Raw genomic sequence first — 70,993 nt, 5'->3', positions numbered from 1 at the left:
CCCCTCCACCCTCCCCCAGAGCCTCACCTCTCTGCAGGCCAGTCTAAGCCAGCTCAGTCAGCCCCTACCACACCCACCGTCCAACCCAACCCTCCAGTCCTATCCCAACCATAACCCAAACCTCCAGCCTAATATTCACCCTACCCCAAATCTCCCCTCCACCCCCCACCCCCACCCTCAGCCAAATGGACACCGGCCCTACATTGGCTTCCAGAATCCTATTGAACCAGACCCTGCTGTCACCTGGAGAGGAGGAGGAGGAAGGGGTTCTGACACCCCAATCCTCCACCACCACCCACCCTCCTCCACAATGTTTGGTAGCCCCCTTCCACAACCCCCCACATCTCTGGACCCTGACCCCTCAGGCTCCAGCTGTGTGGAGGCTGGGGCTGGAGCAGTCGAAGCGGGTACTTGCCATGCCCAGGCCAGGGTGTTCCAGGCTGGGGTAGTGGAGGCCCAGCTCCAGGCCCTGCTGGAGGAAGTGCAGTTCCTGGCCAATCGTTTCCGTGAGCAGGACCGCAGGGTGAGCGTGGCGGAGAAGTGGCAGTTTGCAGCGGCGGTCATTGACCGTCTGTGTCTGGTGGGGTTCAGTGTGTTCAATATAATTTGTACCATCACCATCCTCATGGCCGCACCCAACTTTGTGGAGGCCGCCTCCAAGGACTTCTTCTGAGAAGGAGAGAGGGGGAGGAGGAGAGGGGGGAGAGGAGAGGGGGGAGAGGGGGAAGAGGAGGGGGGGAGAAGGGGAAGAGGAAAGAGGGGGAGGAGAGAGGAGAGAGGGGGAAGAGGAGAGAGGGGGAGGAGGAGAGAGGGGGAGGAGGAGAGGGGAAGAGGAGAAAGGGGGGAGAGGATAGATGGGGAAGAGAGAGGGGAGGTGGAGAGGGGGAAGAGGAGAGAGGGGTCTAGAGAGTGGGAAGAGGAGAGAGGGGGAGAGGATAGAGGGGGAAGAGAGAGAGGGAGGAGGAGAGGGGGAAGAGGAGAGAGGGGGAGGAGAGAGGGGAAGAGGAGAGAGGGGGAAGAGGAGAGAGGGGGAGGAGGAGAGAAGGGGAAGGGGAGAGAGGGGGAAGAGGAGGGAGGAGAGGCCCGTTGCTATCTTAATGGATTATGGCTTTACAGACTTACCATGTGGAAACTGGAGTCACTTGAGTTTCTTGTCACCTCATCATGTTACAAAAAGTGAACTTGTGATTCTACATGGTGGAACTGTTTTAAATACTGCTGTTCATCTGAAGTTTGTGGCTATGGATAAGAGTGTCACCTTAATGATTAAAACGTCAGTATAAATCAGATATGTGGCCTGCCCAAATTCAAAGTGCTTACTGTGCAATTCTTCTGTCTTCTGGGTCTTCATGCCCAGTTTGGCTAATGTAGGGAGTTATGTGTCAAATCCTTCACTGATGATGATGTTATTGTCCTTTGGCCATGTGTTAATAAATGTGATATGATGGTGGGAATTGGACAGAGTGGTCCGAGCTCAAACTGGGCAGGCCTCAGCTCAGCACTGCTGCAGCCAAAAGACCCACTCACAGACGTGTGAATTATTCACAAAAAAACATGTTGATTTTGGCACCAGATTCTGGCAAGAGAAACTTTCTCTGTTCTCTCTCTCTCGCTCACTGTCACTTTCAAATAATACTTTTAATAAAGAAAACATAACTGGTTGTTGACAGACTGTCTGGAGGAACTACAATAGGTGTCAGTCTACGTTTTGCATCTCAAAATAAATAATATTGTTTTCTACTTTTCTATGTCTTTTCTGGACAGTCTCCCTCCGATCGAAGACAGAGACGCATAGACAGAGAGTAGTTAACAGAGACGCAGAAACAGAGAGTAGTTAACAGAGACGCAGAGACAGAGAGTAGTTAACAGAGACAGAGAGTAGTTAACAGGGACACAGAGACAGAGAGTAGTTAACAGAGACGCAGAGACAGAGAGTAGTTAACAGAGATGCAGAGACAGAGAGTAGTTAACAGGGACGCAGAGACAGAGAGTAGTTAACAGAGACGCAGAGACAGAGAGTAGTTAACAGAGATGCAGAGACAGAGAGTAGTTAACAGGGACGCAGAGACAGAGAGTAGTTAACAGGGACGCAGAGGGAGAGAGTAGTTAACAGGGACGCAGAGACAGAGAGTAGTTAACAGAGACGCAGAGACAGAGAGTAGTTCGCAGAGACAGAGAGTAGTTAACAGAGACGCAGAGGGAGAGAGTAGTTAACAGGGACGCAGAGACAGAGAGTAGTTAACAGAGACGCAGAGACAGAGAGTAGTTAACAGAGACTGAGAGTAGTTAACAGAGACGCAGAGACAGAGAGTAGTTAACAGAGACAGAGAGTAGTTAACAGAGACACAGAGACAAAGAGTAGTTAACAGAGACAGAGAGTAGTTAACAGAGACAGAGAGACAGAGAGTAGTTAACAGAGACGCAGAGACAGAGAGTAGTTAACAGAGACGCAGAGACGGAGAGTAGTTAACAGAGACGCAGAGACAGAGAGTAGTTAAAAGAGACGCAGAGACAGAGAGTAGTTAACAGAGATGCAGAGACAGAGAGTAGTTAACAGAGATGCAGAGACAGAGAGTAGATAACAGAGATGCAGAGACAGAGAGTAGTTAACAGGGACGCAGAGACAGAGAGTAGTTAACAGGGACGCAGAGACAGAGAGTAGTTAACAGAGACACAGATACAGAGAGTAGTTAACAGAGACGCAGAGACTAAGAGTAGTTAACAGAGACGCAGAGACAGAGAGTAGTTAACCTTTCTGATCTCCCCATCCCGGATCCGGGTTCGTGAATACAGACTCAAGCTCATTACCATAACGCAACGTTAACTATTCATGAAAATCGCAAATGAAATGAAATAAATATGCTAGCTCTCAAGCTTAGCCTTTTGTTAACAACACTGTCATCTCAGATTTTCAAAATATGCTTCTCAACCATTGCAAAACAAGCATTTGTGTAACAGTATTGATGGCTAACGTAGCATTTAGCATTAGCATTCAGCTGGCAACATTTACACAAAAAAACAGAAAAGCATTCAAAAAAATCATTTACCTTTGAAGAACTTCAGATGTTTTCAATGAGGAGACTCTCACATAGCAAATGTTCAGTTTTTCCTGAAAGATTATTTGTTTAGGACAAATCGCTCCGTTTTCTGCGTCACGTTTAGCTATGAAAAAACCCCTGTATCCAGGATTGTGTAAATCTATCAGCAAGCTCATTAGCATAACACAACGTTAACTATTTATGAAAATCGCAAATTAAATGAAATAAATATGCCATCTCTCAAGCTTAGCCTTTTGTAAACAACACTGTCATCTCAGATTTTCAAAATATGCTTCTCAACCATAGGAAAACAATAATTTGTGTAAAAGTAGCTAGCTAGAGTTAGCATTTCGCATTAGCATTTAGCGTTAGCATTAGCGTTAGCATCCAGCACGCAACATTAACAAAAACATAAAAGCCTTCAAATAAAATCATTTACCTTTGAAGAACTTCTGATGTTTTCAATGAGGATACTCTCAGTTAGATAGCAGATGCTCAGTTTTTCCAAAAAGATTCCTTGTGTATTAGAAATAGCTCCGTTTTATACATCACATTTGGCTACCAAAAAAAATCCATAAATTCAGTCCTCAAAACGCAAACTTTTTTCCAAATTAACTCCATAATATCGACTGAAAACATGGCAAACGTTGTTTAGAATCAATCATCAAGGTGTTTTTCACATATCTCTTCATTGATACATCGTTCTTGGACACATGCTTTCTCCCCTGAATCAAATGGTAAAGTAAAAGCAGCTGGCAATTGCGCACCGAATTCGACGCAGGACACCAGGCGGACACTTGGAAAATGTAGTCTCTTATGGTCAATCTTCCAATGATATGCCTACAAATACGTCACAATGCTGCTAAGACCTTGGGCGAACGACAGAAAGTGTAGGCTCATTCGTTGCGCAATCACAGCCATATAAGGAGAGAATGGAAAACAGAGCTTCAGAAATTCTGCTAATTCCTGGGTGATGCATCATCTTGGTTTCGCCTGTAGAATGAGTTCTGGGGCACTTACAGACAAAATCTTTGCAGATTCTGAAACTTCAGAGTGTTTTCTTTCCAAAACTGTCAAGAATATGCATAGTCGAGCATCTTTTCGTGACAAAATATCGCGCTTAAAACGGGAACGTTTTTTATCCAAAAATGAAATAGCGCCCCTAGAGCTCTAACAGGTTAACAGAGACAGAGAGTAGTTAACAGAGACACAGAGACAGAGAGTAGTTAACAGAGACAGAGAGTAGTTAACAGAGACAGAGAGTAGTTAACAGAGAAAGAGAGTAGTTAACAGAGACAGAGAGACAGAGAGTAGTTAACAGAGACGCAGAGCCAGAGAGTAGTTAACAGAGACGCAGAGACGGAGAGTAGTTAACAGAGACGCAGAGACAGAGAGTAGTTAACAGACGCAGAGACAGAGAGTAGTTAACAGAGACGCAGAGACAGAGAGTAGTTAACAGAGACGCAGAGACAGAGAGTAGTTAACAGAGACGCAGAGACAGAGAGTAGTTAACAGAGACGCAGAGACAGAGAGTAGTTAACAGAGACGCAGAGACGGAGAGTAGTTAACAGGGACGCAGAGACAGAGAGTAGTTAACAGGGACGCAGAGACAGAGAGTAGTTAACAGGGACGCAGAGACAGAGAGTAGTTAACAGAGACGCAGAGACAGAGAGTAGTTAACAGAGACGCAGAGACAGAGAGTAGTTAACAGAGACGCAGAGACAGAGAGTAGTTAACAGAGACGCAGAGACAGAGAGTAGTTAACAGAGACGCAGAGACAAAGAGTAGTTAACAGAGACGGAGAGTAGTTAACAGGGACGCAGAGACAGAGAGTAGTTAACAGGGACGCAGAGACAGAGAGTAGTTAACAGGGACGCAGAGACAGAGAGTAGTTAACAGGGACGCAGAGGGAGAGAGTAGTTAACCGAGGCGCAGAGGGAGAGTGTAGTTAACAGGGACGCAGAGACAGAGAGTAGTTAACAGAGACGCAGAGACAGAGAGTAGTTAACAGAGACGCAGAGGGAGAGAGTAGTTAACAGGGATGCAGAGACAGAGAGTAGTTAACAGAAACGCAGAGACAGAGAGTAGTTAACAGAGACGCAGAGACAGAGAGTAGTTAACAGGGACGCAGAGGGAGAGAGTAGTTAACAGGGACGCAGAGGGAGAGAGTAGTTAACAGAGACGCAGAGACAAAGAGTAGTTAACAGAGACGGAGAGTAGTTAACAGGGACGCAGAGACAGAGAGTAGTTAACAGAGACTCAGAGACAGAGAGTAGTTAACAGAGACGCAGAGACAGAGAGTACTTAACAGGGACGCAGACGAAGAGGTGGAGGAAGGGAAGGAGAGGGAGAGATGCAGAGATGCAGAGAGAGAGGTGGAGGAAGGGAAGGAGAGGGAGAGATGCAGAGGGAGAGGTGGGGAAGGGAAGGAGAGGAGAGGGAGAGATGCAGAGACGGAGAGAGAGAGAGAGAGAGAGAGAGAGAGAGAGAGGCAGAGGGAGAGGTGGAGGAAGGGAAGGAGAGGGAGAGATGTAGAGACAGAGAGAGAGAGGCAGAGGGAGAGGTGGAGGACGGGAAGGAGATGGAGAGATGCAGAGGGAGAGGTTTAGGAAGGGAAGGAGAGGGAGAGATACAGAGAAGGAGTGAGACAGAGAGAGAGAGAGGCAGAGGGAGAGGTTGAGGAAGGGAAGGAGAGGGAGAGATGCAGAGACAGAGAGAGACAGAGGCAGAGAGAGATATGGGATAGAGATAGGCAGAGAGAGATTGAGTGATGCATAGTGAGTTAGGGAGAGGACGAGAGAGAGATATGTAGAGGGGAGAAATGGGGGTAGAGGAAAGTGCTGACAACGCAAGTGGTAGAGAAACAGGGTTTTAACTGATTGGTCGTTAATGGAGGAGGGGGCGGGGGAGAGGGTGATTGGCGATTCTATATCTGACAGCAGTACTAAACAGCTTCAATGTAGCATCATGAGCAAGACTGGGTACGTCTCTAAGAGCTGTGAGTCTCTCAGAGCTGTGATTCTCTCTGGGTATGAGTCTCTCTGGGTACATCTCTAAGAGCTGCGAGTCTCTCTGGGTACGTCTCTAAGAGCTGTGAGTCTCTCTGGGTACATCTCTAAGAGCTGTGAATCTCTCTGGGTACATCTCTAAGAGCTGTGAGTCTCTCTGAGTACGTCTCTAAGAGCTGTGAGTCTCTTTGGGAAAGTCTCTAAGAGCTGTGAGTCTCTCAGAGCTGTGAGTCTCTCTGGGTACGTCTCTAAGAGCTGTGAGTCTCTCTGGGTACGTCGCTAAGAGCTGTGAGTCTCTCTTGGTACGTCTCTAAGAGCTGTGAGTCTCTCTGGGTACATCTCGAAGAGCTAGAAGTCTCTCTGGGTACGTCTCTTAAGAGCTGGAAGTCTCTCTGTGTAAGTCTCTAAGAGCTGTGAGTCGCTCAGAGCTGTGAGTCTCTCTGGGTACGTCTCTTAGAGCTGTAAGTCTCTCTGGGTACATCTCTAAGAGCTGCGAGTCTCTCTGGGTACCACTCTAAGAGCTGTGAGTCTCTCTGGGTAAATCTCCAAGAGCTGTGAGTCTCTCTGGGTACATCTCTAAGAGCTGTGAATCTCTCTGGGGAAATCTCTAAGAGCTGTGAATCTCTCTGGGTAAGTCTCTAAGAGCTGTGGGTCTCTCAGAGCTGTGAGTCTCTCTGGGTACGTCTCTAAGAGCTGCGAGTCTCTCTGGGTAAGTCTCTGAGAGCTGCGAGTCTCTCTGGGTACGTCTCTAAGAGCTGTGAGTCTCTCTGGGTACATCGCTAAGAGCTGTTAGTCTCTCTGAGTACGTCTCTGAGAGCTGTGAGTCTCTCTGGGTACGTCTCTAAGAGCTGTGAGTCTCTCTGTGTAAGTCTCTAAGAGCTGTGAGTCGCTCAGAGCTGTGAGTCTCTCTGGGTACATCTCTAAGAGCTGCGAGTCTCTCTGGGTATGTCTCTAAGAGCTGTGAATCTCTCTGGGTACATCTCTAAGAGCTGGGAGTCTCTCTGAGTACATCTCTAAGAGCTGTGAGTCTCTCTGAGAACGTCTCTAAGAGCTGTGAGTCTCTCTGGGAAAGTCTAAGAGCTGTGAGTCTCTCTGGGTACCACTCTAAGAGCTGTGAGTCTCTCTGGGTAAATCTCCAAGAGCTGTGAGTCTCTCTGGGTACATCTCTAAGAGCTGTGAATCTCTCTGGGTACATCTCTAAGAGCTGTGAGTCTCTCTGAGTACGTCTCTAAGAGCTGTGAGTCTCTTTGGGAAAGTCTCTAAGAGCTGTGAGTCTCTCTGGGTACGTCGCTAAGAGCTGTGAGTCTCTCTGGGTACGTCTCCAAGAGCTGTGAGTCTCTATGGGTATGTCTCTAAGAGCCGTGAGTCTCTCTGGGTAAGTCTCTAAGAGATGTGAGTCTCTCAGAGCTGTGAGTCTCTCTGGGTACGTCTCTAAGAGCTGTGAGTCTCTCTGGGTACGTCTCCAAGAGCTGTGAGTCTCTATGGGTATGTCTCTAAGAGCTGTGAGTCTCTCTGGGTACGTCTCTAAGAGCTGTGAGTCTCTCTGGGTAAGTCTCTAAGAGCTGTGAGTCTCTCAGAGCTGTGAGTCTCTCTGGGTACGTCTCTAAGAGCTGCGAGTCTCTCTGGGTAAGTCTCTGAGAGCTGCGAGTCTCTCTGGGTACGTCCCTAAGAGCTGTGAGTCTCTCTGGGTACGTCTCTAAGAGGTGTCAGTCTCTCTGGGTAAGTCTCTAAGAGCTGTGAGTCTCTCTGGGTACGTCTCTAATAGCTGTGAGTCTCTCTGGGTAAGTCTGTAAGAGCTGTGAGTCTCTCTGGGTACGTCTCTAAGAGCTGTGAATCTCTCTGGGTACATCTCTAAGAGCTGCGAGTCTCTCTGCGAATCTCTCTTAGTAAATCTCTAAGAGCTGTGAGTCTCTCTGGGTACGTCTCTAGGAGCTGTGAATCTCTCTGGGTACGTCTCTAAGAGCTGTGAGTCTCTCTGGGTACGTCTCTAAGAGCTGTGAGTCTCTTTGGGAAAGTCTCTAAGAGCTGTGAGTCTGTCCGGGAAAGTCTAAGAGCTGTGAGTCTCTCTGGGTACGTCTCCAAGAGCTGTGAGTCTCTCTGGGTACGTCTCTAAGAGCTGCGAGTCTCTCAGAGCTGTGAGTCTCTCTGGGTATGTCTCTAAAAGCTGCGAGTATCTCTGGGTAAGTCTCTGAGAGCTGCGAGTCTCTCTGGGTACGTCTCTAAGAGCTGTGAGTCTCTCTGGGTACTTCTCTAAGAGCTGCGAGTCTCTCTGGGTAAATCTCCAAGAGCTGTGAGTCTCTCTGGTTACATCTCAAAGAGCTGTGAGTCTCTCTGGGTACATCTCGAAGAGCTAGAAGTCTCTCTGGGCACGTCTCTAAGAGCTGTGAGTCTCTCTGGGTACGTCTCTAAGAGCTGTGAGTCTCTTTGTGTAAGTCTCTAAGAGCTGTGAGTCGCTCAGAGCTGTGAGTCTCTCTGGGTACGTCTCTAAGAGCTGTGAGTCGCTCAGAGCTGTGAGTCTCTCTGGGAACGTCTCTAAGAGCTGCGAGTCTCTCTGGGTAAGTCTCTGAGAGCTGCGAGTCTCTCTGGGTACGTCCCTAAGAGCTGTGAGTCTCTCTGGGTAAGTCTGTAAGAGCTGTGAGTCTCTCTGGGTACGTCTCTAAGAGCTGTGAGTCTCTCTGGGTACATCTCTAAGAGCTGCGAGTCTCTCTGCGAATCTCTCTTAGTAAATCTCTAAGAGCTGTGAGTCTCTCTGGGTACGTCTCTAGGAGCTGTGAATCTCTCTGGGTACGTCTCTAAGAGCTGTGAGTCTCTCTGGGTACGTCTCTAAGAGCTGTGAGTCTCTTTGGGAGAGTCTCTAAGAGCTGTGAGTCTGTCCGGGAAAGTCTAAGAGCTGTGAGTCTCTCTGGGTACGTCACTAAGAGCTGTGAGTCTCTCTGGGTACGTCTCCAAGAGCTGTGAGTCTCTCTGGGTACGTCTCTAAGAGCTGCGAGTCTCTCAGAGCTGTGAGTCTCTCTGGGTACGTCTCTAAGAGCTTTGAGTCTCTCTGGGTACATCTCTAAGAGCTGCGAGTCTCTCTGCGAATCTCTCTTAGTAAATCTCTAAGAGCTGTGAGTCTCTCTGGGTACGTCTCTAGGAGCTGTGAATCTCTCTGGGTACGTCTCTAAGAGCTGTGAGTCTCTCTGGGTACGTCTCTAAGAGCTGTGAGTCTCTTTGGGAAAGTCTCTAAGAGCTGTGAGTCTGTCCGGGAAAGTCTAAGAGCTGTGAGTCTCTCTGGGTACGTCGCTAAGAGCTGTGAGTCTCTCTGGGTACGTCTCCAAGAGCTGTGAGTCTCTCTGGGTACGTCTCTAAGAGCTGCGAGTCTCTCAGAGCTGTGAGTCTCTCTGGGTATGTCTCTAAAAGCTGCGAGTATCTCTGGGTAAGTCTCTGAGAGCTGCGAGTCTCTCTGGGTACGTCTCTAAGAGCTGTGAGTCTCTCTGGGTACTTCTCTAAGAGCTGCGAGTCTCTCTGGGTAAATCTCCAAGAGCTGTGAGTCTCTCTGGTTACATCTCAAAGAGCTGTGAGTCTCTCTGGGTACATCTCGAAGAGCTAGAAGTCTCTCTGGGCACGTCTCTAAGAGCTGTGAGTCTCTCTGGGTACGTCTCTAAGAGCTGTGAGTCTCTCTGTGTAAGTCTCTAAGAGCTGTGAGTCGCTCAGAGCTGTGAGTCTCTCTGGGTACGTCTCTAAGAGCTGTGAGTCGCTCAGAGCTGTGAGTCTCTCTGGGAACGTCTCTAAGAGCTGCGAGTCTCTCTGGGTAAGTCTCTAAGAGCTGCGTGTCTCTCTGGGTAAGTCTCTAAGAGCTGCGGGTCTCTCTGGGTACATCTCAAAGAGCTGCGAGTCTCTCAGGGTACGTCTCTAAGAGCTGTGAGTCTCTCTGGGTAAATCTCCAAGAGCTGTCAGTCTCTCTGGGTACGTCTCTAAGAGCTGTGAGTCTCTTTGGGAAAGTCTCTAAGAGCTGTGAGTCTGTCCGGGAAAGTCTAAGACATGTGAGTCTCTCTGGGTACGTCGCTAAGAGCTGTGAGTCTCTCTGGGTACGTCTCCAAGAGCTGTGAGTCTCTCTGGGTACGTCTCTAAGAGCTGCGAGTCTCTCAGAGCTGTGAGTCTCTCTGGGTATGTCTCTAAAAGCTGCGAGTATCTCTGGGTAAGTCTCTGAGAGCTGCGAGTCTCTCTGGGTACGTCTCTAAGAGCTGTGAGTCTCTCTGGGTACTTCTCTAAGAGCTGCGAGTCTCTCTGGGTAAATCTCCAAGAGCTGTGAGTCTCTCTGGTTACATCTCAAAGAGCTGTGAGTCTCTCTGGGTACATCTCGAAGAGCTAGAAGTCTCTCTGGGCACGTCTCTAAGAGCTGTGAGTCTCTCTGGGTACGTCTCTAAGAGCTGTGAGTCTCTCTGTGTAAGTCTCTAAGAGCTGTGAGTCGCTCAGAGCTGTGAGTCTCTCTGGGTACGTCTCTAAGAGCTGTGAGTCGCTCAGAGCTGTGAGTCTCTCTAGGAACGTCTCTAAGAGCTGCGAGTCTCTCTGGGTAAGTCTCTAAGAGCTGCGTGTCTCTCTGGGTAAGTCTCTAAGAGCTGCGGGTCTCTCTGGGTACATCTCAAAGAGCTGCGAGTCTCTCAGGGTACGTCTCTAAGAGCTGTGAGTCTCTCTGGGTAAATCTCCAAGAGCTGTCAGTCTCTCTGGGTACATCTCTAAGGGCTGTGAGTCTCTTTGGGAAATTCTCTAAGAGCTGTGAGTCTCTCTGGGTAAGTCTCTTAGAGCTGTGAGTCTCTCAGAGGTGTGAGTCTCTCTTGGTACATCTCTAAGATCTGTGAGTCTCTCTGGGTACGTCGCTAAGAGCTGTGAGTCTCTCTGAGTAAGACTCTAAGAGCTGCGAGTCTCTCTGGGTACATCTCTCAGAGCTGCGAGTCTCTCTGGGTACGTCTCTAAGAGGTGTGAGTCTCTCTGGGTAAGTCTCTAAGAGCTGTGAGTCTCTCTGGGTACGTCTCTAAGAGCAGTGAGTCTCTCTGGGTAAGTCTCTAAGAGCTGTGAGTCTCTATGGGTACGTCTCTAAGAGCTGTGAGTCTCTCAGAGCTGTGAGTCTCTCTGGGTACGAGTCTTTCTGGGTACATCTCTAAGAGCTGCGAGTCTCTCTGGGTACGTCGCTAAGAGCTGTGAGTCTCTCTGGGTACATCTCTAAGAGCTGTGAATCTCTCTGGGTACATCTCTAAGAGCTTTGAGTCTCTCTGAGTACGTCTCTAAGAGCTGTGAGTCTCTTTGGGAAAGTCTCTAAGAGCTGTGAGTCTCTCAGAGCTGTGAGTCTCTCTGGGTACGTCTCTAAGAGCTGTGAGTCTCTCTGGGTACGTCGCTAAGAGCTGTGAGTCTCTCTTGGTACGTCACTAAGAGCTGTGCGTCTCTCTGGGTACATCTCGAAGAGCTAGAAGTCTCTCTGGGTACGTCTCTAAGAGCTGTGAGTCTCTCTGTGTAAGTCTCTAAGAGCTGTGAGTCGCTCAGAGCTGTGAGTCTCTCTGGGTACGTCTCTAAGAGCTGCGAGACTCTCTGGGTACATCTCTAAGAGCTGCGAGTCTCTCTGGGTACCACTCTAAGAGCTGTTAGTCTCTTTGGGTAAATCTCCAAGAGCTGTGAGTCTCTCTGGGTACATCTCCAAGAGCTGTGAATCTCTCTGGGGAAATCTCTAAGAGCTGTGAATCTCTCTGGGTAAGTCTCTCAGAGCTGTGGGTCTCTCAGAGCTGTGAGTCTCTCTGGGTACGTCTCTAAGAGCTGTGAGTCTCTCTGGGTACGTCTCTAAGAGCTGTGAGTCTCTCTGGGTACGTCGCTAAGAGCTGTGAGTCTCTCTGAGTACGTCTCTAAGAGCTGTGAGTCTCTCTGGGTACGTCTCTAAGAGCTGTGAGTCTCTCTGTGTAAGTCTCTAAGAGCTGTGAGTCGCTCAGAGCTGTGAGTCTCTCTGGGTACATCTCTAAGATCTGCGAGTCTCTCTGGGTACGTCTCTAAGAGCTGTGAATTTCTCTGGGTACATCTCTAAGAGCTGGGAGTCTCTCTGAGTACATCTCTAAGAGCTGTGAGTCTCTCTGAGAACGTCTCTAAGAGCTGTGAGTCTCTCTGGGTACGTCGCTAAGAGCTGTGAGTCTCTCTGGGTACGTCTCCAAAGGCTGTGAGTCTCTCTGGGTACGTCTTTAAGAGCTGCGAGTCTCTCTGGGTAAGTCTCTGAGAGCTGCGACTCTCTCTGGGTACGTCTCTAAGAGCTGTGAGTCTCTCTGGGTACGTCGCTAAGAGCTGTGAGTCTCTCTCGGTACGTCTCTAAGAGCTGTGAGTCTCTCTGGGTAAATCTCTAAGAGCTGTTAGTCTCTCTGGGTACGTCGCTAAGAGCTGCGAGTCTCTCTCGGTACGTCTCTAAGAGCTGTGAGTCTCTCTGGGTAAATCTCCAAGAGCTGTTAGTCTCTCTGGGTACATCTCTAAGAGCTGCGAGTCTCTCTGGGTAAGTCTCTGAGAGCTGCGAGTCTCTCTGGGTACGTCCCTAAGAGCTGTGAGTCTCTCTGGGTACGTCTCTAAGAGGTGTCAGTCTCTCTGGGTAAGTCTCTAAGAGCTGTGAGTCTCTCTGGGTACGTCTCTAATAGCTGTGAGTCTCTCTGGGTAAGTCTGTAAGAGCTGTGAGTCTCTCTGGGTACGTCTCTAAGAGCTGTGAGTCTCTCTGGGTACATCTCTAAGAGCTGCGAGTCTCTCTGCGAATCTCTCTTAGTAAATCTCTAAGAGCTGTGAGTCTCTCTGGGTACGTCTCTAGGAGCTGTGAATCTCTCTGGGTACGTCTCTAAGAGCTGTGAGTCTCTCTGGGTACGTCTCTAAGAGCTGTGAGTCTCTTTGGGAAAGTCTCTAAGAGCTGTGAGTCTGTCCGGGAAAGTCTAAGAGCTGTGAGTCTCTCTGGGTACGTCGCTAAGAGCTGTGAGTCTCTCTGGGTACGTCTCCAAGAGCTGTGAGTCTCTCTGGTTACGTCTCTAAGAGCTGCGAGTCTCTCAGAGCTGTGAGTCTCTCTGGGTATGTCTCTAAAAGCTGTGAGTATCTCTGGGTAAGTCTCTGAGAGCTGCGAGTCTCTCTGGGTACGTCTCTAAGAGCTGTGAGTCTCTCTGGGTACTTCTCTAAGAGCTGCGAGTCTCTCTGGGTAAATCTCCAAGAGCTGTGAGTCTCTCTGGTTACATCTCAAAGAGCTGTGAGTCTCTCTGGGTACATCTCGAAGAGCTAGAAGTCTCTCTGGGCACGTCTCTAAGAGCTGTGAGTCTCTCTGGGTACGTCTCTAAGAGCAGTGAGTCTCTCTGGGTAAGTCTCTAAGAGCTGTGAGTCTCTATGGGTACGTCTCTAAGAGCTGTGAGTCTCTCAGAGCTGTGAGTCTCTCTGGGTACGAGTCTTTCTGGGTACATCTCTAAGAGCTGCGAGTCTCTCTGGGTACGTCGCTAAGAGCTGTGAGTCTCTCTGGGTACATCTCTAAGAGCTGTGAATCTCTCTGGGTACATCTCTAAGAGCTGTGAGTCTCTCTGAGTATGTCTCTAAGAGCTGTGAGTCTCTTTGGGAAAGTCTCTAAGAGCTGTGAGTCTCTCAGAGCTGTGAGTCTCTCTGGGTACGTCTCTAAGAGCTGTGAGTCTCTCTGGGTACGTCGCTAAGAGCTGTGAGTCTCTCTTGGTACGTCACTAAGAGCTGTGCGTCTCTCTGGGTACATCTCGAAGAGCTAGAAGTCTCTCTGGGTACGTCTCTAAGAGCTGTGAGTCTCTCTGTGTAAGTCTCTAAGAGCTGTGAGTCGCTCAGAGCTGTGAGTCTCTCTGGGTACGTCTCTAAGAGCTGCGAGACTCTCTGGGTACATCTCTAAGAGCTGCGAGTCTCTCTGCGAATCTCTCTTAGTAAATCTCTAAGAGCTGTGAGTCTCTCTGGGTACGTCTCTAGGAGCTGTGAGTCTCTCTGGGTACGTCTCTAAGAGCTGTGAGTCTCTTTGGGTATGTCTCTATGAGCTGTGAGTCTCTCTGGGTAAGACTCTAAGAGCTGAGAGTCTCTCAGAGCTGTGAGTCTCTCTGGGTATGTCTCTAAAAGCTGCGAGTATTTCTGGGTAAGTCTCTGAGAGCTGCGAGTCTCTCTGGGTACGTCTCTAAGAGCTGTGAGTCTCTCTGGGTACTTCTCTAAGAGCTGTGAGTCTCTCTGGGTAAATCTCCAAGAGCTGTGAGTCTCTCTGGGTACATCTCGAAGAGCTAGAAGTCTCTCTGGGTACGTCTCTAAGAGCTGTGAGTCTCTCTGGGTACGTCTCTAAGAGCTGTGAGTCTCTCTGTGTAAGTCTCTAAGAGCTGTGAGTCGCTCAGAGCTGTGAGTCTCTCTGGCTACGTCTCTAAGAGCTGCGAGTCTCTCTAGGTACATCTCTAAGAGCTGTGAGTCTCTCTGAGTACGTCTCTAAGAGCTGTGAGTCTCTTTGGGAAAGTGTCTAAGAGCGGTGAGTCTCTCTGGGTACGTCGCTAAGAGCTGTGAGTCTCTCTGGGTACGTCTCTCTGAGCTGTGAGTCTCTCTGGGTATGTCTCTATGAGCTGTGAGTCTCTCTGGGTAAGTCTCTAAGAGCTGTGAGTCTCTCTGGGTACGCCTCTAAGAGCTGCGAGTCTCTCTGCGAATCTCTCTGGGTACATCTCTAAGAGCTGCGAGTCTCTCTGGGTACTTCTCTAAGAGCTGTGAGTCTTTCTGGGTAAATCTCTAAGAGCTGTGAGTCTCTCTGGGTACGTCTCTAAGAGCTGCGAGTCTCTCTGGGTACGCCTCTAAGAGCTGCGAGTCTCTCTGCGAATCTCTCTGGGTACATCTCTAAGAGCTGCGAGTCTCTCTGGGTACTTCTCTAAGAGCTGTGAGTCTTTCTGGGTAAATCTCTAAGAGCTGTGAGTCTCTCTGGGTACATCTCTAGGAGCTGTGAATCTCTCTGGGTAAGTCTCTAAGAGCTGTGAGTCTCTCTGGATAAGTCTCTAAGAGCGGTGAGTCTCTCAGAGCTGTGAGTCTCTCTGGGTAAGTCTCTAAGAGCTGTGAGTCTCTCTGGGTACGTCTCTAATAGCTGTGAGTCTCTCTGGGTAAGTCTGTAAGAGCTGTGAGTCTCTCTGGGTACGTCTCTAAGAGCTGCGAGTCTCTCTGGGTACGCCTCTAAGAGCTGCGAGTCTCTCTGCGAATCTCTCTGGGTACATCTCTAAGAGCTGCGAGTCTCTCTGGGTACCTCTCTAAGAGCTGTGAGTCTTTCTGAGTAAATCTCTAAGAGCTGTGAGTCTCTCTGGGTACGTCTCTAGGAGCTGTGAATCTCTCTGGGTAAGTCTCTAAGAGCTGTGAGTCTCTCTGGGTAAGTCTCTAAGAGATGTGAGTCTCTCAGAGCTGTGAGTCTCTCTGGGTACGTCTCTAATAGCTGTGAGTCTCTCTGGGTACGTCTCTAAGAGCTGTGAGTCTCTCTGGCTAAGTCTCTAAGAGCTGTGAGTCTCTCTGGGTAAGTCTCTAAGAGCTGTGAGTCTCTCTTTGTAAGTCTCTAAGAGCTTTCCACACCTGGATTATTCTTTTCAAGTCTTCAAGTTCTGTCAAATTGGTTGTTGATCATTGCTAGACAACCATTTTGAGGTCTTGCCATAGATTTTCAAGTCGATTTAAATCAAAACTGTAACTCGGCTACTCAAAAACATTCACTTCTTATTGGTAAGCAACTCCAGTGTATATTTGGCCATGTGTTTTAGGTTATTGTCCTGCTGAAAGGTGAATTCATGTCTCAGTGTCTGGTGGAAAACAGACTGAACCAGGTTTTCCTCTAGGATTTTTCCTGTTGCATAGCTTCATTCAGTTTCTGTTTTTCTCCTGAACCACCCGTCCCCAGTAATGTGTTCTATTGGATTTTCCCCAAACATTCAGGACAAAAAGTTAAATGTTTTGCCACAATCCATTTTTGCAGTATTACTTTAGCAGCTTGTTGCTAACAGGACGCTTGTTTTGGAAAATGTTATTCTGTACAGGCTTCCTTCTTGTCCCTCTGTCAATTAAATAAGTATTGTGGAGTAACTACAATGTTGTTTATCCATCCTCAGTTTTTTCCTATGACAGCCATTAAACTCTGTAACTGTTTTAAAGTCGCTATTGTCCTCATGGTGAAATCTCTGATTGGTTTCCTTCCTCTCCACCAACTGAGTTATGAATGACGCCTGTATCTTTGTAGTGACTGGGTGTATTGATACACCATCCAAAGTGTAATTAGTGATTTCACCCTGCTCAAAGGGATATTCAAAGTCCAGAACAGACAATGGGAAGCACACAGTACTACAGTACATGGAACCATGGCTACAACTCTATTCCACATCAGGTAACTGATGCAAGCAGTAGGATTAGATTTAAAAAAACAGATATAAATACACTTTATGGAACAGCAGGGGCTGTGAAGATACACACACTCTACACACACGTACACATGGATTTTGTATTCTAGATATGTGATAGTAGAGTTGTGGCCTGAGGGAACACACTTAATATGTTGTGAACAGTGTAATGAAATGTAATGTCATTTAAGGTCATCTTTTTTAATGTTCTGGAACCCACAATGAGAAGCTGCTGCTGCTTTGGCTAATGGGGATCCTTAATAAATAGAAATACAAATGTCTACTTTTTATTTTTACCCATCTACCAATAGGTGCCCTTCTCTATGAGGCATTGGAAAACCTCTTTGGTCTTTGTGGTTGAATCTGTGTTTTAAATTCATTGGTTGAACGAAGGACCTTAAATATAATTGTGTGTGTGGGGTACAGAGGGGAGGTAGTTATTCAGAAACCGTGTTAAAACACTATTATCCCACACAGAGTGAGTCCAATTGTTAAGAGCATGTTTACTCCTGAACTTATTTAGGTTTGTCATAACAAAGGGGTTGAAACGTATTGACTCTAGACATTTTAGGTTTTCATTTTTAAGTAAGGAAAAATGTGGAAAAATGTGGAAAAACATAATTCCTCTTTGACATTATGGGGTATTGTGTGTAGGCCAGTGACAAAACAATCTCTATTTAATACATTTTAGAATAAGGCTGTAATGTAACAAGATGTGGGAAAAGTCAAGGAATGTGAACACTTTCTGAAGGCCCTGTACATGCAGATGTGAACATGCACATACACAGGTCCCCTAGAAACACAGGGCCAGGATGTGACTGCAGCAAGTCCTCTGTCCTGTCGCAGTTCACACATTTGCACAGGGATGCATCCACCCACACACACCCACCTCTTTGTGCAATGCTATCAGATTTTGTGTCTGCTCAGTTGGAAAATGAGAAAAGAGGGAAAAGAATGAATGAATATAAATAATGATTTACAGTTGCATTTAAAATCTGTTCTAGCCATGTTATAGGGACGTTCAGGTTGGATTTCTCCTGGGCTAAAGGACCCAAAGACATATCAACTGAATCTTTTCTGTTTAGAGTTGAGAGACAACTTTCAAGTCAGTGTTTCAAAACAGAGTGTATATTTAGTGTCTCTGAGTATCAGTAAGATAGTGGTATGTGATATCAACACCCCCTCTAATCAATACGGCTTGATTAGTGGTTGTAGATGGCTCTCTGTGGGTCGATAAGAAGACACTCTGTCCAGCGGATAATTGTCTTACCACTCTCATTAGAGGAAAAGAGAAAGAGCGGGAGGAAAGGCAGAGAAGAGGAAGAGAGAGAGAGGAAGAGAGAGAGCAGCTGGGGGTGGTAATATGTCCATTCTGATTTAAGATGCGTAGAAAATGGTGTAATAGTGTAAATGGTCCATTCTGATTTAAGATGCGTAGAAAATGGTGTAATAGTGTAAATGGTCCATTCTGATTTAAGATGCGTAGAAAATGGTGTAATAGTGTAAATGGTCCATTCTGATTTAAGATGCGTAGAAAATGGTGTAATAGTGTAAATGGTCCATTCTGATTTAAGATGCGTAGAAAATGGTGTAATAGTGTAAATGGTCCATTCTGATTTAAGATGCGTAGAAAATGGTGTAATAGTGTAAATGGTCCATTCTGATTTAAGATGCGTAGAAAATGGTGTAATAGTGTAAATGGTCCATTCTGATTTAAGATGCGTAGAAAATGGTGTAATAGTGTAAATGGTCCATTCTGATTTAAGATGCGTAGAAAATGGTGTAATAGTGTAAATGGTCCATTCTGATTTAAGATGCGTAGAAAATGGTGTAAGTGTAAATGGTCCATTCTGATTTAAGATGCGTAGAAAATGGTGTAATAGTGTAAATGGTCCATTCTGATTTAAGATGCGTAGAAAATGGTGTAATAGTGTAAATGGTCCATTCTGATTTAAGATGCGTAGAAAATGGTGTAATAGTGTAAATGGTCCATTCTGATTTAAGATGCGTAGAAAATGGTGTAATAGTGTAAATGGTCCATTCTGATTTAAGATGCGTAGAAAATGGTGTAATAGTGTAAATGGTCCATTCTGATTTAAGATGCGTAGAAAATGGTGTAATAGTGTAAATGGTCCATTCTGATTTAAGATGTGTAGAAAATGGTGTAATAGTGTAAATGGTCCATTCTGGGTGCAGCAGAAAACCTACTTATCTTAGATTGCATTTGGGTTCAGTGGAACAATACATTATTATCTCTTCTTCACCTGATATCTACCAGGGTGTTTATCAATGAAATAATCGATGGACAAACACAATCACAGTCTGATGTTTGCATTAATAAATCATTTCATTTAAAATAATGTTACAATTCATTACAATAAGTCAATAAGTTAAATTACTAAATGACATCAGCTTTCATCAATTCAACCCTGTGTGGTTTTCTTCAGATTGTTTTATTTTCTCATTTGCTTGATTTGTCAGACAGGTGAAGATACTGTAGGATAAGAGAAGTTGCTTAATATCTTACTTAAATAAAGAGTTGACGATGAGAGACAGAGGAGTGTTTGAGAGAGAGATATCGCAGATTACAGGGCGAGATAGCAGAGACATGATTGACAAGTGAAGCAGCCTATGGGAGTGAGACATGATGATCCATCGTGTAAACAGCCTAAGCCTGTTGGAGATTCAGGTCCCAAATCAAATCACTCACAGATACAGGAAAACCCATTGGTGTAGCGATGCCTGGAGAAGTGAGTACACCATCATTTTGCCAGAAAAATCTTTCATAGAAAAACAACAAATGCATGTTAAGCCCACATCAATGCTTATACCGCACAAGGATACAATTTTTTAGGTCTGGGAAAAATATAAAATATTTTTTTGGGAGGGTCTAGTTGCCCTTTAAAATAATTAAGCTACTAGCCAAATACCATGTGGCTCGCAGTGTCTGTACTCTACAATGTAAGCCTACAGTAGAGTACATGTGATTGCAGAGTTTTCAAAATAAATGCCCTCCAGATTGATACAAATCATAATTATATAATGTAGGCCTAATTTGTAGTCAACATTTAAAGATGCACTATACCGAAATGGCTCCGCCATTTCCTGGTTGCTAAAATTCTAAGTTTGCCTAATTTCAGTTTGTGACAAAACAATAGGTAATTGTATAGTCTTTGTACAATCTCAACCTCTGCAATACATTTTCCATAACCAAAAAGATTGTATTTTCAGCCGTCTGAAAATGGTGTACAAAACAAAATAAAAGATGCAAAAACTAAACTTAAGAATGGGAAGCATAGAAATAGTGCACATATAATAGATCTACCACTTATTAGACTTGCTTTCAATGATGACAGTGACATTTCTATGTGAACTTGTTTGGTTGCACAAAGTTACATATTGCAGCTTTAATTAGGAAGTTTTCCTTGGGAAAGCATTTGGAAATGTTCATTCAAAACAGCACATAATGACTGAATTGAGCACTGCAAAGATTCAACCAAGACTTTGGACCAAACTGTTTCAATACCTGGTTTGCTTACCCATTGTTTCTGGATTTGATTCATTTAACCTTTATTTTACTAGGCAAGTCCTACCTACCCTACCAGCTGTGAGCTGCTCCATGGGACAACCAGCTGCTGCTCTTACTGCCATGATATTCAGCTGAAACTTGGCTGTGTGCAGCGCACGTGAATATATTACACGTGCTTTACGATTGTGTAGGCTACTTTCTCTATTGTACCACATACTTGATACCATTTATACCACCAGTACACTACTTTGATACGGATCAGTGGGAATTAAGAAGTGACTATACCCAATGTCCACTGAACAAAAAGTGGGTTTCGTGCATATTTATTTTATTGAACCTTTATTGAAACCTCTGTGGGGTTTAGGGCGTATACCTCCGTGTAGCTCCTACTACACCACTGTTTAAACCTCTGTGGGGTTTAGGGCGTATACCTCCGTGTAGCTCCTACTACACCACTGTTTAAACCTCTGTGGGGTTTAGGGCGTATACCTCCGTGTAGCTCCTACTACACCACTGTTTAAACCTCTGTGGGGTTTAGGGCGTATACCTCCGTGTAGCTCCTACTGCACCACTGTTTAAACCTCTGTGGGGTTTAGGGCGTATACCTCCGTGTAGCTCCTACTACACCACTGTTTAAACCTCTGTGGGGTTTAGAGCGTATACCTCCGTGTAGCTCCTACTACACCACTGTTTAAACCTCTGTGGGGTTTAGGGCGTATACCTCCGTGTAGCTCCTACTACACCACTGTTTAAACCTCTGTGGGGTTTAGGGTGTATACCTCCGTGTAGCTCCTACTGCACCACTGTTTAAACCTCTGTGGGGTTTAGGGCGTATACCTCCGTGTAGCTCCTACTACACCACTGTTTAAACCTCTGTGGGGTTTAGGGTGTATACCTCCGTGTAGCTCCTACTGCACCACTGTTTAAACCTCTGTGGGGTTTAGGGCGTATACCTCCGTGTAGCTCCTACTACACCACTGTTTAAACCTCTGTGGGGTTTAGGGTGTATACCTCCGTGTAGCTCCTACTGCACCACTGGGAAACCCTGCTGTAGGTTAACACTGCATTTAAAGATGTGTGTGGTGTTGCATCAGCATCCAATGATAACATCCACCAGATATTGAATCAGGTGTGTTACTGCTTGGCTGGGGCAAAAGCCTGCACCCACACTGGCCCTCTGTTAGAATACTGGCCAGCCCTGTTGTATAGGAACTGATCTAGTGTTTCTCAGTGGGAGGGAGACCCCTGCAGGTCGTTCTGAACACTGCAGCGTCTTCAGATACACAAGGACCGATATATCAATTGAACCAAAGACTCACCTAAACCAACACCATAGACATATCCTACAGACTGACAATCACGATGTGTTTTCTAAAGCATCACACCTTTTCTCAAGAACAGAAAGACACAAAACATGTAAATCGAGATGCACTTCTGAGTTCAGTGTTATGACCCCACGGTTAGGCATCAGCAGAACAGAAAGCTTAGGCTAGCATTGAATGAATACAGATTGAGCTTAACATGGTCAACATCTTACAGGGTTCTTTTTGTGCTATTCTGTCCAATGTCTGAAATGTCCACATGTCTTTAGGAGGTACACAAAACACACAGGTGACGTAAACATGTTCCTTGTTCAGGTATCTGTCAAGATGGCAGAATACTTTCCTGGGATCCAATTCCTACATGATGAGCATTCTGTGTGTGTGTGTTTTAATGAGAAGGTTTGTGTATTCAAAAATGGCTTCAGGGCAATTTCAGCATCTGTAAACCGAAACAGAACCAGCAGCTGAAACACACATGCTACCCTTGGTTCTGCTCGGCCCAATAGTTACAAATAAAGGAAATGTATGGTTTCTCTCTCTCTGTAATAGTCTCTTCAGTAGATCTCTTTGAAATGGAGATAGTGGCTACAAACAGGAGATAATATCTATATGTCAATCGGTCTGTGTGGTTCATATGAGTCCAGTCTCTTGTATCATGGGTCCGTTTCCCTCCGTCTGTCTGTCTAGACTCATTCTGGGAGTTCAGTTCAGAGTCAGAGAGAAGGGTTGTTTCTACCTCCAGGGTTCCAACCTAGACTCTCACAGCTGTCCATAATCAGTCGACACACACACACACACACTTCCTGTTTTAGAACTTTTCAGATGCGTCTCCTCAGTCCATCACCACTAGACGTTTCCTCTTTTAGAACAGGTTCTGTTCCAACACCACCAGCCGTTTCCTCCTTTAGAACAGGTTCTGTTCCATCACCACCAGCCGTTTCCTCTTTTAGAACAGGTTCTGTTCCAACACCACCAGCCGTTTCCTCCTTTAGAACAGGTTCTGTTCCATCACCACCAGCCGTTTCCTCTTTTAGAACAGGTTCTGTTCCATCACCACCAGCCGTTTCCTCTTTTAGAACAGGTTCTGTTCCATCACCACCAGCCGTTTCCTCTTTTAGAACAGGTTCTGTTCCAGCATCTGTATCCCTCTTTTGTTCTCTTCTACCACTGCACTCTGTTCCAGTCCAGAGCACTCCAAAGTGGCCACAAAACACCCAATGGCCTTGCACGTTGTCAAATCCCTTGTCCAATATCGTCCCAGAGAACCATCTCCTTCAGCCAATCGCACCACAAGACGTTAGCCTCCTTAGCCAATAGTCACAGGTCTCCATGGAGTTTTGACCAAAGAGGTGATGCGATGTATGAAGGCATGTATCTAAGTTTTTAGAGTTACTTATTCACCTGTACAAACCTGCTATATGTTTCTACTGTAGCTTCCTGTTGGCTTGTGTTTATATTGTGTGCTTGGGGTGTATTCAAGGGTTCATGGTGAATAACAGCTTAAGTTGTAGTGTGCGTCATTGTTTCTCCTTCAGTCAGTCCAGAAGTTGTTCATTTGTAGTTTGATGGTGTGTAGTGGTTGTTTATCTGTAGTTGCTGTTATTGGTATGTAGAAGTTGTAGTTTGTTGGTTTGTAGTTGGTGTAGTAGTAGTTGTGTGAGGACAGGTAGTGGTGGTAGTTCCGGGCCAAGCAAGACCAGAGGGACGGATGGAGGAGAGCATGTTTAGGAGGTGATGATCTCTCCTCCTAGGTGCCTCCATCCCTTCTGTGTCTCAACAGCTGGAAGATAATCTGAAACAGACACACGGCTCAGGAAACAACAACATGCGCAGGCTGGCAAAAATGCACATGGACACTCGCACACACACGCACGCACACACACACACGCACACACACACACGCCCAGGCCCAGGCCCAGCCCCAGGCCGCTACTGCTGTACCAGAGACAGAGGCAGACAAAGCCTTACCTTGCTACACATACCTTCTTTACTGCAGTTCTTATTGTCCTTATCCACAGCCTCCTCTTCCACCTGGAGACACACAACATTCCACAACATTCTCAAACAATATCAGTGGACAACATTCAAAAGATATTAGCCAGTGAAATGTGCAACATAAGACTGCTGGTTAGCCAGTAGACAGTACATGGCAGCATAAGACTGCTGGTTAGCCAGTAGACAGTACATGGCAGCATAAGACTGCTGGTTAGCCAGTAGACAGTACATGGCAGTATAAGACTGCTGGTTAGCCAGTACATGGCAGCATAAGACTGCTGGTTAGCCAGTAGACAGTACATGGCAGCATAAGACTGCTGGTTAGCCAGTAGACAGTACATGGCAGTATAAGACTGCTGGTTAGCTAGTACATGGCAGCATAAGACTGCTGGTTGGCCAGTAGACAGTACATGGCAGCAAAAGACTGCTGGTTAGCCAGTAGACAGTACATGGCAGCAAAAGACTGCTGGTTAGCCAGTAGACAGTACATGGCAGCAAAAGACTGCTGGTTAGCCAGTAGACAGTACATGGCAGCAAAAGACTGCTGGTTAGCCAGTAGACAGTACATGGCAGCAAAGGACTGCTGGTTAGCCAGTAGACAGTACATGGCAGCATAAGACTGCTGGTTAGCCAGTACATGGCAGCAAAAGACTGCTGGTTAGCCAGTAGACAGTACATGGCAGCATAAGACTGCTGGTTAGCCAGTAGACAGTACATGGCAGCATAAGACTGCTGGTTAGCCAGTAGACAGTACATGGCAGTATAAGACTGCTGGTCAGCCAGTAGACAGTACATGGCAGTATAAGACTGCTGGTTAGCCAGTAGACAGTACATGGCAGCATAAGACTGCTGGTTAGCCAGTAGACAGTACATGGCAGCATAAGACTGCTGGTTAGCCAGTAGACAGTTCATGGCAGCATAAGACTGCTGGTTAGCCAGTAGACAGTACATGGCAGCATAAGACTGCTGCTTTGCCAGTAGACAGTACATGGCAGTATAAGACTGCTGGTTAGCCAGTAGACAGTACATGGCAGCATAAGACTGCTGGTTAGCCAGTAGACAGTACATGGCAGTATAAGACTGCTGGTCAGCCAGTAGACAGTACATGGCAGTATAAGACTGCTGGTTAGCCAGTAGACAGTACAAAGCAGTATACAACCCTCTTCTCACCTCTTTCTTCCACTTGAGTTCACAGAAGACTCTCTCAACGCACTCATGCAGGTAGTTGAACTGGACACAGGACAACAAAGGGTTAACTCTCTGCACATTGATACATCATGTTCAGACATTCGTTGGGACTCTCAAAAGGTGTGTACTGTGAGTGTGTGTGAGACTCACGTAGGGAGTAAAGATCTTGACCCAGCGAGGTTTCTTCTCTGCCCTGGCGTACTGGAAGCAGAAGGCCATGCCCTCCTCATCAGTGTCCCAGTGCTGCATCTCCACCCACTCAAACACGATCACCTGGTTCTGTTACAGAGAGACAGGGTCAACACACACACACACACACACACACACACACACACACACACACACACACACACACACATACACACACACCTCTAACGTTCCCTCCTCTGTGCAGGCGTGCAGTTTAAAGTGGTGTATGCTGATGGCTGTGACGACGTGGCCTTTGCGTCGGGAGTCACAGGAGCAGTGTGGGAAGATGATCTCGTTGTAGCCTTCACAGCCCCGTAACATACTGAGATACTGGGGGAAAGAGAGAACATTTAGGGGGTCAGACAACTGCTTCTAGAAACCATCCTATGTTCCATGTCTATTTGGTCATATATGCCATGTATATACCAAGTCTTACACTACATTACCTAGTTTATTCCCATCTATTACAGCCCTACCCTTAACCAGAATGGAAGACCAGTCATGTACTCCCTGACGAAGGCCATGCAGTCGAAACGTGTCAGAGTTTTAAATCTGTTTCCATTGAACATGCCATACAAAAAAAGGCATTTTAATTCATTATCTGAAGAGGGCCTTGGTCCTCCTTTCTTTTTGACAGTCATGTACTGTATTTGCTCATTAGTTGTGACAGTAATGTCTGTTGTAGCATGGCCATCTAGTGACTAGAAGAGAGGCAGAGCGAGACACTAACCATGGCCATCTAGTGACTAGAAGAGAGGCAGAGCGAGACACTTACCATGGTCATCTAGTGACTAGAAGAGAGGCAGAGCGAGACACTTACCATGGCCATCTAGTGACTAGAAGAGAGGCAGAGAGAGACACTAACCATGGCCATCTAGTGACTAGAAGAGAGGCAGAGCGAGATACTTACCATGGCCATCTAGTGACTAGAAGAGAGGGAGAGAGAGACACTAACCATGGTCATCTAGTGACTAGAAGAGAGGGAGAGAGAGACACTAACCATGGCCATCTAGTGACTAGAAGAGAGGCAGAGCGAGATACTTACCATGGCCATCTAGTGACTAGAAGAGAGGGAGAGAGAGACACTAACCATGGTCATCTAGTGACTAGAAGAGAGGCAGAGAGAGACACTTACCATGGTCATCTAGTGACTAGAAGAGAGGCAGAGAGAGACACTTACCATGGTCATCTAGTGACTAGAAGAGAGGCAGAGCAAGACACTAACCATGGTCATCTAGTGACTAGAAGAGAGGCAGAGCGAGACACTTACCATGGTCATCTAGTGACTAGAAGAAAGGGAGAGAGACACTAACCATGGCCATCTAGTGACTAGAAGAGAGGCAGAGAGAGACACTAACCATGGCCATCTAGTGACTAGAAGAGAGGGAGAGAGAGACACTAACCATGGCCATCTAGTGACTAGAAGAGAGGCAGAGCGAGACACTAACCATGGCCATCTAGTGACTAGAAGAGAGGCAGAGCGAGACACTTACCATGGTCATCTAGTGACTAGAAGAGAGGCAGAGCGAGACACTTACCATGGCCATCTAGTGACCAGAAGAGAGGGCGAGAGAGACACTTACCATGGTCATCTAGTGACTAGAAGAGAGGCAGAGCGAGACACTTACCATGGCCATCTAGTGACTAGAAGAGAGGCAGAGCGAGACACTTACCATGGCCATCTAGTGACCAGAAGAGAGGCAGAGAGAGACACTAACCATGGCCATCTAGTGACTAGAAGAGAGGCAGAGCGAGACACTTACCATGGCCATCTAGTGACTAGAAGAGAGGCAGAGAGAGACACTTACCATGGCCATCTAGTGACTAGAAGAGAGGCAGAGAGAGACACTAACCATGGCCATCTAGTGACTAGAAGAGAGGGAGAGAGAGACACTTACCATGGTCATCTAGTGACTAGAAGAGAGGCAGAGAGAGACACTTACCATGGTCATCTAGTGACTAGAAGAGAGGCAGAGCAAGACACTAACCATGGTCATCTAGTGACTAGAAGAGAGGCAGAGCGAGACACTAACCATGGCCATCTAGTGACTAGAAGAGAGGCAGAGAGAGACACTAACCATGGCCATCTAGTGACTAGAAGAGAGGGAGAGAGAGACACTAACCATGGCCATCTAGTGACTAGAAGAGAGGCAGAGAGAGACACTTACCATGGTCATCTAGTGACTAGCAGAGATGCAGAGAGAGAGACACTTACCATGGTCATCTAGTGACTAGCAGAGAGGTAAAGAGAGACACTTACCATGGTCATCTAGTGACTAGAAGAGAGGCAGAGAGAGACACTTACCATGGTCATCTAGTGACTAGAAGAAAGGGAGAGAGACTAACCATGGCCATCTAGTGACTAGAAGAGAGGCAGAGAGAGACTAACCATGGTCATCTAGTGACTAGAAGAGAGAGAGACACTAACCATGGCCATCTAGTGACTATAAGAGAGGGAGAGAGAGACACTAACCATGGCCATCTAGTGACTAGAAGAGAGGGAGAGAGAGAGACACTAACCATGGCCATCTAGTGACTAGAAGAGAGGCAGAGAGAGACACTTACCATGGTCATCTAGTGACTAGAAGAGAGGGAGAGAGAGAGACACTAACCATGGCCATCTAGTGACTAGCAGAGGGAGAGAGACACTAACCATGGTCATCTAGTGACTAGAAGAGAGAGAGACACTAACCATGGCCATCTAGTGACTAGAAGAGAGGGAGAGAGAGACACTAACCATGGCCATCTAGTGACTAGAAGAGAGGGAGAGAGAGACACTAACCATGGCCATCTAGTGACTAGAAGAGAGAGAGACACTAACCATGGCCATCTAGTGACTAGAAGAGAGAGAGACACTAACCATGGCCATTAGTGACTAGAAGAGAGGGAGAGAGAGACACTAACCATTGCCATCTAGTGACTAAAAGAGAGGGAGAGAGAGACACTAACCATGGCCATCTAGTGACTAGAAGAGAGAGAGACACTAACCATGGCCATCTAGTGACTAGAAGAGAGAGAGACACTAACCATGGCCATCTAGTGACTAGAAGAGAGGGAGAGAGAGACACTAACCATGGCCATCTTCTTCTGTTCTGCTAATTTCTGTAGCTGGTAGGACTTCTCCTCTGCCTTGATAAATCCCCTTTTCACATCATCCACCGCCTGAGAGAGGTGGGGTGAGAGAGAGAGAGAGAGAGAGAGAGAGTTATGATGGACAAACCAACTGAACTCTACCTTACACACACACACAATGCACATTCCCCTGACACACACACAATGCACATTCCCCTGACACACACACACACACACACACACAATGCACATTCCCCTGACACACACACACACAATGCACACTCCCCTGACACACACACACACAATGCACACTCCCCTGACACACACACACACAATGCACACTCCCCTGACACACACAATGCACACTCCCCTGACACACACACACAATGCACACTCCCCTGACACACACACACAATGCACACTCCCCTGACACACACACACACACACAATGCACACTCCCCTGACACACACACACAATGCACACACACCTGGTGGAAGCAGTAGCTGACGGCCAGTTGGTTGTCATTGAGCAGGATCTCCTCCTCGGTGGTGAAGAGCCACTTACGCAGGGTGAGGCAGGTCCCAGGGACAGCAGACGTGTAGTTCTGAACATACAGCTTGTGGGGGAACTCATTAGGAGCCAGTTTACGCACTGACGGAGAGAGAGAGAGAGAGCGACAGGGTTAGGTCGGTGGGAGAGAGACAGAGAGCGACAGGGTTAGGTCGGTGGGAGAGAGACAGAGAGCGACAGGGTTAGGTCGGTGGGAGAGAGACAGAGAGCGACAGGGTTAGGTCGGTGGGAGAGAGACAGAGAGCGACAGGGTTAGGTCGGTGGGAGAGAGACAGAGAGCGACAGGGTTAGGTCGGTGGGAGAGAGACAGAGAGCGACAGGGTTTGGTCGGTGGGAGAGAGACAGAGAGCGACAGGGTTAGGTCGGTGGGAGAGAGAGAGAGCGACAGGGTTAGGTCGGTGGGAGAGAGAGAGAGCGACAGGGTTTGGTCGGTGGGAGAGAGAGAGAGCGACAGGGTTAGGTCGGTGGGAGAGAGAGAGAGCGACAGGGTTTGGTCGGTGGGAAAGAGAGAGAGCGACAGGGTTTGGTCGGTGGGAAAGAGAGAGAGCGACAGGGTTAGGTCGGTGCGAGAGAGAGAGAGCGACAGGGTTAGGTCGGTGGGAGAGAGAGAGAGCGACAGGGTTAGGTCGGTGGGAGAGAGAGCGAGAGCGACAGGGTTAGGTCGGTGGGAGAGAGAGAGAGCGACAGGGTTAGGTCGGTGGGAGAGAGAGAGAGCGACAGGGTTTGGTCGGTGGGAGAGAGAGAGAGCGACAGGGTTAGGTCGGTGGGAGAGAGAGAGCGACAGGGTTTGGTCGGTGGGAGAGAGAGAGAGCGACAGGGTTAGATCGGTGGGAGAGAGAGAGAGAGCGAAAGGGTTAGGTCGGTGGGAGAGAGAGAGAGAGAGAGAGATCGACAGGGTTAGGTCGGTGGGAGAGAGACAGAGAGCGACAGGGTTTGGTCGGTGGGAGAGAGAGAGAGCGACCGGGTTAGGTCGGTGGGAGAGAGAGAGAGCGACAGGGTTAGGTCGGTGGGAGAGAGAGAGAGCGACAGGGTTAGGTCGGTGGGAGAGAGAGCGAGAGCGACAGGGTTAGGTCGGTGGGAGAGAGAGCGAGAGCGACAGGGTTAGGTCGGTGGGAGAGAGAGCGAGAGCGACAGGGTTAGGTCGGTGGGAGAGAGACAGAGAGCGACAGGGTTAGGTCGGTGGGAGAGAGAGAGAGCGACAGGGTTAGGTCGGTGGGAGAGAGAGAGAGCGACAGGGTTTGGTCGGTGGGAGAGAGAGAGAGCGACAGGGTTAGGTCGGTGGGAGAGAGAGAGCGACAGGGTTTGGTCGGTGGGAGAGAGAGAGAGCGACAGGGTTAGGTCGGTGGGAGAGAGAGAGAGCGACAGGGTTAGGTCGGTGGGAGAGAGACAGAGAGCGACAGGGTTAGGTCGGTGGGAGAGAGAGCGAGAGCGACAGGGTTAGGTCGGTGGGAGAGAGAGAGAGCGACAGGGTTAGATCGGTGGGAGAGAGAGAGAGAGAGAGCGAAAGGGTTAGGTCGGTGGGAGAGAGAGAGAGAGATCGACAGGGTTAGGTCGGTGGGAGAGAGACAGAGAGCGACAGGGTTAGGTCGGTGGGAGAGAGAGCGAGAGCGACAGGGTTAGGTCGGTGGGAGAGAGAGAGAGCGACAGGGTTAGGTCGGTGGGAGAGAGAGAGAGCGACAGGGTTTGGTCGGTGGGAGAGAGAGAGAGCGACAGGGTTAGGTCGGTGGGAGAGAGAGAGCGACAGGGTTTGGTCGGTGGGAGAGAGAGAGAGCGACAGGGTTAGATCGGTGGGAGAGAGAGAGAGAGCGAAAGGGTTAGGTCGGTGGGAGAGAGAGAGAGAGAGAGATCGACAGGGTTAGGTCGGTGGGAGAGAGACAGAGAGCGACAGGGTTTGGTCGGTGGGAGAGAGAGAGAGCGACCGGGTTAGGTCGGTGGGAGAGAGAGAGAGCGACAGGGTTAGGTCGGTGGGAGAGAGAGAGAGCGACAGGGTTAGGTCGGTGGGAGAGAGAGCGAGAGCGACAGGGTTAGGTCGGTGGGAGAGAGAGCGAGAGCGACAGGGTTAGGTCGGTGGGAGAGAGAGCGAGAGCGACAGGGTTAGGTCGGTGGGAGAGAGACAGAGAGCGACAGGGTTAGGTCGGTGGGAGAGAGAGAGAGCGACAGGGTTAGGTCGGTGGGAGAGAGAGAGAGCGACAGGGTTTGGTCGGTGGGAGAGAGAGAGAGCGACAGGGTTAGGTCGGTGGGAGAGAGAGAGCGACAGGGTTTGGTCGGTGGGAGAGAGAGAGAGCGACAGGGTTAGGTCGGTGGGAGAGAGAGAGAGAGCGACAGGGTTAGGTCGGTGGGAGAGAGACAGAGAGCGACAGGGTTAGGTCGGTGGGAGAGAGAGCGAGAGCGACAGGGTTAGGTCGGTGGGAGAGAGAGAGAGCGACAGGGTTAGATCGGTGGGAGAGAGAGAGAGAGAGAGCGAAAGGGTTAGGTCGGTGGGAGAGAGAGAGAGAGAGATCGACAGGGTTAGGTCGGTGGGAGAGAGACAGAGAGCGACAGGGTTAGGTCGGTGGGAGAGAGAGCGAGAGCGACAGGGTTAGGTCGGTGGGAGAGAGAGAGAGCGACAGGGTTAGGTCGGTGGGAGAGAGACAGAGAGCGACAGGGTTAGGTCGGTGGGAGAGAGACAGAGAGCGACAGGGTTAGGTCGGTGGGAGAGAGAGAGCGACAGGGTTAGGTCGGTGGGAGAGAGAGAGAGCGACAGGGTTTGGTCGGTGGGAGAGAGAGAGAGCGACAGGGTTAGGTCGGTGGGAGAGAGAGAGAGCGACAGGGTAAGGTCGGTGGGAGAGAGAGAGAGCGACAGGGTTAGGTCGGTGGGAGAGAGAGCGAGAGTGACAGGGTTAGGTCGGTGGGAGAGAGAGAGAGCGACAGGGTTAGATCGGTGGGAGAGAGAGAGAGAGCGAAAGGGTTAGGTTGGTGGGAGAGAGAGAGAGAGATCGACAGGGTTAGGTCGGTGGGAGAGAGAGAGAGCGACAGGGTTAGCCCGGTGGGAGCGAGACAGAGAGCGACAGGGTTAGCCCGGTGGGAGCGAGAGAGAGCGACAGGGTTAGGTCGGTGGGAGAGAGAGAGAGCGACAGGGTTAGATCGGTGGGAGAGAGAGCGAGAGCGAAAGGGTTAGGTCGGTGGGAGAGAGACAGAGAGCGACAGGGTTAGGTCGGTGGGAGAGAGACAGAGAGCGACAGGGTTTGGTCGGTGGGAGAGAGACAGAGAGCGACAGGGTTAGGTCGGTGGGAGAGAGAGAGAGCGACAGGGTTAGGTCGGTGGGAGAGAGAGAGAGCGACAGGGTTTGGTCGGTGGGAGAGAGAGAGAGCGACAGGGTTAGGTCGGTGGGAGAGAGAGAGAGCGACAGGGTTTGGTCGGTGGGAGAGAGAGAGAGCGACAGGGTTAGGTCGGTGGGAGAGAGAGAGCGACAGGGTTTGGTCGGTGGGAGAGAGAGAGAGCGACAGGGTTAGGTCGGTGGGAGAGAGAGAGAGCGACAGGGTTAGGTCGGTGGGAGAGAGACAGAGAGCGACAGGGTTAGGTCGGTGGGAGAGAGAGCGAGAGCGACAGGGTTAGGTCGGTGGGAGAGAGAGCGAGAGCGACAGGGTTAGGTCGGTGGGAGAGAGAGAGAGCGACAGGGTTAGATCGGTGGGAGAGAGAGAGAGAACGAAAGGGTTAGGTCGGTGAGAGAGAGAGAGAGAGATCGACAGGGTTAGGTCGGTGGGAGAGAGACAGAGAGCGACAGGGTTTGGTCGGTGGGAGAGAGAGAGAGCGACAGGGTTTGGTCGGTGGGAGAGAGAGAGAGCGACAGGGTTAGGTCGGTTGGAGAGCGAGAGAGCGACAGGGTTAGGTCGGTGGGAGAGAGAGAGAGCGACAGGGTTAGGTCGGTGGGAGAGAGACAGAGAGCGACAGGGTTAGGTCGGTGGGAGAGAGACAGAGAGCGACAGGGTTAGGTCGGTGGGAGAGAGACAGAGAGCGACAGGGTTAGGTCAGTGGGAGAGAGACAGAGAGCGACAGGGTTAGGTCGGTGGGAGAGAGACAGAGAGCGACAGGGTTAGGTCGGTGGGAGAGAGACAGAGAGCGACAGGGTTAGGTCGGTGGGAGAGAGACAGAGAGCGACAGGGTTAGGTCAGTGGGAGAGAGACAGAGAGCGACAGGGTTAGGTCGGTGGGAGAGAGAGAGAGAGCGACAGGGTTAGGTCGGTGGGAGAGAGACAGAGAGCGACAGGGTTAGGTCAGTGGGGGAGAGACAGAGAGCGACTGGGTTAGGTCGGTGGGAGAGAGACAGAGAGCAACAGGGTTAGGTCGGTGGGAGAGAGAGAGAGCGACAGGGTTAGGTCGGTGGGAGAGAGAGAGAGCGACAGGGTTAGGTCGGTGGGAGAGAGACAGAGAGCGACAGGGTTAGGTCGGTGGGAGAGAGACCGAGAGCGACAGGGTTAGGTCAGTGGGGGAGAGACAGAGAGCGACAGGGTTAGGTCGGTGGGAGAGAGACAGAGAGCGACAGGGTTAGGTCGGTGGGAGAGAGAGAGAGCGACAGGGTTAGGTCGGTGGGAGAGAGAGAGAGCGACAGGGTTAGGTCGGTGGGAGAGAGAGAGAGCGACAGGGTTAGGTCGGTGGGAGAGAGAGAGCGACAGGGTTAGGTCGGTGGGAGAGAGAGAGCGACAGGGTTAGGTCGGTGGGAGAGAGAGCAACAGGGTTAGGTCGGTGGGAGAGAGACAGAGAGCGACAGGGTTTGGTCGGTGGGAGAGAGACAGAGAGCGACAGGGTTAGGTCGGTGGGAGAGAGAGAGAGAGAGCGACAGGGTTAGGTCGGTGGGAGAGAGAGAGAGCGACAGGGTTAGGTCGGTGGGTGTTTTCCTGTTGTGGCTAGATGGTATACAGCTACGGTAGGAAAGTTCCATGTTTGAGTTGAGTCAAGGAAGAATGTAGCATTTTACCTAACCCATTCCCTTTTCCTAACCTTAACCTAATTCTCCTAACCCACTACGTTAATTATCCTAACCCACTACGTTAATTCTCCTAACACACTACGTTAATTCTCCTAACCCGGCTATGAAAAGCCAATTCGTAGCTGTATACCATCTAATCAAAACCGTGTTTCGCTACAAATAGAAATGCTTTGCTCATATCCCAACCAACCAGACACCACAACAGCAACATCATGAAGAAGTGATTCAATCAACAAAGCTCCTGGGTAGGAATGTTAGCCTCTATGATTAAAAAGACACACACACACACCACACACACACACACACACACACACACACACACACAGTGTGAGGCCAAAGTCTCAGGTGATTAAGGTTAATGCTAGAGTTAGCACATAGAAAAAGACTAGTACTATGAAATAAAATATATCACCCTCACACTTACCAAAGGAGTGGTTGATGACCTCAAACAAAGCAAAGTAGCTGGCTGTTATGCTGTCCATTCCTACTGTCATGACCACAGCCTGTGGGAGAGTGGGAAAGGCCTGTGCATTAACAAAGAGGCCTGTGCATTAACAAAGAGGCCTGTGCATTAACAAAGAGGCCTGTGCATTAACAAAGAGGCCTGTGCATTAACAAAGAGGCCTGTGCATTAACAAAGAGGCCTGTGCATTAACAAAGAGGCCTGTGCATGAACAAAGAGGCCTGTGCATGAACAAAGAGGCCTGTGCATTAACAAGGAGGCCTGTGCATTAACAAGGAGGCCTGTGCATTAACAAGGAGGCCTGTGCATTAACAAAGAGGCCTGTGCATTAACAAAGAGGCCTGTGCATTAACAAAGAGGCCTGTGCATTAACAAGGAGGCCTGTGCATTAACAAGGAGGCCTGTGCATTAACAAGGAGGCCTGTGCATTAACAAGGAGGCCTGTGCATTAACAAGGAGTGCTGTGTACATTTGTGGTCCAGCCTAGAATTGTTTAATGTGGGTCCAAGTGGTAACCAAGGTGTGAGGGTGTGGCCTGATGTTCCAGGGCACTAGGTGTGGCCTGATGTTCCAGGGAACTAGGTGTGGCCTGATGCTCCTGGGGACTAGGTGTGGCCTGATGTTCCTGGGGACTAGGTGTGAAGGTGTGGCATGATGTTCCTAGGGACTAGGTGTGAGGGTGTGGCCTGATGTTCCTGGGGACTAGGTGTGGCCTGATGTTCCTGGGGACTAGGTGTGGCCTGATGTTCCTAGGGACTAGGTGTGAGGGTGTGGCCTGATGGTCCTGGGGACTAGGTGTGAGGGTGTGGCCTGATGGTCCTGGGGACTAGGTGTGAGGGTGTGGCCTGATGGTCCTGGGGACTAGGTGTGAGGGTTTGGCCTGATGGTCCTGGGGACTAGGTGTGAGGGTGTGGCCTGATGGTCCTGGGGACTAGGTGTGAGGGTGTGGCCTGATGGTCCTGGGGACTAGGTGTGAGGGTGTGGCCTGATGGTCCTGGGGACTAGGTGTGAGGGTGTGGCCTGATGGTCCTGGGGACTAGGTGTGAGGGTGTGGCCTGATGGTCCTGGGGACTAGGTGTGAGGGTGTGGCCTGATGGTCCTGGGGACTAGGTGTGAGGGTGTGGCATGATGGTCCTGGGGACTAGGTGTGAGGGTGTGGCCTGATGGTCCTGGGGACTAGGTGTGAGGGTGTGGCCTGATGGTCCTGGGGACTAGGTGTGAGGGTGTGGCCTGATGGTCCTGGGGACTAGGTGTGAGGGTGTGGCCTGATGGTCCTGGGGACTAGCTAGGTGTGAGGGTGTGGCCTGAAGGTCCTGGGGACTAGGTGTGAGGGTGTGGCCTGATGGTCCTGGGGACTAGCTAGGTGTGAGGGTGTGGACTGATGGTCCTGGGGACTAGGTGTGAGGGTGTGGCCTGATGGTCCTGGGGACTAGGTGTGAGGGTGTGGCCTGATGGTCCTGGGGACTAGGTGTGAGGGTGTGGCATGATGGTCCTGGGGACTAGGTGTGAGGGTGTGGCATGATGGTCCTGGGGACTAGGTGTGAGGGTGTGGCCTGATGGTCCTGGGGACTAGGTGTGAGGGTGTGGCATGATGGTCCTGGGGACTAGGTGTGAGGGTGTGGCCTGATGGTCCTGGGGACTAGGTGTGAGGGTGTGGCCTGATGGTCCTGGGGACTAGGTGTGAGGGTGTGGCCTGATGGTCCTGGGGACTAGCTAGGTGTGAGGGTGTGGCCTGATGGTCCTGGGGACTAGGTGTGAGGGTGTGGCCTGATGGTCCTGGGGACTAGCTAGGTGTGAGGGTGTGGACTGATGGTCCTGGGGACTAGGTGTGAGGGTGTGGCCTGATGGTCCTGGGGACTAGGTGTGAGGGTGTGGCCTGATGGTCCTGGGGACTAGGTGTGAGGGTGTGGCATGATGGTCCTGGGGACTAGGTGTGAGGGTGTGGCATGATGGTCCTGGGGACTAGGTGTGAGGGTGTGGCCTGATGGTCCTGGGGACTAGGTGTGAGGGTGTGGCATGATGGTCCTGGGGACTAGGTGTGAGGGTGTGGCCTGATGGTCCTGGGGACTAGGTGTGAGGGTGTGGCCTGATGGTCCTGGGGACTAGGTGTGAGGGCTGTATGTGTAACTAGAGGTTAGGGGTGTGTTACCTGGTAGACCTGGTCAGTTGTACAGTTTTTGCGGACTCGGACTGTGACGGTGGTTTTATCAGGCATGGCTATCCTCAACTCCACATCTGATACGCCGTTATAGTTCTACGGAGAATGGGGGGTGGCAAGAGATGACTTACAGGACCACTCTCACACACACACACACAGTGTAGACAGAGATGGAAAAGCAGAAGAGAGGAAACCAAAAAGAAGAAAAAAGGACAGAGATGCCAGCCCCATCTCACACACCACACATCCCAGAGGATAGGATGAGAGGAGAGAGAACAAGAGAGAAAGAGTCTAAAACAAGAATACATCTTAGAGAGAGGAATAAGCAAACACACTCAGAATGACACGCTTACCTCATCAGACTCGTCAGACAGAAACTCCTGCATGACATCACTCTCCCCAATCACCCTCACTGAACACACTGTGAAGAGAGAAGGGAGAATGGGCAGCAGGATGGTGAAAAGGAGGGGAGAGAGAAAGTAGAAACACTGAGAAAGGCAGATCCCACTGTAGACACTCCCATGAGTTCCTCTCTTAGTAGCCTGTAATCCTGACCATCTCTACCTCCTCTCTAAGACACTCCCATGAGTTCCTCTCTTAGTAGCCTGTAATCCTGACCATCTATACCTCCTCTCTAAGACACTCCCATGAGTTCCTCTATGAGTAGCCTGTTATCCTGACCATCTCTACCTCCTCTCTAAGACACTCCCATGAGTTCCTCTATGAGTAGCCTGTTATCCTGACCATCTCTACCTCCTCTCTAAGACACTCCCATGAGCCTCTCTTAGTAGCCTGTAATCCTGACCATCTACCTCCTCTCTAAGACACTCCCATGAGTTCCTCTATGAGTAGCCTGTTATCCTGACCATCTCTACCTCCTCTAAGACACTCCCATGAGCCTCTCTTAGTAGCCTGTTATCCTGACCATCTCTACCTCCTCTCTAAGACACTCCAATGAGTTCCTCTATGAGTAGCCTGTAATCCTGACCATCTCTACCTCCTCTCTAAGACACTCCCATGAGCCTCTCTTAGTAGCCTGTAATCCTGACCATCTCTACCTCCTCTCTAAGACACTCCCATGAGCCTCTCTTAGTAGCCTGTAATCCTGACCATCTCTACCTCCTCTCTAAGACACTCCCATGAGCCTCTCTTAGTAGCCTGTTATCCTGACCATCTCTACCTCCTCTCTAAGACACTCCCATGAGTTCCTCTATGAGTAGCCTGTAATCCTGACCATCTCTACCTCCTCTCTAAGACACTCCCATGAGCCTCTCTTAGTAGCCTGTTATCCTGACCATCTCTACCTCCTCTCTAAGACACTCCCATGAGCCTCTCTTAGTAGCCTGTTATCCTGACCATCTCTACCTCCTCTCTAAGACACTCCCATGAGCCTCTCTTAGTAGCCTGTAATCCTGACCATCTCTACCTCCTCTCTAAGACACTCCCACGAGCCTCTCTTAGTAGCCTGTAATCCTGACCATCTCTACCTCCTCTCTAAGACACTCCCATGAGTTCCTCTATGAGTAGCCTGTAATCCTGACCATCTCTACCTCCTCTCTAAGACACTCCCATGAGTTCCTCTATGAGTAGCCTGTTATCCTGACCATCTCTACCTCCTCTCTAAGACACTCCCATGAGCCTCTCTTAGTAGCCTGTAATCCTGACCATCTCTACCTCCTCTCTAAGACACTCCCATGAGCCTCTCTTAGTAGCCTGTAATCCTGACCATCTACCTCCTCTCTAAGACACTCCCATGAGTTCCTCTATGAGTAGCCTGTTATCCTGACCATCTCTACCTCCTCTAAGACACTCCCATGAGCCTCTCTTAGTAGCCTGTTATCCTGACCATCTCTACCTCCTCTCTAAGACACTCCAATGAGTTCCTCTATGAGTAGCCTGTAATCCTGACCATCTCTACCTCCTCTCTAAGACACTCCCATGAGCCTCTCTTAGTAGCCTGTAATCCTGACCATCTCTACCTCCTCTCTAAGACACTCCCATGAGCCTCTCTTAGTAGCCTGTAATCCTGACCATCTCTACCTCCTCTAAGACACTCCCATGAGCCTCTCTTAGTAGCCTGTTATCCTGACCATCTCTACCTCCTCTCTAAGACACTCCCATGAGCCTCTCTTAGTAGCCTGTTATCCTGACCATCTCTACCTCCTCTCTAAGACACTCCCATGAGTTCCTCTATGAGTAGCCTGTAATCCTGACCATCTCTACCTCCTCTCTAAGACACTCCCATGAGCCTCTCTTAGTAGCCTGTTATCCTGACCATCTCTACCTCCTCTCTAAGACACTCCCATGAGTTCCTCTATGAGTAGCCTGTTATCCTGACCATCTCTACCTCCTCTCTAAGACACTCCCATGAGCCTCTCTTAGTAGCCTGTAATCCTGACCATCTCTACCTCCTCTCTAAGACACTCCCATGAGCCTCTCTTAGTAGCCTGTAATCCTGACCATCTACCTCCTCTCTAAGACACTCCCATGAGTTCCTCTATGAGTAGCCTGTTATCCTGACCATCTCTACCTCCTCTAAGACACTCCCATGAGCCTCTCTTAGTAGCCTGTTATCCTGACCATCTCTACCTCCTCTCTAAGACACTCCAATGAGTTCCTCTATGAGTAGCCTGTAATCCTGACCATCTCTACCTCCTCTCTAAGACACTCCCATGAGCCTCTCTTAGTAGCCTGTAATCCTGACCATCTCTACCTCCTCTCTAAGACACTCCCATGAGCCTCTCTTAGTAGCCTGTAATCCTGACCATCTCTACCTCCTCTAAGACACTCCCATGAGCCTCTCTTAGTAGCCTGTTATCCTGACCATCTCTACCTCCTCTCTAAGACACTCCCATGAGCCTCTCTTAGTAGCCTGTTATCCTGACCATCTCTACCTCCTCTCTAAGACACTCCCATGAGTTCCTCTATGAGTAGCCTGTAATCCTGACCATCTCTACCTCCTCTCTAAGACACTCCCATGAGCCTCTCTTAGTAGCCTGTTATCCTGACCATCTCTACCTCCTCTCTAAGACACTCCCATGAGTTCCTCTATGAGTAGCCTGTTATCCTGACCATCTCTACCTCCTCTCTAAGACACTCCCATGAGCCTCTCTTAGTAGCCTGTAATCCTGACCATCTCTACCTCCTCTCTAAGACACTCCCATGAGTTCCCCTATGAGTAGCCTGTTATCTTCCTCTCCAATCCTTTCCTTTTCACATGTCTTCTTCTTCCTCCATTCATGTATTGCATCAACTTCCACCTTCTTCCAGTTATCCCTCCATCTCTCATTCCACCCTTTCTATCACCTTTCCAAATGGTTTTTGCTCCATATTTCTCTGGTCTAATCTTTCTTTCTCCCTCCCTCTCACCTTTCTCCAGGTATTCCTCCAGTCCCCTGCGTCTAGCGTCTAGTTGTTGTTCAGACAGGGAAAAAGGCCATTTGCCAGGTATTTTGGGGAAGGTGTAGTTGGCAAACTCTCTCTTCAGGTTCTGGTTGAGGATAGCAAACTCCCTGTACCTCTTAGAGCACAGCTGTCTGCCTGCCATGTACACATTATACATCTGCAAACAGAGACACACAGTTCAAATACACTTTAGGTATTTTATTTCATTTAACTAGGCAAGTCAGTTAAGATCAAATTCTTATTTACAATGACGGCCTAGGACCAGTGGGTTAACTGCCTTGTTCAGGGGCAGAACGACAGATTTTTACCTTGTCAGCTCGGGGATTCGATCAAGCAACCTTTTGGTTTCTGGCCCAACGCTCTAACCACTAGGCTACCTGCGGCAATACCTACATGTTATGTACATCTTTCCTCAGGCATTTTATCTCTCCCTCCCTCTCTCCCCTGGTTGCGTTCAGTGTATTTGCATGTTGGGACAGATGTGGACAGGTTATTCGCACCACTCCTTCCCTCTCTCCACCCACCCCTTCCTTTCTTTCTCCTTCCGTCCATCTACTCACCACAAACCTCTCCTGGTTGAGTTCAGCGTGTTTGTATGTGGGGACGGAGATGGGGACGGCCTGTTTGTCGCTGTAGTCGTAGCAGGACTGGGCTGAGCCGTCGTCTCCAGGGTCCAGACAGTCAGCCTCCTGGGGAGGTACAGACAGCACGGCCAGCATCAGCTCCCTCTCCCCCGCACGGATCAGATCCACCACCTGCTTATGGGTCGCCCCCTCCACGTTCACACTATTACTGAGAGGAGAGATGGGCAGATGAAGGAGGTAGAGATTGAATACTCATTCATAATTGGGCTAGGGTATACTGAGTCATCATTGCAAATGAGCAGCAGCACTCATACATAATTAGAAACTAGCATTGGTTCTTTCTGCCTAAAATGAATTGTGTTGTTGACGTTTCTTGCTGCCTAGTCAGTGTCTGTCTTGGTGTGAGTGGACTCTTGTATAACAGTGATCATCCTATATTAAGTGCCAGTCTGTGTGTGTCTGGGAGTGAATGGATGAGCCCTCTTGTATAACAGTGATCATCCTATATTAAGTACCAGTCTGTGTGTGTCTGGGAGTGAATGGACGAGCCCTCTTGTATAACAGTGATCATCCTATATTAAGTGCCAGTCTGTGTGTGTCTGGGAGTGAATGGACAAACCCTCTTGTATAACAGTGATCATCCTATATTAAGTGCCAGTCTGTGTGTGTCTGGGAGTGAATGGACGAGCCCTCTTGTATAACAGTGATCATCCTATATTAAGTGCCAGTCTGTGTGTGTCTGGGAGTGAATGGACAAACACTCTTGTATAACAGTGATCATCCTATATTAAGTACCAGTCTGTGTGTGTCTGGGAGTGAATGGACGAGCCCTCTTGTATAACAGTGATCATCCTATATTAAGTGCCAGTCTGTGTGTGTCTGGGAGTGAATGAACAAACCCTCTTGTATAACAGTGATCATCCTATATTAAGTACCAGTCTGTGTGTGTCTGGGAATGAATGGACGAGCCCTCTTGTATAACAGTGATCATCCTATATTAAGTGCCAGTCTGTGTGTGTCTGGGAGTGAATGGACAAACCCTCTTGTATAACAGTGATCATCCTATATTAAGTGCCAGTCTGTGTGTGTCTGGGAGTGAATGGACAAACCCTCTTGTATAACAGTGATCATCCTATATTAAGGGTCAGTCAGTAGACGTCATGATAAGGCTGTCAGCAAGTCTAATGTTCACCTCAGCTGGAACTCTGACGTCTCCCATGGCAACGGGGTCACGGTTGGGTCACGTCACTCAGATGACTGTGCGTCAGAGCATGAGCTAGTAAGATGGACTTGTGACCTCTGCAGGGACTCTGTGTGTGTGTTAGAGGTCGACCGATTATGATTTTTCAACGCCGATACCGATACCGATTATTGGAGGACCAAAAAAGCCGATAACGATTAAAATCGGCCGATTTTTACATTTTTAAAATTTGTAATAATGACAATTACAACAATACTGAATTAACACTTATTTTAACCTAATATAATACATCAATAAAATCAATTTAGCCTCAAATAAATAATGAAACATGTTCAATTTGGTTTAAATAATGCAAAAACAAAGTGTTGGAGAAGAAAGTAAAAGTGCAATATGTGCCATGTAAGAAAGCTAACGTTTAAGTTCCTTGCTCAGAACATGAGAACATATGAAAGTTGGTGGTTCCTTTTAACATGAGACTTCAATATTCCCAGGTAAGAGGTTTTAGGTTGTAGTTAGTATAGTATTTACAGAACTATTTCTCTCTATACCATTTGTATTTCATATACCTTTGACTCTTGGATGTTCTTATAGGCACTATAGTATTGCCAATGTAACAGTATAGCTTCCGTCCACCTCCTTGCCCATTCCTGGGCTCGAACCAGGAACACATAGACAACAGCCACCCTCGAAGCATCGTTACCCATCGCTCCACAAAAGTCACGGCCCTTGCAGCGCAAGGGGAATAACTACTCCAAATCTAAAAGCGAGTGACGTTTGAAACAGTATTAGCGCACACCCAGCTAACTAGCTAGCCATTTCACATGGGTTACACCAGCCATTAGGCTGATAGGCTTGAAGTCATGAACAGCGCTGTGCTTGCGAAGAGCTGCTGGCAAAACGCACGAAAGTGCTGTTTGAATGAATGATTACGGGCCTGCTGCTGCTCAGTCAGACTGCTCTATCAAATCAGACTTAATTATAACATAATAACACACAGAAATACAAGCCTTTGGTCATTAATATGATCGAATCTGGAAACTATAATTTCGAAAACAAAACGTTTATTATTTCAGTGAAATACGGAACCATTCTGTATTTTATCTAACGGGTGGCATCCCTAAGTCTAAATATTATTGTTACATTGCACAACCTTAAATGCATGTCATAATTACATAAAATTCTGGCAAATTAGTTCGCAATGAGCCAGGCAGCCCAAACTGTTGCATATACACTGACTCTGCGGGCACGCAAGAGAAATGACACAATTTCACCTGGTTAATATTGCCTGCCAAACTGGATTAGTAGTTATAACTAGTGATTATGATTGATTGTTTTTTATAAGATAAGTTTAATGCTAGCTAGCAATTTACCTTGGCTTCTACTGCATTTGCGTAACAGGCAGGCTCCTCGTGGAGTGCAATGGTTAGAGCGTTGGACTAGTTAACTGTGCAGTGAGAAGATTGAAACCCCCGAGCTGACAAGGTGAAAATCTGTCGTTCTGCCCCTGAACAGGCAGTTAACCCACAGTTCCTAAGCCGTCATTGAAAATAAGAATGTGTTCTTAACTGACTTGCCTAGTTAAATAAAAGGTATAATTTTTTCGGCCATTCCGATTAATTTGTCGACCTCTAGTGTGTGAGTGAGTGAGTGAGAGAGAGGGCCACTCAGATAGCAGCGTGTCAGGGCATGAGACTGTGTGTGTGTGTGTAAGCAGCAGGAGTGCTGACGTCTGCACTGCAGCAGCCTATTGTAAATATTACAGTTACCAACTATAGTTAGGCTCACAGTTCACACAGTAGAAACTATTGATACAGAAGAACCCAATCCTACCTTCAGGATACACATGATGTCAACGTGATATTTCTGTATAAGTTCACAGGAAAATAAATGATAAAGTAGCCCTTTGCCTAGTAAACCCAGGCTAACTATCATGTTGTTACATCAGTGACAGAGGAACAGAAAGCAGGCCAAAGATTACAGCATCAACACACAACACTGCCAGACAGACCACCTGCAGTGGAGATGCTCCACAAGCACTGCAGTTAACACTGAGGAAGACACTGGGGTCATAAAACAAACAGACAATGACAGAGATACACACACTCCAATGTTTCATCAAGGAAACTGACAGTGTGCGCACAGCCGGCACAACTCCTAATCAGTGTGTGTGGGTAGAGAACACAGTAGGTCCATTCTGTAATCTGTAGGCCTGTGTGTGTTATGCGTCCCAACATGTTGATCACTACATGTATCTCTTACAGGTGTCAAAAAACCCAGACTCATTTCCTTTAATCACTAGTCTCTCGGCTGGCTAATGTTTAACTGAAAGCAGCTGAGGTAGTCATACACACACAGACAGAGACAGACTGGACCGAGACAAACACACACACAGACATACAAAGACAGACTGGACCGAGACAAACACACACACACAGAAAGACAGAGACAAACTGGACCGAGACAAACACACAGAGACAGACTGGACCGAGACAAACACACAGAGACAGACTGGACCGAGACAAACACACAGAGACAGACTGGACCGAGACAAACACACAGAGACAGACTGGACCGAGACAAACACACAGAGACAGACTGGACCGAGACAAACACACAGAGACAGACTGGACCGAGACAAACACACAGACTCTGGGACTGTGTGTGTGTGTGTTCTCTGGGACTGTGTGTGTGTGTGTGTGTTCTCTGGGACTGTGTGTGTGTGTGTGTGTGTGTGTGTTCTCTGGGACTGTGTGTGTTCTCTCTGGGACTGTGTGTGTGTGTGTTCTCTCTGGGACTCTGTGTGTGTTCTCTCTGGGACTGTGTGTGTGTGTGTGTTCTCTCTGGGACTGTGTGTGTGTTCTCTCTGGGACTGTGTGTGTGCGTGTGTTCTCTCTGAGACTGTGTGTGTGTGTGTGTTCTCTCTGGGACTGTGTGTGTGTTCTCTCTGGGACTGTGTGTGTGTGTGTGTTCTCTCTGGGACTGTGTGTGTGTTCTCTCTGGGACTGTGTGTGTGTTCTCTCTGGGACTGTGTGTGTGTGTGTGTTCTCTCTGGGACTGTGTGTGTGTGTGTTCTCTCTGGGACTGTGTGTGTGTGTTCTCTCTGGGACTGTGTGTGTGTGTTCTCTCTGGGACTGTGTGTGTGTTCTCTCTGGGACTGTGTGTGTGTGTGTGTTCTCTCTGGGACTGTGTGTGTGTTCTCTCTGGGACTGTGTGTGTGTTCTCTCTGGGACTGTGTGTGTGTTCTCTCTGGGACTGTGTGTGTGTTCTCTCTGGGACTGTGTGTGTGTGTGTGTTCTCTCTGGGACTGTGTGTGTGTGTGTTCTCTCTGGGACTGTGTGTGTGTGTTCTCTCTGGGACTGTGTGTGTGTGTTCTCTCTGGGACTGTGTGTGTGTGTGTTCTCTCTGGGACTGTGTGTGTGTGTGTTCTCTCTGGGACTGTGTGTGTGTTTGTGTGTGTGTTCTCTCTGGGACTGTGTGTGTGTTCTCTCTGGGACTGTGTGTGTGTTCTCTGGGACTGTGTGTGTGTGTCCTCTGGGACTGTGTGTGTGTGTCCTCTGGGACTGTGTGTGTGTTCTCTGGGACTGTGTGTGTGTTCTCTGGGACTGTGTGTGTGTCCTCTGGGACTGTGTGTGTGTTCTCTGGGACTGTGTGTGTGTTTGTGTGTGTGTTCTCTCTGGGACTGTGTGTGTGTTCTCTGGGACTGTGTTGCTGAGGAGTGTGGAGTTTGGAGAGCTGTGGAGATGCTCCACAAGCACTGCAGCTAACACTGAGGGACTGCTGTGTGTGAGCATATGGAGCACATGGGCAGGTGTCTCTCCCTGGCATAGATAATTGTGTTGCTCAAGACACACACACACACAATGGGCGTGCAACCACCCGTGCACGCACACCAATATTGGAGTCAACAAACTGCCAAGCTACTGCACGGCACCCAATCATAAAGCAGCAAACAGTGAGCCAACGAATCAAAACAGAATTACTGAGAGCACATCCAGTCAGATGAGCCCTATGTATCCCGTATCCAGCAACCCCCCTCGCTCACACACACAGGTACTGATGCTGAGCTGTATGCTGCCTGCTCCTTGCCATGGCAACAGAACCTAACATCACCAAGCTAGCTACCCCTGTGCATACTAAACCTGTCGCAAAGACCAGACAGACACACTGCACTCTCTATGCATTGCAGCATCCGCATCCAGACACATTTGGCATACTATGGCTATTGTTGATCTATTACAATTAGGAAATGTTAAGTCCCAATTTAATTGAGACTAGATAGAAAGCATTTGGGCACACTATTAAAATACCTATTATTATCATCAAGGCAAGTAGGTAAAAATAGTAGCGGACTATGAATGTGCACGCATTGAATGGCCATTTTTCCATTATCTGGTTCTGTTGTTAATAAGAATGACAGATGCTGTTTTTCTGGTAACGTGATGTGTAGGGAAGGAAGGAACCTGTGTGTGTGCTGGTGTTAATATAGTTAGCTTGTATCCAAGTTCAGAGAGTCAGTGTGACTGGAATTCGTAATGATCACATGCTCTCACACAGACCGTCTTTTCATTGGGATGAACCGGCTCTTCTGCCCTGTACACTCCCGATAAGACTGGCACAAGCACAGACTGATGCATGAGTTAGCAAGGCTTTGTTAACCTAGTCTCCAGGTCAAGTGAAACATATCATTTAACGTTGCTAGCTATGATCGTTTATGGCGTTGCACTGAGCCGAGGACAACAGCTTGTGAATTATGGAGTTAACGTTAGCTAGCGAGCTTAAATTTGGGACAGCAGAACACGTTTGTTTCACGAACCAACTGCAGTGCAGAGGAGCTGACATGGCAATTACCGTCCTTTTTTAGCGTTGCTTTGGTCTGTTTGTTTTGCCCTGCCTTGACCAAATATCTACCATTGAGATAGCTTACGCATGTAGTTAGCAGCTACCAGATAGCAAGCTAACTCTTACTTACACTTCCAGAATCCGGTCCCCTTTCGAGATACCGGCTCTGTCCGCTGCACCTCCCGGTAAAACAGCACTAACATGCTGTAGCGGGGCATACAATTCCCCGTTGATGCTCCGTAGTTGTCCTCCTTCGCTAACCTGTCCCCGGACATTGAAGCCATATCCCGAGTCAGACTTGACTATCCGCACCAGTCGCGGGCCTGACGTAACAGTAGTCACCGTTTGGCAACTGCCGGTGCCCTGCGTTGGGCTGACACCGGAGCAGTTACGAGAGGGTGGCTGAACTAACGGAGGTGCCACCGAATGAATTCCCTCTCCCTCGATGTCTGCCATTTTCCGTCAGCCTGTTTCCCCCTTATCCACTTTGAGTCTCCCACACTTCAAGGTAGCTCTCCTAGTTATCTAGCTAGCTTGCTAGAAACGATGGAGAGAGGAGGAGCGACCAAGTCACGAAAACCGATTTGACTCGAGAGACTGCCCTCCCTGGAACCCGCCCATCGTCTGGTTAGAGTGTTTCTCGACTGCGCACCCGCAACATCAAGATACTGGGCTCGTTTGAGTGGATTCATTTTCTCAAGTCGATGGTCACTATGGGATCAATATCATGCCAAAATGTATTGTGAACTCACAGCATGCATTTTGTATTCGTGTATTATGATCTGTACAAATAAGTACCAATCCACAAATGTAAATCTCTTTCCACAAATGTAAATTGCTATCCACAAATACAATCACTATCCACAAAAAAACACGTTTTGATTTGTATTTGTAAATCGATATATTGCATTAGAATTTGTTTTATACCTGCAGGTAATTTCCAAGGGTCTTAAGTAAAATGACCGCCATAAAGACTACAAGTTTTCACGCGTAGAAAAAAGTTATCACGCGTAGAAAAAAGTTATCATGCGTAGAAAGCGATTTGTAGTCGTAGAAAAAAAAATTGTACCCATAATAAGCGAATTCTATAAATCGCTGGCAGCCTCTCATTCGACGATGTTGATGCCTGCCTTTCAATGCTGCAGAAATTACACTATGGTAAACGTAATATGTTAACCATATATGTAGCATGTCCAATGTAAATAATCAAAACCCCACCCCTAGATTACTCTATATATGCAACACTATTGCGGTGTACACCCGTTCATCACCCAAATGGTTGAATTAGCTGGCCAGTGTGATAGCACCACTAAATGTGAAGGATGTGTATGGGATCAATATCATGCCAAAAGTATTGTGAACTCACAGCATGCATTTTGTATTTGTGTATCACGATCTGTACTAATAAGTACCAATTCACAAATGTAAATCACCAATCCACAAATGTAAAACATTTTTTTTATTTCACCTTTATTTAACCAGGTAGGCCAGTTGAGAACAAGTTCTCATTTACAACTGCGACCTGGCCAAGATAAAGCAAAGCAGTGCGACAAAAACAACACAGAGTTACACATGGGATAAACAAATGTACAGTCAATAACACAATAGAAAAATCTGTATACAGTGTGTGCAAATGCAGTAAGGAGGTAAGGCAATAAATAGGCCAATATGTCACGGGATTCCTCTGTTGAAGGAGAGGCGGACCAAAACGCAGCGTGGTTATTGTGATACATCTTTAATGAAGATGATAAATGAACAACACGGCTCTGGTGCTGGACGTGGCCCCCACTTCACCATAGTCTTAGTCCGCCACATTGTCCGCTTCCGTGGCCTCCTAATCACGGCGACCCTTCTAAATGACCCCACTGGACTGAGGGGCAGCTCGGGACAGAGGGGCAGCTCGGGACAGAGGGGCACCTCGGGACAGAGGGGCACCTCGGGACAGAGGGGCAGCTCGGGACAGAGGGGCAGCTCGGGACAGAGGGGCAGCTCGGGACAGAGGGGCACCTCGGGACAGAGGGGAAGCTCGGAACAGAGGGGCAGCTCAGGACAGAGGGGCAGCTTGGGACAGAGGGGCAGCTCCGTACTGGCTGACGACTCTGGCAGATCCTGGCTGACTGGCGGCTCTGGCAGATCCTGGCTGACTGGCGGCTCTGGCAGACTGGCGGCACTGGCGGATCCTGGCTGACTGGCGGCACTGGCGGATCCTGGCTGACTGGCGGCTCTGGCTGCTCCATGCAGACTGGCGTCTCTGGCTGCTCCATGCAGACTGGCAGCTCTGGCTGCTCCATGCAGACTGGCGGCTCTGGGACGGAGAGACAGCCTGGTGCGGGGGGGCTGCCACCGGAGGGCTGGTGCATGGAGGTGGTACCGGATAGACCGGACTGTGCAGGCGCACTGGAGCTCTTGAGCACCGAGCCTGCCCAACCTTACCTGGTTGAATGCTCCCTGTCGCCCTGCCAGTGCGGCGAGGTGGAATAGCCCACACTGGGCTATGCAGGCGAACCGGTGACACCATGCGCAAGGCTGGTGCCATGTAAGCCGGCCCAAGGAGACGCACTGGAGACCAGATGCGTAGAGCCGGTTTCATGGCACTTGGCTCGATGCCCACTCTAGCCCGGCCGATACGCGGAGCTGGTATGTACCGCACCGGGCTATGCACCCGCACTGGGGACACCGTGGGAACACTGGGAACAATCACCCACAAACCCCAACACCAAACAGGCTACCTAAATATGGTTCCCAATCAGAGACAATAACTAACACCTGCCTCTGATTGAGAAACATATCAGGCCAAACACAGAAACAGACAAACTAGACACACAACAAAGAATGCCCACTCAGATCACACCCTGACCAAACAAAACATAGAAACATACAAAGCAAACTATGGTCAGGGTGTGACACAATAGTGGCGAAGTAATTACAATTTTGTAATTTACACTGGAGTGATATATGTGCAGATGAGGATGTGCAAGTAGATATACTGGTGTGCAAAAGAGCAGAAAAACAAAAACAAATATGGGGATGAGGTAGGTAGTTGGTTGGATGGGCTATTTACAGACGGGCTGTGTACAGCTGCAGCGATCGGTATGCTGCTCTGACAGCGGATGCCTAAAGTTAGTGAGGGAGATATAAGTCTCCAACTTCAGTGATTTTTGCAATTCATTCCAATCATTGGCAGCAGAGAACTGGAAGGAAAGGTGGCCAAAGGAGGTGTTGGCTTTGGGGATGACCAGTGAAATATACCTGCTGGAGCGCGTGCTACAAGTGGGTGTTGCTATGGTGACCAGTGAGCTGAGATAAGGCGGCACTTTACCTAGCAGAGACTTGTAGATGACCTGGAGCCAGTGGGTTTGGTGATGAATATGTAGGGAGGACCAGCCAATGAGAGCATACAGGTCGCGGTGGTGGGTAGTGTATGGGACCTTGGTGAAAAAACGGATGACACTGTGAGAGACTGCATCAAATTCGCTGAGTAGAGCAAATTGGAGGCTATTTTGTAAATGACATCGCCGAAGTCAAGATCGGTCGGATGGTCAGTTTTACGAGGGATGCTTGGCATCATGAGTGAAGGAGACTTTGTTGCGGAATAAGAAGCCAATTCTAGATTTAACTTTGGATTTGAGATTCTTAATGTGAGTCAGGAAGGAGAGTTTACAGTCTAGCCACACACCTAGGTATTTATAGTTGTCCACATATTCTAAGTCAGAACCGTCCAGAGTAGTGATGCTAGTCGAGCGGGCGGGTGAGGGCAGCAATCGGTTGAAGAGCATGCATTTAGTTTTACTAGCATTTAAGAGCAGTTGGAGGATTGTTGTATGGCGTTGAAGCTCGTTTGGAGGTTTGTTAAAACAGTGTCCAAAGAAGGGCCAGATGTGTACAGAATGGTGTCATCTGTGTAGAGGTGGATAAGAGAATCATCAGCAGCAAGAGCGACATCATTGATATATACAGAGAAAAGAGTCGGCCCGAGAATTGAACCCTGTGGCACCCCCATAGAGACTGCCAGAGGTCCGGACAACAGGCCCTCTGATTTTACACACTGAACTCTATCTGAGAAGTAGTTAGTGAACCAGGCGAGGCAGTCATTAGAGAAACCAAGGCTGTTGAGTCTGCCGATAAGAATACGGTGATTGACAGAGTCGAAAGCCTTGGCCAGGTCAATGAAGATGGCTGCACAGTACTGTCTTTTATTGATCGCGGTTATGATATTGTTTAGGTCCTTGAGCGTGGCTGAGGTGCACCTGTGACCAGCTCGGAAACCAGATTGCATAGTGGACAAGGTGCGGTGGGGATTCAAAATGGTCGGTGATCTGTTTGTTCACTTGGATTTCGAAGACTTTAGAAAGGCAGGGCAGAATGGATATAGGTCTATAACAGTTTGGGTCAAGAGTGAGGGGGATGACCGCGACTGCTTTCCAATCTTTAGCAATCTCAGACGATAGAAAAGAGAGGTTGAACAGACTAGTAATAGGGGTTCCAACAAAATCACCAATCCACAAATATAAATCACCAATCCACAAATGTAAATCACTTTCCACAAATGTAAATCGCTATCCACAAATGTAAATCGTTATCCACAAATGTAAATCGCTATCCACAAATGTAAATCGCTATCCACAAATGTAAATCACTTTCCACAAATGTAAATCGCTTTCCACAAATGTAAATCACTTTCCACAAATGTAAATCGCTTTCCACAAATGTAAATCGCTTTCCACAAATGTAAATTGCTATCCACAAATGCAATCACTATCCACAAACAAACACGTTTTTATTTGTATTTGTAAATCGATATATTGCATTAGAATGGTTTTATAACTGCAGATATGCAGGTCATTTCCAAGGGCCTTAAGTAAAATGACTGCCATAAAGACAAAAGGTTCTCAAGTGTAGAAACGATTTATAGTCGTAGAAAAAAAGTTCTCACACTTAGAAAGCGGATGTCCAACGGATGATAGCATGTCCAATGTAAATAATCAAAACCCCACCCCTAGATTACTATTGTGGTGTACACCCATTCATCACCAAAATGGTTGAATTAGCTGGCCAGTGTGATAGCACCACTAAATGTGAAGGATATGTATGGAATCAATATCATGCCAAAAGTAGTGGTGTTATCACACTCTCCAGCTAATTCAACTATTTGGGCGGTGAACCGGTGTACACCACAATAGTGTTGCAAATATGGAGTAATCTAGGGGTGGGGTTTTGATTATTTACATTGGACATGCTATGGCTACATATATGGTTAACATATCACGTTTACCATAGTGTAATTTCTGCAGCGTTGAAAGGCAGGCATCAACATGACCAAACGAGAGGCTGCCAGCGATTTATAGAAATCACTTTCTATGGGTACAAACCTTTTTTCTACGACTATCTCTCTCTACATGTGAGAACTTTTTTTTATACGCGTGGGAACTTATGTTTGTTTGTGGATAGTAAACTGCATTTGTGGAAAGTGATTTAGATTTGTGATAAGTCATTTACGTTTGTGGATTGGTGATTTACATTTGTGGATTGGGGATTTACATTTGTGGATTGGTACTTATTTGTACTGATCATGATACATAAATACAAAATGTATGCTGTGAGTTCACAAATACATTTGAGATGATATTGACACCATAGGGTCACACCTTCCAAAGTGTGTTGCATATGCCACGTTCATGTCCTTGTTGGAACTAGAAAACTCTGACATTTCTGACTTGCTAACTGGTTGTAGTTATATACTTGCCGCGTTCAACGAATCAGCAAGTTGGAAATGTAAACATTTCCTAGTTCCGACTAGCATGTGAATGTGGCGATAGAGTACCATCGTATGAGTCATAATTCCCATAAAACCTAGCGGTCAAACACAGAAATGGTTCCAATAGTTTTTTTCCCATGCATTTTTCACATAGGTGATTTTAGAAACACGTCAAATAAGGGCTGTGTTTCGTGTAGACTTACCCTGGTGGGACGTTTTGATAACTGTGTAATTCTCTCTTGAACAAGGTGACTTTTATAAATATAATTGCCTGTATTTACCCCCCCCCCCCCCCCAAAAAAAAAAATGAATGGCTAATTAGCTGCTATTGTGGCTATTATACAGAACTACAAATGCCTGTCTCAAGATTAGCATCACCCACCAGGGCGATGGTGATCTAGACTAGACTGCCGAAACGAGGCAACGGTAAGAATCTCTGGATTAACTATCTAATGTTAGCTCAATTCAGTAATTAATACATTTGTTTCAATTGACAATTCTGTGAACTGTCCTGGGCAAGTTTTAAATTTACACAATACCTGTTATCTAGCTAGCTAGTTAGCAACATTAGCCTGGCTAGATGCCTACATTACTACATTAGTGGTCTATTTGTCTAGCCATTTAAATGCATGACAAATTGATAAAAAACAATTTAAGCTTTCTTTGACTTTTACAGTATAAACCAACAGTCTGGCTCGCTAGTTGTAACTAGCTAATTAATATAGATGGTGAAGCTAGGAATTCTTGATAATGCTTGTTTGTGTCTGTGGGCGAGTTGTCTACTTCAAGTAGCCGACTTGACTTGTAGCTACCCTAGCTAGCTGTATTATTTTGGGCTGGCTTTTTGAGAAGTTTCAAAGACTGACTGATTAGTATATCTTGAGTCAACAGTGAGCTTATGTAACACATGGGGATGTTGTCGTGGAAATTTCCTCTATTTACCAAATCATGAGAGCAAACCACACACAAGTCAGAGTTACAGTGCCTTGCGAAAGTATTCGGCCCCCTTGAACTTTGCGACCTTTTGCCACATTTCAGGCTTCAAACATAAAGATATAAAACTGTATTTTTTGTGAAGAATCAACAACAAGTGGGACACAATCATGAAGTGGAACGACATTTATTGGATATTTCAAACTTTTTTAACAAATCAAAAACTGAAAAATTGGGCGTGCAAAATTATTCAGCCCCCTTAAGTTAATACTTTGTAGCGCCACCTTTTGCTGCGATTACAGCTGTAAGTCGCTTGGGGTATGTCTCTATCAGTTTTAAACATCGAGAGACTGAAATTTTGTCCCATTCCTCCTTGCAAAACAGCTCGAGCTCAGTGAGGTTGGATGGAAAGCATTTGTGAACAGCAGTTTTCAGTTCTTTCCACAGATTCTCGATTGGATTCAGGTCTGGACTTTGACTTGGCCATTCTAACACCTGGATATGTTTATTTTTGAACCATTCCATTGTAGATTTTGCTTTATGTTTTGGATCATTGTCTTGTTGGAAGACAAATCTCCGTCCCAGTCTCAGGTCTTTTGCAGACTCCATCAGGTTTTCTTCCAGAATGGTCCTGTATTTGGCTCCATCCATCTTCCCTCAATTTTAACCATCTTCCCTGTCCCTGCTGAAGAAAAGCAGGCCCAAACCATGATGCTGCCACCACCATGTTTGACAGTGGGGATGGTGTGTTCAGCTGTGTTGCTTTTACGCCAAACATAACGTTTTGCATTGTTGCCAAAAAGTTCAATTTTGGTTTCATCTGACCAGAGCACCTTCTTCCACATGTTTGGTGTGTCTCCCAGGTGGCTTGTGGCAAACTTTAAACGACACTTTTTATGGATATCTTTAAGAAATGGCTTTCTTCTTGCCACTCTTCCATAAAGGCCAGATTTGTGCAATATACGACTGATTGTTGTCCTATGGACAGAGTCTCCCACCTCAGCTGTAGATCTCTGCAGTTCATCCAGAGTGATCATGGGCCTCTTGGCTGCATCTCTGATCAGTCTTCTCCTTGTATGAGCTGAAAGTTTAGAGGGACGGCCAGGTCTTGGTAGATTTGCAGTGGTCTGATACTCCTTCCATTTCAATATTATCGCTTGCACAGTGCTCCTTGGGATGTTTAAAGCTTGGGAAATATTTTTGTATCCAAATCCGGCTTTAAACTTCTTCACAACAGTATCTCGGACCTGCCTGGTGTGTTCCTTGTTCTTCATGATGCTCTCTGCGCTTTTAACGGACCTCTGAGACTATCACAGTGCAGGTGCATTTATACGGAGACTTGATTACACACAGGTGGATTGTATTTATCATCATTAGTCATTTAGGTCAACATTGGATCATTCAGAGATCCTCACTGAACTTCTGGAGAGAGTTTGCTGCACTGAAAGTAAAGGGGCTGAATAATTTTGCACACCCAATTTTTCAGTTTTTGATTTGTTAAAAAAGTATGAAATATCCAATAAATGTCTTTCCACTTCAAGATTGTGTCCCACTTGTTGTTGATTCTTCACAAAAAAATACAGTTTTATATCTTTATGTTTGAAGCCTGAAATGTGGCAAAAGGTCGCAAAGTTCAAGAGGGCCGAATACTTTCGCAAGGCACTGTAGTTATCACAAAGTCCATCTTTAATTATATGAGCTCTATCACAACCCTGTGACTCTTAGATCAATTCAGTGTCTATCAATGAATTCTCTGAGAGTCCCTTCCACATTTCAACTGAGATCCTTTATAGCAAAGACACACACAGGATAAGAAAGCATCGGCATAATTCATCGTTAAGCTTGGTCTCCTAAAACATGTTATTTTCTCAAAATCAGAACCATAAACCAATCCTCCATATCAACAGGCATATATCAAATCCATCCTATCTTGACAAGATCACAGAGACACACTGACTGGCACACAGACATTGTGGAGCCAAGAGATACACGCTTGACCTCTCCCCTCTCTCCGGCCCAAGCAACTTAGTCTTGACATAGAACAGATACTGCAACCCCGCCACAGTATTATACAAAAATAACATTCTGATGAGAAGTAACTTACAAACATATGATGAATATAAAACATCTTACCTATGTTACCAACCAATTCTGATTATTCCCCAACAATGTGTGAAACGTACTCCTCAGCTTGAGGTGTGCCCACTTTCGCCAGTGAATAACTAGCTTTTCGCGTGGCGCTGACTGATAAGATGCTTAAGGAGTGCGGTCATGTGTGCCAGCAAGGCAGAGGTCTCAAGTTCACTCCAGGTATGGGCCGAGAAAGTGGTACTTGCTAAGCAAGAAGCGTGACTTCCTTTCAATTTAATTTACTGCGGGGAGGCATTGATTGCTGTTGCACTCTGGACAGCAGATCATTAGTATAGCTAGTAGGCAAGGTTATGTAATCTTATTTAGTCCTCTTTGCTATTGTGGGTTTTACATTAATTGGTATTCACATGTTTTGGACACAAAGGTGGATTTCTGAGGAATAATGGAGGGGAGAAAAAGAGGAAGAAGTGGTTGAAGAAAATGAGGAAAGCAGAGGTTGGATTTGAGGATGATGGTGATAAAAATGGACATGGGGTGTCGAAGAAGATTGGTGTCAAGTGCAAACAGAGTGAGACCTGGAGGAGAGTGGTGTCAAGTGCAAACAGAGTGAGACCTGGAGGAGAGTGGTGTCAAGTGCAAACAGAGTGAGACCTGGAGGAGAGTGGTGTCAAGTGCAAACAGAGTGAGACCTGGGGGGGGGGGGGGGTGTCAAGTGCAAACAGAGTGAGACGTGGAGGAGAGTGGTGTCAAGTGCAAACAGAGTGAGACCTGGAGGAGAGTGGTGTCAAGTGCAAACAGAGTGAGACCTGGAGGAGAGTAGTGTGAAGTGCAAACAGAGTGAGCCGTGCGCCAGACCGAGTGCTGGAGGTGAAATGGAAGTGAGTTAAATGAGGTGGAAGTTGTGGTGAAGAGCTCTGAGCCCCAGTATGGCATCGATGGTCATGATCAAGAAGAATCTGGTCCAGTAGGAGTGACATCTGTGGTTTCAGGGTGGGTGGGAAAGGAGTTGGGTGCAGTTGAATCAGTGAAGGTAACCTGTACTGGACTTGTGATATTTGTTTGTGTCTCTTCTGACCAGGGAGAGCGGGCGTCCCGTGTAATGCAACTTGGGTCAAGATTGGTTTCTTTCTTTGCTCTTAGGAACAGGGCACCATCAAAAGGAGTGATTTATGGGGTAGCGGGGAGCAATTGAAGTTGGAGATTCTGGGTGTTTGTGATGCCCGCCGTTTGGTGCTATGCCGGCCTGGTGGTGAGTGTGGAGTCACTGTCAGTACTTTTTAGTTTTGAGTCAGTCTTTACCTGACAAAGTCCTGTTAGGATGTATCAGTTATCCTGTTAGAGCTTGTGTGCTGAATCCACAAAACCCCTTTTTATGTTTATTCTATGGCCAACCATCCCTCTAGCTACCCCTTATTCCACATTATGCCTTTCATGCCCCATTGTCCCTCAACTTCAGACACTTTTAACTCTCCATCTTATCGCTGTAAACCCAACCTTCCTTCACTTGTTGGGCTCCTGATTGGATAACATCTAGACTGTGTTGTGGTGTACTTTTCTTTCACCTATGTAATGCTTTCCTCCTTCTGCTTATTCTGGGGTTCAGACTGAATGCAATGGTAAAGGTGCTGCTCACAAATGATAGCAGCAACATGGACCTGTTACATTGACTAGAAGGGTGTTGATATAGCTGTGTTTAGACATGGCTACATGGACCTGTTACACTAGAAGGGTGTTGATAAAGCTGTGTTTAGGCATGGCTACATGTACCTGTTACACTAGAAGGGTGTTGATATAGCTGTGTTTAGACATGGCTACATGGACCTGTTACATTGACTAGAAGGGTGTTGATATAGCTGTGTTTAGACATGGCTACATGGACCTGTTACACTAGAAGGGTGTTGATATAGCTGTGTTTAGGCATGGCTTCATGGACCTGTTACACTAGAAGGGTGTTGATATAGCTGTGTTTAGACATGGCTACATGGACCTGTTACACTAGAAGGGTGTTGATATAGCTGTGTTTAGGCATGGCTTCATGGACCTGTTACACTAGAAGGGTGTTGATATAGCTGTGTTTAGACATGGCTACATGGACCTGTTACACTAGAAGGGTGTTGATATAGCTGTGTTTAGACATGGCTACATGGACCTGTTACATTGTCTAGAAGGGTGTTGATATAGCTGTGTTTAGGCATGGCTACATGGACCTGTTACACTAGAAGGGTGTTGATATAGCTGTGTTTAGACATGGCTACATGGACCTGTTACACTAGAAGGGTGTTGATATAGCTGTGTTTAGGCATGACTACATGGACCTGTTACACTAGAAGGGTGTTGATATAGCTGTGTTTAGACATGGCTACATGGACCTGTTACACTAGAAGGGTGTTGATTTAGCTGTGTTTAGACATGGCTACATGGACCTGTTACACTAGAAGGGTGTTGATATAGCTGTGTTTAGGCATGGCTTCATGGACCTGTTACACTAGAAGGGTGTTGATATAGCTGTGTTTAGACATGGCTACATGGACCTGTTACACTAGAAGGGTGTTGATATAGCTGTGTTTAGGCATGGCTACATGGACCTGTTACATTGACTAGAAGGGTGTTGATATAGCTGTGTTTAGGCATGGCTTCATGGACCTGTTACACTAGAAGGGTGTTGATATAGCTGTGTTTAGACATGGCTACATGGACCTGTTACACTAGAAGGGTGTTGATATAGCTATGTTTAGACATGGCTACATGGACCTGTTACATTGACTAGAAGGGTGTTGGTATAGCTGTGTTTAGGCATGGCTACATGGACCTGTTACACTAGAAGGGTGTTGATATAGCTGTGTTTAGGCATGGCTACATGGACCTGTTACACTAGAAGGGTGTTGATATAGCTGTGTTTAGACATGGCTACATGGACCTGTTACACTAGAAGGGTGTTGATTTAGCTGTGTTTAGACATGGCTACATGGACCTGTTACACTAGAAGGGTGTTGATATAGCTATGTTTAGACATGGCTACATGGACCTGTTACATTGACTAGAAGGGTGTTGATATAGCTGTGTTTAGGCATGGCTACATGGACCTGTTACACTAGAAGGGTGTTGATATAGCTGTGTTTAGGCATGGCTTCATGGACCTGTTACACTAGAAGGGTGTTGATATAGCTGTGTTTAGGCATGGCTTCATGGACCTGTTACACTAGAAGGGTGTTGATATAGCTGTGTTTAGGCATGGCTACATGGACCTGTTACATTGACTAGAAGGGTGTTGATATAGCTGTGTTTAGACATGACTACATGGACCTGTTACACTAGAAGGGTGTTGATATAGCTGTGTTTAGGCATGGCTACATGGACCTGTTACACTAGAAGGGTGTTGATATAGCTGTGTTTAGGCATGGCTTCATGGACCTGTTACACTAGAAGGGTGTTGATATAGCTGTGTTTAGGCATGGCTTCATGGACCTGTTACACTAGAAGGGTGTTGATATAGCTGTGTTTAGGCATGGCTACATGGACCTGTTACATTGACTAGAAGGGTGTTGATATAGCTGTGTTTAGACATGACTACATGGACCTGTTACACTAGAAGGGTGTTGATATAGCTGTGTTTAGGCATGGCTACATGGACCTGTTACACTAGAAGGGTGTTGATATAGCTCTGTTTAGGCATGGCTTCCTTGTTTTGAGTCTGTTAGGTGTGTTTCTCATTCTGCTGGAGTTGACCTAGTATTTTATATAAAAGCTACCTTACACCTTCAGTTGTTTCTACATTTGTAAGTCACCAACCAAAAATTACAATATGCTGTTTTACATGGTGTTATTTGTGCTGGTCTAAAATCAGAAGAATCTGTGTGTTGTTCTCTGATAGGAATAATAGTTCATATGGTGCTCTTCGATGTCCCAGGTTTGTGGCATTGATGAAGAAATCATTTCATCTTTACTTACATTCAGATGTTTATATGTTATGTATAAAAGGCATATGTATGCATTGTTTACTATTTTGATCTAATTAAAACAATGTAATTGTTGGAGTTAAGATGATTGATGGGTGACTAGGTGCATTCTTGTCAAATAAATATGCTTATTCATTCATGATTATGGATACATTCTGAAATGAGTTCATCTGGCTTTCAAGCTGCAACAGAACAAGTTCATTCTGAGTTGCTTGAATACAGCAGTGCATACTGCCACCATGAACTGAAATAGATTTCACCTCGTTCATATAGTTGTCAGAAATGATAAGAGATTAAATATAGATCTCCACTGGCTGAAGGAGAAGAGGATCAGGTAAAATAAGGGTATGTTGCTAGTAATTTAATTTAGGTAGGTAGCTAGGTTATTTGCAAAAAACTAGCCTAGTATTCATGGTCCATTGTAAATATGACTGCTTCTAGGATATTATTCTGGACAAGACAAGACCAAATGCATAATTAAGACAACAAGTACTAGTTCACTAAAATATGGAACAGTAAATTAAAATGTTCAAAATATGCTACCGTTCAAAAGTTTGGGGTCACTTAGAAATGTCCTTGTTTTTTAAAGAAAAGCACCATTTTTTGTGGCTAGAAATAGAAAGAGGAGTGGGAGGCCCGAGTGCACAACTGAGCAAGAGGACAAGTACACTAGAGTGTCTAGTTTGAGAAACAGACGCCTCACAAGTCCTCAACTGGCAGCTTCATTAAATAGAACCTGCAAAACACCCGTCTCAACGTCAACAGTGAAGAGGCGACTCCGGGAGTCTGGCCTTCTAGGCAGAGTTCCTCTGTCCAGTCTCAACTTCAACAGTGAAGAGGCGACTCCGGGAGTCTGGCTTTCTAGGCAGAGTTCCTCTGTCCAGTCTCAACTTCAACAGTGAAGAGGCGACTCCGGGAGTCTGGCCTTCTAGGCAGAGTTCCTCTGTCCAGTCTCAACTTCAACAGTGAAGAGGCGACTCTGGGATGCTGGCCTTCTAGGCAGAGTTCCTCTGTCCAGTCTCAACGTCAACAGTGAAGAGGCGACTCCGGGAGTCTGGCTTTCTAGGCAGAGTTCCTCTGTCCAGTCTCAACTTCAACAGTGAAGAGGCGACTCCGGGAGTCTGGCCTTCTAGGCAGAGTTCCTCTGTCCAGTCTCAACGTCAACAGTGAAGAGGCGACTCCGGGAGTCTGGCCTTCTAGGCAGAGTTCCTCTGTCCAGTGTCTGTGTTCGCTTGCACATCTTCATCTTTTCTTCTTATTAGCCACTCTGCGCAATATATAAAATAAATAGTACAATACATTGAAAGTTTGTGAGTGTGCGATACGTGGGTTGGAAATTATTTAGACATTACAAAAACAAAAAAATGTAAGTATATAAATGATGGCAACACTGCCACTGCACTGTGCCTTGCTGTTGGGAAACCACATCAGTGTCTGACTTTCGGCTGTTGCAGACGCACCAACTTCACTCAACTTTTCTGCAGTCGGTTGCATCACTCAAACGAGCCCACTGAGATTGACACTGATTTCACTGATTCCCCACTTTGTTCTTAATGCTATTGAAGAAACTACATGATAAAATACTTGGCAATCAGCTTCACATCCACATCTAGGAGCCTAAACAAAGGCATGATAAAAATGGCTAAGATAATTGGTTTATTCTAATGGAATTAGTTTATTCCTAATAGAATCGGTTTGTTCCAAATGTGTCAAATGAATCAACAAATGGAAATCCACCCATGGCATATTATCTTTTTAAGTCATTATTTAAACTTCTGAGAGTCACAATTTCTGAATAGTAAATTAGAACATACAATAGTTATTACAGAGACTGGAGCTTGTTTAACAAAAGAAAACTTCAAATAAAGGTCAGACAGGCAGTAGGCGAAACACTTCTGAAGCTGGCATAGATGATAGAATTTTTGCATATACTCTAATGCCTTATCAACAGTTTGAATATCAATCAAACAAAAAGGCAGTATCACACTGTGGTGTGTCGTGGAAATTTCCTCTATTTACCAAATCATGGGAGCAAACCACAACACAAGTCAGAGTTAGTTATCAAAGTCCATCTTTAATTATATGAGCTCTATCACAACCCTGTGACTCTCAGATCAATTCAGTGTCTATCAATGAATTCTCTGAGAGCCCCTTACACATTGCAGCTGAGATCCTTTAATAGCAAAGAACACACATAGTCAGACAGCATAGACATAATAAATCGTTCAGCTCTGTCTCCTTACTCAAACCCAGAACCATAAACCAATCCTCCATATCAACAGGCATATATCAAATTGTCATTTAGATACAACCAATGGGTTGGATGGGAAAAGTAGGGAGTGACTGGCACACAGACACAGTGGAGCAAAAGAGCAAAAGATATGTTTACACATGATGACACCTTGACCTCTCCCCTCTCTGCGGCCCATGCAACTTAGTCTTGACATAGAACAGATAACTGCCAATGGCCACCACTATAGTACAACAAAACACATTCTTATGAGAAATAACTCATAAGCATATGATGAATATAAAACATCTTACCTATGTTACCATTCCAATTCTGATTATTCCCCAACAGGTGTTACAGAAACAGCTGGTGACCACCACCATCATTCCTGTCCCCAAGAGCTCTAAGGCTTCATGTCACAATGACTACCTCCCTGTACCACTCACTTCTGTAACCAGGAAGTGCTTTGAGAGGCTGATTATGGAACACATTAACTCCACCATCCCAAACATCCTAGACCAGGGATCATCAACTAGATTCAGCTGCAGGTCGATTTTTTTCTTGAGTGGATGGTCGGGGGGCCGGAACATAATTATAAACCATTTGTAGATGCAAATTGACCATGAGAATGTTTGACTAAAACAATAATTTCGAACCTTGCTTACAATTGTATATGATGATGTTTCCTCTCTATTATGCATAATCGAGAGCATCCTGTCGGGCTGTATCACCGCCTGGTACGGCAACTGCTCCGCCCACAACCGTAAGGCTCTCCAGAGGGTAGTGAGGTCTGCACAACGCATCACCGGGGGCAAACTACCTGCCCTCCAGGACACCTACACCACTCGATGTCACAGGAAGGCCATAAAGATCATCAAGGACAACAACCACCCGAGCCCCTGCCTGTTCACCCCGCTATCATCCAGAAGGCGAGGTCAGTACAAGTGCATCAAAGCTGGGACCGAGAGACTGAAAAACAGCTTCTATCTCAAGGCCATCAGACTGTTAAACAGCCACCACTAATATTGAGTGGCTGCTGCCAACATACTGACTCAACTCCAGCCACTTAAATAATGGAAAAATGTATGTAAAAAATGCTATACATTTAATTGAGTTAATAAAGCCGCATACCAACAGGTAGCTCCAAAATGCAGGTGTTTCAGCCTAGCTCAGTCCTTTCTGTAGTGGTGGGGCTGTGATGGAAATGGATGTAAAATATATCACTAGCCACTTTAAACAGTGCCACTTAATATAATGTTTACATACCCTACATTACTCATCTCATATGTATATACTGTACTCGATACCATCTACTGCATCTTGCCATCTTTATGTAATACATGTATCACTAGCCACTTTAAACAATGCCACTTTTATATGTTTACATACCCTACATTACTCATCTCATATGTATATACTGTACTCAATACCATCTACTGCATCATGCCTATGCCGTTCTGTACCATCACTCATTCATATCTTTATGTACATATTCTTCATCCCTTTACACTTGTGTGTATAAGGTAGTTGTTGTGAAATTGTTAGGTTAGATTACTCATTGGTTATTACTGCATTGTCGGAACTAGAAGCACAAGCATTTCGCTACACTCGCATTAACATCTGCTAACCATGTGTATGTGACAAATAACATTTGATTTGATTTATGCGTGGGAATACTTGGGAACAGATTTCTTGAATTAAAATAACTTGGAGCAGATTTCCTGGTGTTTTTTATTTCCTTGTCTTTTATGTCCAAGAATTAAAAATCCCCAACGTTTTTATTTGGGCTCAGAAAACTTGGGGGGCCAAATAAAATCCCCCACGGGCCAAATTTGGGGAACCCTTCCCTAGACCAATTCCAATTGCTCTCCACACTGACCTCACCCACCTGGATAAGAGGAATACCTATGTGAGAATGCTGTTCATTGACTACAGCTCAGCATTCAACACCATTGTCCCTTCCAAGCTCATCACCAAGCTTAGGACTCTGGTTCTGAACACCTCCCTCTGCAACTGGATCCTGGACTTCCTGACCGACCGACCCCAGGTGCTGAGGAGAGGCAACATCACCTCTGCCACGCTGACCCTCAACACTGGGGCCCCACAGGGGTGTGTGGTTAGTCCTCTCCTGTACTTCCTGTTCACCCACGACTGCGTGGCCAATCACGACTCCAACACCATCAAGTTTGCTGACGACACAATGGTGGTAGGCCTGATCACAGGCGACGATGAGTCAGCCTAAAGGGAGGAGGTCAGTGACCTGGCAGTGTGGTGCCAGAGAATCAATCTCTCCCTCAACATCAGTAAGACCAAGGTGCGGATCGTGGACTGCAGGAAACAGGGGGGCGAGCACGCCCCTATCCACATCGAAAGGGCTGCAGTGGAGCCCCTGTGTCCTAATCACTAGACTTAAAATGGTCCAAACACACACACGCACAGTCATGAAGAAGGTGCGAAGTGCCTCTTCTCCCTAAGGAGGTTAAAAAAGTTTTGCATGGGCCCTCAAATCCTTAAACAGTTCTACTGCTGTACCATTGATAGCATCTTGACTGGCTGCATCACTGCCTAGTATGGAAATAGCACCGCAACAGTGGGTGGTGCGGACAGCTGAGTACATTACTGGGGCCGAGCTTCCTGCCATCCAGGACATCGATATCAGGTGTGGAAGGAAGGCCTGGAAAATCATTAAAGACTCCAGCCACCCAAGCCATAGACTATTCTCTCTGCTTCTGCACTGCAAGAGGTACCGGTGCATCAAGTCTGACACCAACAGGCTCCTGAACAGCTTCTATCCCCAAGCAATACGACTGATAAATAGATAACAAAATAGCTACATGGACTATCTGAGTTAACCTTGTATCTTTATTGAGCGTTTATTTTGCACTGTCTCTATGCACACTCACAGGGCCCTACACACTAACACACTGTCTCTATGCACACTCACAGGGCCCTACACACTAACACACTGTCTCTATGCACACTCACAGGGCCCTACACACTAACACACTGTCTCTATGCACACTCACAGGCCCTACACACTAATACACTGTCTCTATGCACACTCACAGGGCCCTACACACTAACACACTGTCTCTATGCACACTCACAGGGCCCTACACACTAACACACTGTCTCTATGCACACTCACAGGGCCCTACACACTAACACACTGTCTCTATGCACACTCACATGGCCCTACACACTAACACACTGTCTCTATGCACACTCACAGGGCCCTACACACTAACACACTGTCTCTATGCACACTCACAGGGCCCTACACACTAACACACTGTCTCTATGCACACTCACTCACTCACTCCGTCATCTGCTCAGTCACACATAATATGCACATACATTTATACTGACTCTACACACCCCCACACCCACTCACATACAATCTGTTGCTACACTGTTTATGTTATATCAAGTTGCCTAGTCACCTCACCCCTATACATATCTACCTCCATCACTCCAATATCCCTGTCACCTTACCTCTATACATATCTACCTCATCACTCCAGTATCCCTGTCACCTTACCCCTAGACATATCTACCTCATCACTCCACCTTACCCCTATACATATCTACCTCCATCACTCCAGTATCGCTGTCTCCTTACCCCTATACATATCTACCTCCATCACTCCAGTATCCCTGTCTCCTTACCTCTACACATATCTACCTCATCACTCCAGTATCCCTGTCTCCTTACCTCTATACATATCTACCTCATCACTCCAATATCCCTGTCTCCTTACCTCTATACATATCTACCTCCATCACTCCAGTATCCCTGTCTCCTTACCTCTATACATATCTATCTCCATTACTCCAGTATCCCTGCACATTTCAAATATGGCATTAAAACTGACCCTGTATATAATATGCTTACTTACTTATTGTGTTCTTATTTCTCATGTGTTTTTTCTAGTATTACATTGTTATTGATTATTGCATTGTTGGGTTTTGAGTTTGCAATAAAGTAATTTCACTGTACTTGAGCATGTGACATTAAAACTTAAAATGTAGCTGTGAAGTTTCAAGGTTACAGGGGCTTCACAGGTGAGATTCTAAGAGGGTGGTCACTCCAGTAATTATTGATGTATGGCAAGATTTGTGTGTGAATGTGTGTAGGTGTGTGTTCTCATTGGGATCTATCCCCCTCATTTACTGCCTTTAAAAAAAACATAACTGATATTGCTGACTTGCTTAAACAGATGTGGTTTCTACTGACAATTGAGATGTACAGTACAAACTATGGCATAAGGGGACGACTGTCACGGCTCCTCTCTTTGTTCAGGCGGCGTTCAGCCATCGTCATCGCCGCTCATTTTTTCATTGTTCCATTTGTTTTGTCTTGTTCCCTGGTTTACATCCCCTAATCACACTGCACACACACACTTGTTCCCTGGTTTACATCCCCTAATCACACTGCACACACACACTTGTTCCCTGGTTTACATCCCCTAATCACACTGCACACACACACTTGTTCCCTGGTTTACATCCCCTAATCACACTGCACACACACACTTGTTCCCTGGTTTACATCCCCTAATCACACTGCACACACACACTTGTTCCCTGGTTTACATCCCCTAATCACACTGCACACACACACTTGTTCCCTGGTTTACATCCCCTAATCACACTGCATGTATTTATTCCCCCCCCCCCCCATGTCTTTTTGTGAAATTGGTTTTGTTACGTGTTTCGTGTGTACGCGCCAGGCTGGGTTTTTCCCGTTATTCCGTGGTATTTCCACTAAGGATGTTTATTGTAAACATTTGCTCATTTTTTTGTGACTGTCTCGCACCTTGCACTTTTACCTTTGGCTGGAGGTTTTGATGCAGTGGTGTCTGTCTGTTTTATTGCCTCGGCCTAAATAAAGTGTGCGCCTGTTCACAACTCTCTGCTCTCCTGCACCTGACTTCTCCACCAGTAGCGCACACCTTGACAAGGACACGCGGATAAGGCAATCTGTAACTTCGATTAAGACATTCATGAGCGAGCTAGTACGGCGTGGTCAACATACCTATTTGTTAAGCAGTTTTGAAATGTACAGCAACAGAATTCAGAACATGGGCTGTTCTTACAGTGTACTACTATCAGGAGCACTGTCAAGCTATACACAAAAAGTTTGCAAACAAGCACACATCGGCCACGAACGATGTGTTTACAATACCGCGTTGGTGAAAATAGACTACTAACAGCTTACTACACAACATACACTTATGTATACTATTATTACTTTCTTAGCTACAGTATACATATCTCTCTGACATCTTACATAATTTATGAAGCAGCATAAGACATTTTTGGAAAGTGGCGCACTGGTCCTTCGTGGGCAAATGTTGTCATCAAAGAGAAAGATGCTGGATCTACAATTCCGAGTTGAATGACCGTTCAAAATGTATTATTCCCGACTTCCCAGTTGCAATGCTTGCAGTTAGTCACTGTCACCGATTCCTTACAAACCACTCATTGTTGAATTTGCGATCTCCAAATTGTTTTGTAATGTTTATGTCCAATGGCCGATGAGCACCGATACGTTTTATCTATATTTTCTCTTCATTATTTCTGTTCATATGACAAGGATTAAAAAAGATTTACCAGTAGACTTGATTCATGATGATGACTGCAAGCTAAGATTGTGAAAGTAAAACGTTGACATGATCAGTCCAATCAAAGCTACTGTACAAATAACGTGATTTGACGTCATTTCTGTGGCCAATGACCGTGAGCCTTCTTGAAAGGGCACTTCTAATGTAACTCTATGCAGCACCCAGAGGGCTCACATTATTGATGTCTATTCTTACTAAATCAAATCAAATGTATTTGTCACATACACATGGTTAGCAGATGTTAATGCGAGTGTAGCGAAATGCTTGTGCTTCTAGTTCCGACAATGCAGTAATAACCAACAAGTAATCTAGCTAACAATTCCACAACTACTACCTTATACACACAAGTGTAAAGGGATAAAGAATATGTACATAAAGATATATGAATGAGTGATGGTACAGAGCGGCATAGGCAAGATACAGTAGATGGTATCCAGTACAGTATATACATATGAGATGAGTAATGTAGGGTATGTAAACAAAGTGGCATAGTTTAAAGTGGCTAGTGATACATGTATTACATAAAGATGCAGTAGATGATATAGAGTACAGTATTTACATATGTAACAGTACAAATTTAGACCGTCCCCTCGCCCATACCCGGGCGCGAACTAGGGACCTTCTGCACACATCAACAGTCACCCTCGAAGCATCGTTACCCATCGCTCCACAAAAGCCGCGGCTCTTGCAGAGCAAGGGGAACTCCTACTTCAAGGTCTCAGAGCAAGTGACGTCACTGATTGAAACGCTATTTAGCGCCCACGCTAACTAAGCTAGCCGTTTCACATCTGTTACACATATACATATGAGATGAATAATGTAGGGTATGTAAACATTATATTAATTAGCATTGTTTAAAGTGGCTAGTGATATATTTTACATCCATTTCCATCACAGCCCCACCACTACAGAAAGGACTGAGCTAGGCTGAAACACCTGCATTTTGGAGCTACCTGTTTGTATGCGGCTTTATTAACTCAATTCTATGTATATCATTTTTTTTACGTTGTTTGCAAACTGATATGACACGTATTAAAACCAAAATCACATGCAAAACAGACAAGCCCGCCCATTTTTTTGCAAGAAATGTGGGGCTCGAAACAGGTTTAGACCCACCTGCCCTGAATGACGGGTCACCACTGGTCATGATTGATATACTGTAACAGGCCCTCAACAGGTTTACTAATGTCCAATTTGGATATATTTGGTTGTTTTCGTTGCATAACATTTAGAAATGGTTCCTTTTCAGGTTTAGAAAAAGTTACTTAAATGCCAACTCCTGTTCATATAAGCTGGTAGTGTAGTTTGACTACCCCCACTGATTTTCATATGCTAAGTTGTTTTTTAACTGCAATGCAGTTGATTGGTGACAATGATGTGTGTTGGGCTTGACATCCAGGCAAGTATTATGTTCTGGTTTTTACCACAACATAGTGTAAAATACACATATAAACAGCCTAAATGTCAACTCATTTTGCTGGGGGACAATGTATTTCCATTGGCCTGATACCACATCTATCAGCTCTCCTCCTGAGAGGTATAGTAGAATGGAAGCAGGAAGAATAGCAGAGGCTAGACGACAAGTGTGCCACCCGAGTCCCTGCCTGTTCACCCCGCTATCATCCAGAAGGCGAGGTCAGTACAGGTGCATCAAAGCTGGGACCGAGAGACTGAAAAACAGCTTCTATCTCAAGGCCATCAGACTGTTAAACAGCCACCACTAACAGTGAGTGGCTGCTTCCAACACACTGACTCAACTCCAGCCCCTTTAATGATGGGAATTGATGTAAAATATATCACTAGCCACTTTAAACAATGCTAATTAATATGTTTACATACCCTACATTATTTATCTCATATGTATACGTATATACTGTACTCTATATCATCTACTGCATCTTTATGTAATACATGTATCACTAGCCACTTTAAACTATGCCACTTTGTTTACATACTCATCTCATATGTATATACTGTACTCAATACCATCTAATGTATCTTGCCTATGCCGCTCTGTACCATCACTCATTCATATATCTTTATGTACATATTCTTTATTCCTTTACACTTGTGTGTATAAGGTAGTAGTTTTGGAATTGTTAGCTAGATTACTTGTTGGTTATTACTGCATTGTCGGAACTAGAAGCACAAGCATTTCGCTACACTCGCATTAACATCTGCTAACCATGTGTATGTGACAAATAAAATTTGATTTGATGGTGCTAGGCAGGTAGATGGGGATGGATGGGCTGAATAGGAACTCTACTCTGAAACACAGAGCCCAAGATACACACAATATAAAGACACATTTCAGATTCTTTCATTCTCTCTCTCCATCATGGCAGGTTGAGCGAGTCTGTCATGAAAGAAAGTGAATCAAATGAAGAGTGCAGGGTTTATTATCAGTCAAATGTTTTATTTAGATTAAATGTAACATTCAAAAATGTACATCAATACAAAATACTCAAATGGGGACTGAATATGTTGTACTGTGATGTGAAAAAAAGGGCCTTTTTTTTTATTAAAAAAAATACTTTGCTGTGATATTCAGAACTGAGCCTGGTGGTTTGCAGTAGCCACTGGTGTCCTTGTCTCCCTTGTTAATTGATGCCACTGATTTACTAGAATGGGGGGCTCCCAAGAGCTTCCCAGGAGCTGTGTGAGTGTGAGAGTGGGGTGGGTGGGCTTGCAGGTGTCAAGTCTGCTAAATCAGTAAGTCTGTGATGAGACAGAGTGGAACTCTGAGCACGCTGTCAACTCAAAGGCTGCAACCTCCTACTGCTACACACACACACAAACACCTTACATCCCTCCCTCCCTCACATTAACCAATAATCCCAGTAACCCCCTCTAATCAATCTCCCAACCCGCCAATATTCCCCAGGGGCCATTCTTACCCTCACTAGTCACCATGGTGACACACACACACACACACACCAGAGCTAAAGTACCACAAAGACAAAAGGCTGGAATTACAGTTTATTACACATCACTCTGAGAACACACACACCTTCAGGGGTTTAGAACCAACAGTCATCAAAATGGCAAATATATATGAACCAAATATTATACAATAAATCTGACAATATCTCTCACTAAAGACAAAGTCTTATTCCTCCATCCATCTCCAAGGTTTTCTGTGTGTGTGTGTGTGTGTGTGTCCGTGAGTTACAGAGTAGTGGTAGAGTGTTGTGGGGTGAGTGGGGGGGTGGTGGGAGCGGGGTGTGTGTGAGTTACAGAGTGGTGGTAGAGTGTTGTGGGGTGAGTGGGGGGGGGGGTGTGTGTGTGAGTTACAGAGTGGTGGTAGAGTGTTGTGGGGTGAGTGGGGGGTGGTGGGAGCGGGGTGTGTGTGAGTTACAGAGTGGTGGTAGAGTGTTGTGGGGTGAGTGGGGGGGGGGGGGGTGAGTTACAGAGTGGTGGTAGAGTGTTGTGGGGTGAGTGGGGGGTGGTGGGAGCGGGGTGTGTGTGAGCGCAGCAGGCTGCGGACAGCGTGGCGGTAGCGTGCTGACATGGTGTTGTAGAGGATAGGGTTGACAGCAGCACTGAGGTAGAACAACACAAAGGAGACCAGGTTAAAGTACTGAGAGATGTAGTACATATCAGCGCTGGAGCCCAGAGTCATAGAGAACAACGTCCGACCAACGTGGAATGGCAGCCAACACAGAACAAACGCCAGCACGATCATCCCTAGAGAGAGAGGAGAATATGGGATGGAGCGACAGAAAGAGTTGACATTAGAACTCATTATTACTGTATGTGTGATATAGTTGGTTCACAATGGCTGCTAAGCTGTAGTATTGCTGAGGCCCAAACCAGTAAATCAAAGTAACTTTAAAATACAGAGACTCTCTCACAGCCTCACCGAGCATCTTGATGGTGTGTCGCTGGGCGCGGTCTCGGCTGCTGCGTTGTGGGCGGAGCCAAAGCTTCCTGCCGATCAGACCATACACAACTCCCAGAATGCCCAGCGGCACCAGGAAGTAGAGGTTGGAGAGCCACATCATGGCCCCCAGCAGGCCTGAGGAGACGGCGTAGTCCGTACAGCGACACTCGCTCTCCCCCTCACCTCCCCCCAGCTCCTCTACCCCTACTATAGCAAACACCGGCCCGGCGCTGATCACGGCCACAACCCACAGGCAGCCAATGAGAGTGCGGACGCGGGTCCGTGTGACCAGGGTCTTGGCTGTGAGTGGTCGACAGACAGCGAGGTAGCGCTCCAGAGAAAGGGCGGTGATGTGGAGGATGGAGGAGTAGGTACAACTCTCACTGATGAACACACTCAGCTTACACACTGCATCACCCAGATCCCAGGGCTGGAACCTCCACAGCTAGAGGGACGGACACACAGATAGGTTACACACACACAACCCAGCACAGACACTATATCTAACCCCCAGGGCCGGAACCTCCACAGCTAGAGGGACGAACACACAGATAGGTTACACACACACAACCCAGCTCAGACACTATATCGTCTAACCCCCAGGGCCAGAACCTCCACAGT

The 70,993-nt window shown here is 46.8% G+C and overlaps 3 protein-coding genes across 4 annotated transcripts in view; 1 reads left to right on the top strand and 2 right to left on the bottom strand.

Moving 5' to 3' along the window:
* LOC110519673 (neuronal acetylcholine receptor subunit alpha-7-like) overlaps positions 1 to 676 on the top strand; it is a 9,361-nt gene extending 8,685 nt beyond the window's left edge. The window contains exon 10 of the mRNA XM_090214802.1: positions 1 to 676. This exon is cut by the window's left edge and continues 149 nt beyond it. Coding sequence (XP_090070928.1) covers positions 1 to 673 — 673 coding nt within the window. The 3' untranslated portion in view covers positions 674 to 676.
* An 18,068-nt stretch (positions 677 to 18,744) lies between these two features.
* On the bottom strand, positions 18,745 to 46,545 carry LOC110536287 (sorting nexin-27). 2 transcript variants are annotated; one of them, XM_036939682.2, is made up of 13 exons: positions 46,028 to 46,545; positions 39,834 to 40,065; positions 39,238 to 39,430; positions 36,222 to 36,289; positions 35,860 to 35,964; positions 33,672 to 33,750; positions 28,200 to 28,363; positions 27,712 to 27,801; positions 24,820 to 24,969; positions 24,601 to 24,729; positions 24,433 to 24,492; positions 23,250 to 23,298; positions 18,745 to 23,059 (listed from the first exon to the last, which is right to left on the bottom strand). In XM_036939682.2, exons 1-13 carry the CDS (start codon positions 46,351 to 46,353, stop codon positions 22,992 to 22,994), a joined length of 1,713 nt encoding a protein of 570 aa, XP_036795577.1. In that variant the 5' UTR covers positions 46,354 to 46,545; the 3' UTR covers positions 18,745 to 22,991. The 2 variants fall into 2 exon arrangements, with proteins under 2 accessions (XP_036795577.1, XP_036795579.1); XM_036939684.2 differs by having other exon boundaries at positions 23,236 to 23,298; positions 46,028 to 46,527.
* Positions 46,546 to 69,644: 23,099 nt separating this feature from the next.
* Positions 69,645 to 70,993, bottom strand: part of LOC110534239 (growth hormone secretagogue receptor type 1) — a 3,099-nt gene continuing 1,750 nt past the window's right edge. The window contains exons 2-3 of the mRNA XM_090190420.1: positions 70,352 to 70,817; positions 69,645 to 70,176 (exon numbers count right to left, since the gene is read on the bottom strand). Coding sequence (XP_090046546.1) covers positions 69,896 to 70,176; positions 70,352 to 70,817 — 747 coding nt within the window. The 3' untranslated portion in view covers positions 69,645 to 69,895. The remainder of the gene's footprint in view (positions 70,177 to 70,351; positions 70,818 to 70,993) is intronic.

This window comes from Oncorhynchus mykiss, chromosome 2, assembly GCF_057628025.1.
Source record: "Oncorhynchus mykiss isolate SJ-2025 chromosome 2, ASM5762802v1, whole genome shotgun sequence".
NCBI classification, from domain to species: Eukaryota; Metazoa; Chordata; class Actinopteri; order Salmoniformes; family Salmonidae; genus Oncorhynchus; species Oncorhynchus mykiss.
Note: the sequence above shows the minus strand (reverse complement) of the source record. Positions and strands in the feature narration are given on the sequence as shown.

Bases quoted from the DNA above. Each gene is read 5' to 3' on its own strand.
- LOC110536287 (XM_036939682.2), bottom strand. From the start codon at position 46,353: ATGGCAGACATCGAGGGAGAGGGAATTCATTCGGTGGCACCTCCGTTA. The intron at 40,066-46,027 runs GTAAGTAAGAGT...CTCTCCTCTCAG, and splicing joins GGGGACCGGATTCTGGAAGT to TAATAGTGTGAACGTGGAGG. The intron at 36,290-39,237 runs GTGAGAGGGAGG...CTCTCTTCACAG, and splicing joins GGAGGAATACCTGGAGAAAG to TGTGTTCAGTGAGGGTGATT.